The sequence below is a fragment of the Scleropages formosus genome, chromosome 16 (assembly GCF_900964775.1).
Source record: "Scleropages formosus chromosome 16, fSclFor1.1, whole genome shotgun sequence".
Classification (NCBI taxonomy): Eukaryota; Metazoa; Chordata; class Actinopteri; order Osteoglossiformes; family Osteoglossidae; genus Scleropages; species Scleropages formosus.
In genome coordinates, this window is record NC_041821.1 from 318,149 (window position 1) to 375,582 (window position 57,434).

Consider the following 57,434-nt stretch of genomic DNA (forward strand, 5'->3'; position numbering starts at 1 on the left):
TACTGATATAATCATAACAAAGTTTATTTAATGTTGCACCTTTAAAAGCAGCTTCTCTAAGCACTTCACAGTAAGTAAATAATAAATAAATATCAGGGTACAAAAAAGCTGTAAATTCATCCATTGCTTGGCCAGTGTAGGTTTGTGGAGGTCCAGAGCCCATTGTGGAAGTATAGGGTGGGAGGCAGTATACCATGGACAGGACGGTCCATCACGGTGAACTCACACACTTATTCACAGACACAAAAATAATGAGAAAGAGTAATAGAGAGAACCTTAAACTCTATGGCAGACCGATTGAGAAAAGAGTTCAGAGCTCTTCACTGACGCGCCGTGCTGTGACTTCTAATGCTTTTGATTTTCCTGGATACATAACACAATATTGTTCATATATACAAGCGCATGTTACACCACTGTGACCTACAGTGTAACCAACATTTATGTAGTTGATTTTGTACTTTCACCATCTGTGTGTGTGTGTGTGTGTGTGTGTGTGTGTGTGTGTGTGTGTCTTCCTGAGCAGCACTTCTCTTTCTGTCTATAAGATCGGGGTTAGGAATTAAATCCCTACAATGAAAAATGTCCCATGAGGGGAACAGACAGATGACAACTGATTACATGTACAGATTAATAGTGTGAGACAGAGGCAGAGTGGAAAAAAACACACACCATCTACATCCTACAGCAGAAATACGCTCACACAAATTGAGCGCAAATGTAGTGCCTATATGTTCAAAGAAACAGACACGTGTAATCATTCATGGATATAATGCTACTGGACATAACCTAGGAATGAGCATGATGGATAGATTAAAATGTTTATATGGGAAGAAAAATGTAATAAAAGTAGGAGAAAACACACCATGTGTGTTTGTATGTACACAGAGTTCCAAAGATTAATGACAAAAGGAGGAGGTAGACCAAGAGTCAGTGAGAAGAGAAAGAGACTCGGGGTTGGCGGACAAGAAAATGACTGTAGTACGTATGAGCTGCAGAAGCTTTGGCAAATTTAATGATGCAGGTTTATGCTAAGCTTCTCTGTCATGGACCATGTCCCTAAGCTCCTTCTGTTCCCCTATTATGGGTATCAGCACACAAAAGTGTGTCACAGAGACAGGGATAAAACTGAGAGATTTAAATTAATATTGTGTCACTCATCAACCCACCTCTTTCTTTGTTTCTCCAGACCACCTTCCCTGTCAGCAACGTGACTATGATGCTGACCCTACAGTGAGCATCACTTTCAGTGTGGTCAACATCACTGCCTCTACATTCAATATCAGTGCCACTACAACTAACATAAATCCCTACAGTCAACATTAGCGTCACTATATTAAAATCAGTGTCATTACAGTCATCGTTAACCCTGCAGTCAACATCAGTGTCATTACAGCCAGCAACTGCATCACTGCCATCAACATCAGCGTCACTACAGTCAACAGCTGTGTCACTAAAGTCAACATTAGTCCCTACAGTCAACATCAGACTCTCTGAAGTCAGTATCTCCATCAAGAGTTCTATGAAAAGCATTGTACGGTGTAAAAAAACAAGGGAGATTACCATGATTTTTCAGTGGGTCAAATGAGGACATACATGTGAACTGTCATCAGTGTTCAGTAACTGGCAGTAAACTCTGTCTACACTTGCTGCACAGTTATTGCTTCATAATTTACTGATACTTAGCTGATGCTTTTCTCAAAGGTAACGTGCAGTATTGATCAATCAGCTGAAAAATCTGTTTTATTTTTCCATAGTTCAGACCAAGTATTTCCACACTCTTGTGTCACCTACGCTAAATAGTTGTCTGCAATTATACTGAATGAACTGTGGCACCAAAGAAGATATAATCTTTGTGATAGGTACCCTTACTAACTTCTACAAAAGCCTTGAGTTTTTTTCAAAGCTCAGCTTTCAGTTTTATTGACATAATTTTCTGAACCCTGAGATTTGTGTAATAAAAAGTTATTTATTGTTATTTTCCCTTTTATACTGCTGATTAAGGTTTATATATTTCCTGGAGGAACTCAGGGGAAGTACCTTGATCATGGCACTACAGTGGGAGGGGACATTCAAACCCAGATTGTGTGGCATCAGTTACAAGCACTACGTTATCTACATCTGTATCTAGTACACAAAACTGAAAATCTGTACAGTGATGTGAAAGTAAGAAAGATGGAGATGAATGGAGGGAAACTGCTCTTAAAGCACCATTTTCATAATTAGCTTCATAATCAGCTAGACTAATTTAGGGGTGGAAAGTTCCGGAACTCAAGGAACTCAGCCATTCAAATGTTAGACTTGTAATTCAATTAATGACAGCTTAACATATGAAATTAACTGTCTTCAGTGGCAGATGGGATTGCTTTCAGTCCAAATAGTGTGATCAGTCACACCACTTGGGGCTGCTGGTGAAAATACAAACACCTTGCCCCCCTCCAGTCCCCTCCTCCAGGGGAACGATCTAACTGCAAAATAACATGATGCTGCTGAAAACCAGGGAGCAGAGACATGTTTTGGGGGAGGGGGCGGACAAAGGGATTATTTACCGTTTTAAATGAATAAATCCTTATTGTTACAAACCAGCGCAGGGATAAAGGACAGCAGAATGTGACGGCCAGAACTGGCAAACTGAGAGCCCCTGGGACTTTTTCCTACATTTAAAGTAAGACTCAGTATTATTCTTCTAATGACAGTATTACAGCAGATAAAATAGAGAATGACTCAGTGTAAATGATAAAGATATGAGGGTACTGCAGTAAATACTGGAATATTGCCTAGCACGAAACGAGTGGCAGATGTGAATATGGACAACAGATAAATGCACTGAAAATCAGGAGATTGAGAAGAAAAATTAATTTCATACCATCACTAAGAAACACGGGGGACTGTGGGGCTTCTGAGGAAAGACGCCTGAGGATGGGGTGAGTGTTTTTCTGCTGGACCGTCACTGGCCTGGACTCTCTCTCTCTCTCTCTCTCTCTCTCTCTCTCTCTCTCTCTCTCTCTCTCTCTCTCTCAATTTTCATCAAGAATTGCAGTTGTGAATTTTTGTTTTGCCTTTCCATTTTACAGCTATTTTACTAAAATGCTGCTCTTAAGAGCGGGGGCGCGGTGGTGCGGTGGGTTGGACTGGGTCCTGCTCTCCGGTGGGTCTGGGATTTGAGTCCCACTTGGGGTGCCTTGCGATGGACTGGTGTCCCATCCTGGGTGTGTCCTCTCCCCCCCCCAGCCTTATGCCCTGAGTTGCTGGGTTAGGCTCCGGTTCCCCACAACCCCGTATGGGACAAGCGGTTCAGAAAGTGTGTGTGTGTGTGTGTGTGTGTGTGTGTGTGTGTGTATACGCGCTCTTAAGAGCCTGTTTCTTGTGTTGCTGGAGCTCAGAGACAGAGTCTGGTTTCATCCACACCATCTAATTTTAATAAGCAAAATGTAGGTCTCCATGTTGTTCCACTAATGAACCTCGAAGTGGCAACAGGAGATGAAAGTGGAGACATCTCTAGATATAGTCAAAGTCAAAGACAACGTCAGTCAAAGACAAGTGGCTTCAGACAATGTGTGTGTGTGTGTGTGTGTGTGTGTACTAATGATGGACACCAATTTAACTGACGTTTCAACAGAGATTGTCAGGAACCTGAGAGGACAATCTCTGCAGACCGTATGAAAGTGGCTGATGTCCTTCTGCAGGGGAGGCTTGGTTCTAGTGGTCAGAGTTCAGGATTCTGGTATGGAATATGGTTCTGGCATGCAGCATACAGATCACGTGTCCGACACGCCAGACCAGTGCTGAAGCAGTTGAAAACCTGGCCAGCAGGTGCCATCTCTGCTCTTCAGGACTCTTCTGAACACACTGACCAGCACATGTTCAGGGAGGCTGCAACCAATGGTGGCCGACTCCACCAACTTGGAGGAATACACAGCATGAGTGACCAGCTACATCAGCAAGAGCATCAATCATATCACCATCTCTAATTTCATCACTACACACTACAACTAGAAACTGTGGATGACATTCAGACCTCACGGCCAGACTGTGTAACAGTTTCTTCCCCCAAGCTGTCAGACTCCTCAACGCTCAGGACTGGACTGACACACCCATACTCAACTGAACACCATTACATTCACATTCTTTTTTTTGCAATTATGTTTACACTTTCACAGCACTTATTGCTATATTGTATGTATTATCATTTATTCTAATATAGAGTAGCATCGGTGGCGCAGTGCGTTGGACCAGGTCCTCCTGTCTAATGGGTCTGGGGTTCAAGTCCTGCGTGGGGTGCCTTGTGATGGACTGGCATCTCGTTCTGGGTGTGTCCCCTCCCCCTCCGGCCTTACACCCTGTGTTGCTGGGTAGGCTCCAGTTCCCTGCGACCCCGTATGGGACAGGCGGTTCAGAAAGTGTGTGTGTGGCATCCCCCCATGGAACTATTAGAAACTAGCTCAGGAGTCAGGATGAAAGGAACATGCTCTTTAGTGAACATGAACATGTCTTTTGCTAGGGGTCTTAACAAAGACACTTCAAACAGTACAAAAAGTGCGGAATACTGGAGAATCCCCTCGGGTCACTCCTAGCCCCCCATTGCGCCCCAAGGTTGAGGGGCTACCCCTGGAACTCCCCAGAATTCCCCTCTCAGACACTGAACATAAATAGAATGACAACCAATCAGCATAAGACACACACACACAACTATGTACACACATGAACACTAATATCAACTATTTACACAACGCTGATATAACTCCTCTCAGTGCCGTTACAATATCATTGTAATATATTGTAATACATTGTTCTTTTATGTAGTACCATGGTCCTGGAGGAACACTGTTGCGTTTCACTGTATACTGTAGCAGCTGTATATGGTTGAAATGACAATAAAGCCACTTTGACTTTTTGACTTTGACTAATGGGTGGTTATGGGCCGTAATATAGAATAGCTTCTTAAGGATATTTCTTTAGAATATGGTTCATGTTTTTGATACCTGTTTGACACAACTTGTGCTGTGACAACACTTTTGCATGGAGGAGTCCGCTTGGTTTCAGACTCAATATTGTGTCCCTCACCAACAGTAACAGCAGGGCTTCTCACAGGACTTGAACTGGAAACCTTGTAGCCACAGATCCCTAATTTCCACACTACACATTCAGCACCGGCTCTGAGGTCAGTTGAGGCGTCGGGAGATGTCCGAGTCCAGCGTCCGTGGTGATGAGCACAAGGACCCCGGTGTGAAATGCACCTTTCCTTAGGGGCACTAGGGCTGAAGGCCGTGGGTTGAAGCTCCCTTTGTGTGTCTCATTTCACAGGGCCAAAACAATGGGTGTCATGAGCTGCGCCGCTGCACCTTGGGGAAGAACAGTGGTGAAGATGATGATTTTCTTTTGCTTCCTCTGGCCAGGTGAGAATGTTTAGCTGAGTTTTACTGTAAGTGTACATGTTCCTCCAGAGCATCATCCCAGCCTATGGATTCACCCATTTACACACAGGATACTTCAATGCGTCACCTCTGTACCTGCAACCCTGCACTTTTCTAAAATAACGCTCTTTATTTTCATGTGATCATATGCAGTTTCCAGACCTTATTTAATGGATAATGTCAGCATTTCTCTAGAATGTATTATTTGTAGCAATAAATTGTTGAAAATCTGAAAATGGTTTTAAAAATATTTTTTCAATTATTTAAATTTCTTTTTATTTTTAACCCTACCCCCTGTGTGTTGGCCTGTAGCCTGTGGCCATCCAAGCCCTGCCCTCTCGCTCCCGGCCCAGATCAGCGTGGCCCCACCCTGGCACTCCCTACCGCTGTCGCAGGCTGATCTGGGCCTGGTCTTCTCCAATTCGAGCCCCTTTGCCTTCTCACAGTCCCTCCTCATGATTGCACCAGCGAGAGCACCCTCAAAAGCAGGATTCAGAGCCTCCTTTGGTCATTACTCGGTGGCACAGGTGAGCCGCACCTGGCCAAGGCTGGAAAATGTCTCATACACACACACACACACACACACACACACTCCAGTGTCTTCACCCTGTAGTATGTACTGAATCAATATTAATATTAATCAATTCAGCATAAATCAGTTTACATTCACATTTATTTACCTCACAATGCTAAACTACTGTTTTTTTTTTTTTTTTTTGCAAAATAATAATACACGTTAATGTTTACATTTACATTTATTTATTTAGCGGACGCTTTTCTCCAAAACAACTTCCAATGGACTCTATGTAGTGTTATCAGCCCACACACCTTATTCACCGCAGTGACTTACACTGCTAGATACACTGCTTACACTGGGTCACTCATCCATACATCAGGTTAAGAACATTTTTCATCCCCCAGCTCATCTCCAGCCCCCTGCTCCCCGTTGCTCCACCCCTCTCCGCCTCTCTCCTTTCCAAGTCTGTGGAGCATGATGTCATGGACAGGTACATGGTTCGAGCCCTGTTTCACTGGCGGGGAGACGCCAGCGGGGGACAATGCATCACACTTCATGCCTTCAAAGCAACAGAGGAACAGAGAACAACTTGCATCACTCAGGTGTGCACTGATGAGCATCCGTGGGCTTACCATCCTTTATAATAATAATAATAATAATAACAACAACACACATTCCTGTGGTTTCACTTCTCCTGCTACAAAAACCCACTGCAGCATCTTCTTCTTCTTCTTCTTCTTCTTGTCCACATCTCTCTCTGACCAGCCTCCTCTAGGACTATGTGTTGCCACCTTGAACCTCCCAAAGCACTGGTTTGATTCGGACAACTCAGCCTCACCCAATCAGAGCCCGGTGCTCGGGTCCAAGCGCCACTGGGGTCGAAAGCGGCACCGTGGGAGGCGACATGGCGGGTCGCGAGCCCAGAGGGGCCGCACCACAGCTCGCGTTCAGCTCTACTACTCCTGCTCCGGCTTTGTGACAAACTTCAAAATGCTGCCCCTTCGATGCACGGAGGACAAACTGCAGCAGTCTCAGAAGAGGCTGTTTTACTTAGGAGCAGTCGCCCCCAGTGCTGGGGACCACGAGTCAGGCGGAGACACTGAATCCATGGAATGTCCAGATGCGCTGGGGGAGGAGCTGCGGCTCGATTCCAACATTGTGATTGGTTATCAGAAGGGGCCGGTGCGCGAAGGCCGGCGAATTGGAGTGTCTGTTAGCCTCATGTCCAATTTCACTGGAGATCTAGTAGTCATAAGGTAAGAAATGCCCTCCTTAGCTGTGACCGTGAGACTCTGCAGCATCTCCTTCACCGAAACGGTCCAGTCTCCTCACCCATCATGTGCTGTCACTTTGTTAGGCTCAAGGTGAAAAAGGGGCTCTTGTCTCTGAAGGCCCACACATCTCGCACCCCTGACGCTTGGGTTGTAGCCTTGGAGAGGAACACGGGTTCCAAACATGACACCATCTCCATAATCTGCCACAAAGGCAGCAGCAGTGGAGACAGCTACAGGTGTGAAAAAAAACAGACACAGCGTGGCTCAAACAACTGTGTGCTATTATTATTATTATTATTATTATTATTATTATTATGTGTTATGACGACACGTGTGTCCTGCAGCCCCGGCACCCCGCGGCAGATCGCATGCCTCTCCGTGGAGGGCCTACGCAGGAGTTTCGGCGTTGCCATGACGGTGGCGGCTCACTGGTGGGTCGAGTACTCAGGCCGCAATAACCACGTGTCACCACGCAGGGCCGCTGTCAGCACATTCTCCTTCGCAGACAGAGACATATTGGGCATCGCTCCTGTAACGGAGGTAACGTGCTTCCCAGGTGCGCCGCCAGTTACGCGTTTTCATGCTGGTTTGTAGCTCGCAGGCTGTGCGCTTCACTTGCGCTCGTCAGATTCGCTCCCGAAAAGCAAAGGAAGATGGAAAAGCGACGATGACGATGTGACTTTTTACTTTTGTCATGGAGGAAAATTCCGGTTTATCGCAAGTTCACCGCAAAAACAGCTGAAATGATGTCATGAAGAAAAAGTAGTGTACCGGTGAAATTTTACTCTCACTTTTCTCCAGATAATTCCTGCTGGATATATTAAAAAATCATTTCAGTTCCATGGACCATGGCCTCCAGAAAATGTTTTGAGTTGCGTGTTTCCGCGGTACATTTTTTTACGCTGTATTTAATACATTTAGTACAACTGTACATTTTCTATTAATCTTTTTTTCTTTATTAATGATGCAAAAACGAAAGATCTGTTAGTAGTTTAGAGTTGCCGATTTTTCACGAAGGGTCTAGACCAGCGGTTTCCGTCCTTCTCAGGCTGAACGCCAGAGTTATTATTAACTTGTCAGTGGCCGCACCTGTAAAAATCATGGTAATACGTTGAACCTTAAATGTCTAAACTGAAAAAATTTTGTTTTATATGCATGTCTAATCAACTGTATTACTCCATAATTCAGTACAGCATAGTATCTATAATAGCTACAGTACGCATTTATAATTTTACAAATCCTCCTGCAGGCTACAGCATATAGTTTTTGGGGGTTTTTTTATTTATTTAACTTTTATGTAAAGTTACAGTGATCCTTTGCATCAACCAACCTGAAGGCTGAGAGTGGGTACACAGCTCCCACAATGCATTGCTTCTCACACTCCCTTTACACAATCATGTTATGCAGTTTTCAAATGCAGTTTCAGTTTATCATACAGGATGGGATGTCTCAGACCAGAATAACAATCTAGACTGATAGACAGGAGGGTGTGGTGGCACAGTGGTGCAGTAGGTTGGACCGGATCCTGCTCTCTGGTGGGTCTGGGGTTCGAATCCTGCTCGGGGTGCCTTGCGACGGACTGGTGTCCTGTCCTGGGTGTGTCCCCTTACACCATGTGTTGCTGGGTTATGCTCCGGTTCCCAGCGACCCTGTATGGGACAAGCGGTTCAGATAGTGTGTGTGGACTGATGGACATACAGGAAATATACTGGATGTGGTACACTGAATAAGGGGATTAATGTCGTATGAATGCATGTGAAACAGCTGTGAGGAAAATGAGCTCTGCACTGTGGTTTTGCTGTTTTTTTTTTTTTTTTTTTTTTACAAGGTGTTTCTCCTCATTTTCCAGAGCAGCACCATCATCAACACAGCCATGCTGAGCAGTCAGCCTGTTTCCCTTTCTGTCATCGTCCTCGCGGTAGGGGGCGATGGAAAAGTGTCAGATGTCACCGCTGCCGTCACATGTCACTCAGACAATGAAGACGTTGTCAAGGTTAAGTGTCTCTGGTTATATGACTCGTCTTTGGGCGGTCTGCACTGATGCTATTAGGAAACCTTTTGACTGTCATTGATATTTCAGCCCTAATTGCACCTAATTAATATAAATAACTAATAAATGCCTCCTTCTTCATCCCAATGTTTCCATCCACCTGACAGGTGTCCAGTGATTGTTCCGCCGTCTTTGTTGACGGAAGTGAATCGGGAGTGGGCGGCGTGTGTGTGGGAGTCGAGTTTTCCCTGGGCACATTCAGCGGTGCCCTCTGTCTGTCTGTCTGGGCTCCTGTTGTTCCATTTCTCATCTTGCTGTCTGACCCAGTACTCAACGCAATCGAGGGCTGGAGTTACTACAATGAGGCTGGGTGAGTCTTCTCGACCCGACCAGTCGAACACCAATCCATAGGCCATCTATGTATAATGAGGCTTTTCTGCTGGACCCACAAGAACTCCAGCCCAAGTGCTGCAGTGAATGTGTGCTTTCAGGTCAAAGGTGGCGTGACAGATGAGCACTGCCACTGTAAACGTAACCCTAACAAATGTCAGAGTTGTTCACATGGCGTAAACTGTCCATTGCACAGGTGTTCTCCAGTCTACCAGCGGTCCACGGTCCAAGTTCTCGCACAGTTTGCTGCCCAGCCATTGGCTCAGACGAGTCAACTGACATATATGCTGGGTTCACCGGATTGGTTTGTAGACGTGACCGAACTTGTTGCCGATTGGTTGAAAGTGGCCGATCCAAGAGTGGCCCAACTCGATGAACAGCGCAATCTGATTGGCCTGGAGCCTGGAGTGACATCAGTTCACGTTCGTGCGATACCATTTTGCTGTTAATAACGACCTGATAAGATAACTGTTACACCACACTTTTATTGTCTTCTTACTAACCATTGTTTTCTGGGTCTAGGTGATTTCCAGCCAATGGGACGGTGTTTTGGGGAGCTGTGATGTCACCGTGACTGACAACGCTGTGCTTCCTGGTGACTTGTCTGTGCAGCTAATAGGAGGGCTAGGCTTATCAATCAAAGCAAACCCCACTCATCCCTCCATCGTGACTGCAACAGTGACAGCCCGTAATACCCTATACAACCTCGGCCAGGTAGGTCTGCTCCACAATACTGCTGCCAGACTTTAGTTGAACTTAAAACACAATGACATTGCAGTACCAGAGCATGTACAGTGTACTGACCTCCTCCTACTGCACTCTCACACAGGAAGCATCTCTTAGCATCGGGATCCAATTCAGCGACGATACTGCCACACTGCTCTCGGCGTTCCATGCTGTCCCCTTTTCACTGCGCCTCTCTTCACTGGCCGAGTCGGTGGTTGTCGTGACGCCTGCCCCACCCCAACGAGTTGTTGCCCAGGGTGACGGGGGTGGCCCTTTGCTGAAGGCAGAGCTCCTTGTGTCGATTTGTCAGCCAACCTCAAGCTCAGTCAGAGAAAATGGAGTTGTAATGCGGAGGCTGGCCAGAGGCTCAGGATGGGTCCGGGTCAACCTGGACTCAGATTTCCAGCGGATGGAGATGGAGGAGCCAGAGTGGAAAATGCAAGAAATTTCCAAGGTTCTATTGGAGTCCACCAGGGATGCTTACAACAGTTTTGGAGATGAATCCCCTTCGGGAAACTCCTCCCGTTATTACAACGGCCATAACATGAGCATGGAGACTGAGTTGGAGAAGGCTGTGCTAACGCCAAACCACGAGGAGAGCGGCGTGTATTTCTCGGAGAAGGCCAAGCCGGAGGACAGACCAGGCTTGAGCAGTGAGAGGGAAACTGAAATGGGTGTCGGTGCTGTGCTGTCGCTGTTCTTCCTCTCAGGCCTCCTCTTCCTGGCGAACTGTGTGCCATGCGCCCTGTGGGAGAACAGGAGCAAGAGGAGGAACGAGAAAGAGCAAGCGGGACAGGAGGACGGTGAGGACAGGGGACAGGGTGTGGAGGACTATGAGATGAGGAACGGAAAAAGGAATAAAAGGGGAGCAGTTGCTCTTTGGTGGGGTGGACTATAGACCGATGTTCACCAAGGTCCCACTTATGCTCTGTAGTCACACCCACCATGTTAAAGACAGCAGCAGTGCTCAGCCTTGATTTTGTTTAAAAAAAAAATAAAAAAATAATGTACAGTACTGTGCAAGGCTTAGGCACTTAGACATTTCACAAAAATATTTTAGAGGGTTAATGTCTTCTGCATTTGTGTCAATGGGAAAGAGCATATTTTAGATTTTCAAGCATTCCTTTTGCAAAAAGTTACAGTATTACAGCATGGGTTTTGTATGCCGTTAAAGAAAGTACACACACAGTCTGAGACCGCTTGTCCTAAGCGGGGTCACAGCGAACCAGAGCCTAACCCAACAACATAGGGCGCAGGGCTAGAGGAGGAGAGGACACGCCCAGGACGGGACATCAGTCCATCGCAAAACACCCCAAGCCAGACTCGCTCCCCAGACCCAGCAGAGACTGGGACCCGGCCAAACCTGCCGTGACCCTACTTGGGACAAGCGATTCTTGACGATGGATGGTTACTAAGCTTTGTAGGAAGTTTATTTAATTAAAAGCATTATTTTTGGAAGCATTCTCACTTTACAGCTTCCCCCCTGCCCCAAGTGCCTAAAACTTTTGCACAGTACTGTACATTGTAATATGTATATTAATACATATAAGAATTTCATTCAAGGTTGTAGCAACTTAATTGGTACAATCTGTAGTTTTAACCCAGAGTTGCATTTAAAACATGGCTGAACAGGTTCAGCAAGTGGCATAGTGGGTATGGTGGGTACCGCACACTTGAAGGTCCTGGGTTTGAAAAGGTCCCCCTGGTCAAAGTACTTATCCTGAATTAATGCAGAGACAATTAGCCTGCAGTATAAATGGGTAAATCAGTGTAAGTAGCTTAGGGAAATTCCAGTTCTCATTTTGAAGAAGTGCAACCTGGGACTTAACTGGAGGCAAAAGATCTCACTACAAACTACTGCCCCATTACCTTCAATCTACATTGAAACTATATAGCGTATTTTTCTGTTTTAGTTTCCTCCCATAAGTTCACACATGTGTACAGAAGACGACCATGGTGAACTACCTCAGTACCTAAGCCTACCCCAAAAAAACAACCTGGGGGTCACCATAAGTTGACCTGGACTTGAAGGCACTAACCCTCACCTTACCCTGTTTAAAATTATTGAAAATAAAAACACATTCTGCAAAAACTCATACTCGATGCTGACTGTTGCCCAGTTCATCCCATATACATGTATACTGTTCCTCATCTTCTTACTGACCACTGGCATACAAGAACACAAAGCAGGCATTTGGGTGCTCTTACAGATCACACTGCCTCTGCTACACATTTTCCAAAAGTGAAGACAAAAAGTGAGATGAAGTAATCACAACTAAAGGTAAACTGCACAACAATTTAAAATTCATAGGACCCAGAGTACTAAAAATTACCAGTAAGACCTGTAAGCGCGCACATGCGCACGCACACACACACACTGTCATAAACCGCTTTTCCCGAGCAGGGTTGCGGCGAATCGGAGCCTAACCCGGCAACGCAGGGCATAAGGCTGGAGAGGGAGGGGACACAACCAGGACGGGATGCCAGTCCGTCACAAGGCACCCCAAGCAGGACTCAGGACTCAAACCCGCCAGAAAGTGGGATCTGGCCAAGCCCGTTGCACCACCACACCCCCCCAGGACCTGTAAGCATTAAAAACAAACTAAAATAAATTAATGTACTGCTATTGTACAAAAGACGTTCTTTATTTTAACAGCTTAATACAAATGCTGACAACTCAAAAAATTTTTAAAAACTCAGAATTCAGTCTCTTTATGTAAGAGAACAACTTATGCATTGGTGTAACATAACCAATAAGTTAATATTCTTTTCACGAAGGCAGTGTAGTCCATATGAGGCCACCCGTTTTACGCTATCGCCAAACGTAAACAAGCTGGTCCTTTTCCCCAATCTACATTACATGTGATATGGTGTACAGAAATGACAGGACAATGCTCAGGGTCACACACCATTCCTCCAGCACAACACCGGTAAAGAGAAGGCTGAGGGTGGGTTGGGTCATGTTCTTTTCCTGCTACATGTGGCTCCTCAGCTGGTGTGTTTTTAGGTTGCGTATCCACGCGAACCGGCGGCCGCACTGCGCACAACTGAAGGGTTTCTCGCCCGTGTGCACTCGCTGATGCTTCTTCAGATTTCCCGACTCCGCAAACCACTTCCCGCACAGCATACATCGGAAGGGTTTCTCTCCCGTGTGGACGCGCAGGTGAATCTCCACCTTTTTCGGCCGATTGAAGGCCTTCCCACAAATGGTGCAAATGAAGACTTTCTCCCTCCGGCCGGCCTTGCTGTGAGCTGCCGTGTCATTCGAGGGAATGGCGCTCGTCTCACAGGGCTCGTACCCAGTCACATTTAAAGGAGCAGACTTAATCTTGGTCGAAGTCTCACTCTTAGTCATCTGGACGCCAAAAACATCATCCTGCTGTTCCCTCTCCCTCCTGCCGTCCCCTCTGCTCCGTCGACGAGGCAGTAACGTGGTCCTTGAGGAAACTGTGTTGTGGTTCCACACGCACTGCATCTCTGGATCTGCTTCCTCGAGTATGGGTTCCACGGACACGACCTCCCGTTTCACCTCTGGAGACCCTAACGGCACACAGTTTCCCTCATCCTCCTGCGCCACAGGGAGCTCCGAGTGGAAGGACAAGCTTTCGGACTCCATTTCGGTCACGTAAGAACAGGACGGGTCGTCCGCCTCCCTTTCGCCAACTCCTTGTGCAAAGAAAGTCCGTAGCCGGTTACAGCCACGGGACACCGCAGTATAGTTGATGTAGGAGCCGCGAGCTGAGGCAGCGTTCTGGAGCGGACTGTTCGAACTGTTCTTCTCCGGCTCAACCTTGAGGGCCGTTTCCAGTGCACTCATCTCGAGTGCACAGTGCCTGGACCGCAGCGCCTCAGTGAACTCCCCCGGACCTGGAGAACTTTTAGCTGAGACCGAACCGACGGCAACAGCTACTCCCTCTGCATTCGGCCTCAAATCGGTGTCTGAAAAAAGTCAAATCTGCATCAGTTAATCTGTGTCAAGTGAACAAATACACAAGTAATCCAGGTTTTCTTACATTTTCATATATTCATTTTTCAGAAGCCGTTCTCCAAAATGACATAGAATTCATTACAAAAGCACATCCCCAAGAGACGGCGAGATACAGATGCAGACACATCAGTAACTAAGTCCAATACCACCATTCTTGCCTGCACACATTACTCGACTAGTTGCACACAGAATTGAAGACGCTTATTTTTTTCTTTTTTGAAACAGGTAATGTGCACGTTTATAAAACGGACAGGAGATCTAAAAGATGTGTTCCGAGTCTTCTTCAATACTGAGAGCGATTCAGCTGTTCTGAGGGAGACGAGGAGCTCACTCCAACACACTGAGCCAAACTGGGCTTTTGATTTTGCGCATAGTATTGCGATTCATTTGAAGCATAACAGCGAACAATCACTTGTGCATAAGCAGCAGGCAAGCGTGTTACATCAGGTTTTCAACTCGCAGAGCTTCAGTGTTGTGCTTTTGAGTCACCTGGAAAAACAAAAGGTTCACAGATACACGTTGCTACCTCGTTCGCCGGGCTCCAGTCACACGTGGGTCATTGTTGAGGGTTCCGAATGCAACCCCGTACCCCACTTCCCCACTCACGTTGCTCCCCGCTGGGGTCCGAGTCCTCCTCTAGTCTCTCCTCCTTGATGAGCAGTGACTCACATGTTGCTTGTTCTATCGCTGCCAACTGCAAAAGCACAGACATTTTCTACCGCACTGAAGCGCTCACTAATATTCTCTAACACAGTCTGAGGTTAGTGTAAATGTCTGACACATTTTTACTATGAAATGTACTACAATCCAATATTCTCCTTTGAGCTACTGACTCCCTTCATGTATCGACGGATGGAAAAACAACGCGTAGGAACGCGCACCGTACAGCCGGCGTTATTTGTTCCCGAAGATCGGCCCATAAAGCAAGTCGTCGCAAAACAACAAGCTGTGCGTTGGCTTAATTTAAACAGGATTTTTATCACACATGCAAAATTCTTGCTTTATCATTTAACAAATGAGAAGATCAGACTGAATCCGAACGACACCGAATCATCAAAGCTGCTCCGCACACCTTAATTAAAGTTTCAGTGCAGCCTGGAACCACTTATACTGGAGAACACATCATATCAGTCTGTTCTTTCCCAGCCCCTCGCCCTCGCCCTCTTTTCGTTTTCAGTCAGAGACACGGTGGTGCAGCGGAGCAGGGTTCTGCCACATTTCTCTTTTGTTGGCCTCGATCATGGCAGTACTTGATGTTGCGGGGTAAAACCGAGTCATTGGTCGGCTGAAGGTTCAACCACCCCCTCCCCTCCCCTCCCCTCCCCGCCCCTCCGAAGCTGACCTCGTTTCCAGCGTCCTCAGCGGCCAGATCGCCTTTCCGGTGAGCCCGGGACACCATGAGGGCGGGAAACGGCTTCCCGTCGTCCGCACACGGGTTGTCTGGGGAGGGAGGAGAGAGAGGGATGGATGGATGGATGGATGGACGGACAGTGAGTGAGCGTCATTGGAGAGGAGCGGGGTGGGGTTTGGTCACACTTCAATAACACGGCAACACCGCGTCGCTGTTACTGAACGATGATGATGTGTTTTTTGTGAACCCGCCTCACCGGCGTCCCTGAACGGCTCCGGACCCCTCGGGTCCAGTGCGCGGATCCTCCTGCGCAGCGCCATGTTTTCCTTGTGCGCGCGCGACACCTCGAGCCGCAGCAGCGCGAAGCCCTCGTCCACCAGCTTGCAGATCTCGGCCACGGCCGCGTTCGCCAGCACCTCCATGACGGAGGCGAGCTGCGAATGAAAGGCCACGCGGTTCATGATAGCTCAGTGTCGACAGCGCTCGGGTAAAGCCGGAGGAAAAGCGGGTCCACGCCTCTTACACGGAAGCACGGAGGACCGACAAACGCCTGGGCTTCACGGTGCGGCCGCGTCGCGTCGCATCGCATCACCTTCAGCTTCCGCCCTGCGAAGGATATAGTGATGGCGGAGTACCGTAAACACCCGAGGAAAGGGGCACTCGTTTACTGCCATTACAGAGCACGGATACCGTAAAGACGAGAGAAAACAGGCACTCGTCAGAGCGAGTACAGAGACCGGGTTCCGTGAACACAGGAAGAATCTTTTGGGCCTGGACATGTACTGCCGTCCGGGAAGACAAACAGGAGCAAACGAGCCGGCTCCACCAGACTATACAACAGCTTTTCCCAGAGCAGTCAGGATCCTGAACCCTCTCTGCCACTTTTAACATACCTGACCTTTGCACTCCGACCCAAACCCCCCATGCAGAATGACAGCAGCCACTTCTATACACCCTGCAGAGAATGTCTTTCGTGCCACTGACAGTTTCTGCTGAAACCTCCCTTTCGTCGGTCTCCGTTCCAAGTATAGCCGCTCTTCTGAAAGACATTCTATATGGACCTACATCACCTCACACTGTTTGTTGAACTGAACAAGCCACTGCCCTTTTAGTCGGTAGCTTGTTATTTGTAAATTATTGTAGGAGTGATACTCTAGGGGGCGCTGTGGCGCAGCAGGGTGGGCCTCTGCCTGCTCTCTGGTGGGTCTGGGGTTCGAGTCCTGCTTGGGGTGCCTTGTGACGGACTGGTGTCCCATCCAGCGTGTTTCCCTTGCGCCCCTTGTTGGCGGGTTAGGCTCTGGTTCGCTGCGACCCCGCTCGGGACACCTATGTTTACGGGACAAGTGGTTTCAGCTGGTGTGTGTGAGATACTATATAGCTACATGTATGTGTGGTCCAGGAGAAACACAGTTTTACTTGTGGGTTCTCCTAAACAGTTGGTAGTGCAGTGGCTAGAGGTGCTGCTTTTGGATCTAAAGGTTGAGCCTTCAACTCTCCTCTCTAGCCATAGTACCCTTGAGCAAGGTATTTACCCTGAATTGTTCCAGTAGAATTACCCAGCTCTGTAAACGGGTAAACATTTGTAAAATAATTAACATTCTAAGTTGCTTTAGAGAAAAGTGTCAGCTAAATGAATAAATATAAACATACTGTGGGAATGACAATGACTTTGACTGATCAGTACAGCTACCCAATAGCACATGTGAATCCAGTTTAACGTTTTCTGATGAAATTGCCACTTTGTCGAGCTTTTTCTGTGAAAATCTGTACAATGAAAATATGTTGCACTTGAATTTCACTATGACGGAACACCAAGCAAACTCAAATTGTGATCAGAAAAAATTGCTGGAAAAACTTTCTCAATTCTTGTGTTTATTCTGTAAATTACTAACTCTGTTCTTTCTTCTTGAGCTCTGCCTCGCTACATAAGACCCGAGGAGGCCAGCCCGTGGTGACAGACGAATCCCATACTAACTGAGGATGATGACCAACTGCCATGACGAACGAGACGTTCCATGCTGAGCTGGGGATTCAACATAATCATTATTACTTGTTACACACTGGCTTACAATTGTTACTTTCTAGAATGCCCAGGAGGGGTGGGCAACCACTGGCCCGTGGACCCCCAGAGGTTTTTCTCTGCCTCAACCTTCAGTTGGGAGTTTTTGTTCCTTTCCCCGGTGGCCAGTAGGCATACTTATAGCTCTATAAAAGTACTATATTATGGTAGTCATTAGTCGACTGTCTTCTTTGTTTGTATCATTTTTTCTTGCCTTATGCCTGTGTTAAAGTGTTCTGTGTCACTGCGTGAGAAGAGTGCTCTATAAAAATAAATTGAATTGAATTATTTTAAACCTATAGAAAATACTTGGAAATACATAAGAGGTTTGCCACAAATAAGTTTTTAATAGAGATTTTTTTTTTTATGAAAGTTAGAAAATACCAAAAATGTTCTTACAAGGGACCACTTTTCCCACATCTTTTGTGAACATGTAATGAATGAATCCTATCTTCCAGTACAGGTACAGTCAGTGTGTCTCTCTTGGCACATTGACACTTCATACGCCACAATGCAGTAAAACACGGTTACATGCACGCCTCCATTACATCAGCTGTGATCACCAGGGACCCCCATATGGGATGTTGGACCATCGCAGGGCCTGGACAGACACTGTGAGGACATACAGACTCCATGTAGGTGATGGGCCTGGGTAAAAACCTGGCATTATGATGTGACAACAGTGAGCTACCATACTCCTAAATACCCATGTTAGAGATGTACAAGCAGTGTGACCATAGTTTATGACTGGCACAAAGTGAGAGAGCTCATCTGAGGCTGAGCACAGCAGTGTGGTTCCTCTGTTGGTGGATGCGCAGGTAACTCCTCTCTGCGTAGCTCTTGCCACAGTACGTGCAGCTGAAGGGCCTCTCACCGCTGTGTACACGCTGGTGCATCTTGAGCTGGTGGAGGTGGGAGAAGCGCTTGTCGCACTGTGTGCAGCTGAAGGGCTTCTCGCCCGTGTGCACACGTTGGTGTCGCTTCAGGTTCCCTGAGTGGGAGAACTGTTTGCGGCACTGTGCACAACTGAAGGGCTTCTCGCCTGTGTGCACACGCTGGTGGATCTCCACCTGCTTAGGGAAGTTGAACCCTTTGCCGCAGAACGTGCAGAAGAAGCGTTTCTCTTTGGTTCCGACCCTGCCGTGCACCTTGTCACTTTGACAAACAAACAGACTGTTGACATGGGACGTGACCTCATTGACCAGAGTCTCTGTGGCTTCCAAGCTGGACTCCTCCGTAATACCTCTGACCGCTGGCTGTGGGTGTGGAGGTCGTACGCCAGAGTCACTAGCTACAAGATCAGGTGTCCATGCAGAAGACATGCCCAATCCGCCACCTTCCCCTGTGACAGGAACCCCATGCAGTTCAGAGTTAACTGCCAGCACCAATACATCTGTCTCACCACCACCCTGAGGAAGGAACATCTTCTGCTGAGCAGCTGCATCAAATGTTAGGTACACAGAGCTCAGCCTGCTCTGCACATCTGTGCTGGGCTCAGGTTCAACGTACAGCAGCTCCACCCTGTGTTTCTCCGGCAATGCCTTCAGGACTTTCTGTGACTTGCACCTCTCCCAGACATGGAGCTCAGACCGCTGAGCCCTAGGAAGCTCCTCAGTGCTTTGGCCCAGCAGTCCCAGAGCTCCCCCAGTAGGGCCTCCTCTGCAGGCTGGGCCGGTGTCTATTTCTTCTGCAGGAACTTTGGGAAATATGACAAATGCAAACAGAAAGATCACTCAAGGAGAAAACAGAACATGGAGAACACCAGCTCCTCACCTTCTCACAAACACAACAGTGGCTAGAAGTCTGTCTGTAAATCCAAATCATTTTTTGCCCAGACGCAGGTAATAATCCCCCATATTTATTCTGTTATTTGTACTTAAGTTTTGGAGAAATTGTACTTTTCCAAGTAGCTTTTGTCAATGGTTTTTTTATTTGTGAAGAAAAAATGTACTTTTACTCCATTACACTTGGTTCTTAGGCCCCACGTGAACCTAAAAATCAAAGTAATCTTCTGGGACCCTGTATCACCTAAGTAGTTACCAAATATCTAGGCTGACTGAGTAAAGCGAGTTCACAGAAGGTGACTAAACCCCATACAGGTTTTACCTTTTGTTGGACTTTCAGTATCTGAACTATCAGGCCGTTTTAAATTAACACGTAAAAAGTTCACGTCTGTCCACAAACAAGCGGAGCCCAGACTACAAACTAAACAATCAGTGCAAGTGTCCATATACATCTCTGCGACTTTTCGAACCTACTTTCCTCAGCTGTCCTCAACTGCTCCTCAAAGCCCAGCTCAGATCTCTCCACCTTGACCAGATGTGGTGCTGCTCCACCCTCTGCTGCATGGGCCAGCTGTAAGAGATGGGCAAGAAGGTATATGTGAGAGGTTGCCTTCGGCCCAGTTTCAAACACTTGGTATACATAGCCTATGGTTTACCCTAAAATAAATACAGATATGATGAAATACTGACTCATTGATCCCAGAGCAGCATACCAGGGTGTCTGAGAAGAGCGTGGAAGGTCGCAGCTTTAGAACATCAATGCAACATTTTCGTTCGCTTGAACAAAATCTCTGCTGCACTTTTCCTATTTTCAGGTAAACAGCGCTGTCATTAAAATGAACTGTGTGTATAATTTACTCATACAACTCAGTGTTATTAAAACCTCTGTGATGTACCTTGCAAATGTAAATGGAGTCATATTAAACAAATGAATGCGAGCATTAATATTATACTGGATCGAGTTAAAAGGGCTGTTACATCAAGCATCAAACCCCAAGAGCGAAGGCAATGAAGAACAGTCTGGCAATCAGACTACTGGTAAGAATTATATAACTCCTGCATTTCCCTACTGTTTACACACTCGCAAGTAGCGTACACGAATGGTGCTACATTCTCCCTGCTTTTGGTTGCAAGTGTGGCACGTCTTTCCGTTTTGCACCTATTCTGGTTTTATTGGTCTTAGAAAGTGCAAAGACAGAGACATTCAAATCAAACAGCAGTCTGGCAGAGAAAAACCCATTTATTATTCAATTTCCACAATGTGAACACAGGAACAGGAACACCGTGAGAACATGGAGATCATCTTTCCAGAACAAGCACTAATTTGCTGTTGATTTACATGATTATACTGAGCTGCTAAACACATTGTCTCAGAGAAACATTTCTTTACATTGCAGTGTGTTTCCACATTTTAAATGTCTTTTGTAAAATGACCTGTTTACGTAAAAGCAGAGAAGGAAGAAAGAGAAAACATGAAAATCCTCTCACACACTCCTGAAAGGAATTCTGGGAAAGACGCAAAAATCACAAATACCATTCACACTGATATGTTTACCATCCAGACAGTGTGTTTATTGTCTTCTCTCTCTCTCCCCTCCTGTTTAGAGGCATTGAAACTCCTGTCTGAGATGAAACGATGACGAGTTAAGATGAACTAGGGACTTATTTCCAAACGCAGCGCTTTTCTGTTTGCTCCACATAACGCTGTAGGACGAACGGTAAATCAAAAGTGTAGATGCAAACACTATTTTTGTCTGTGTGTTTCATACTTTCCCCTTACTTAGCACCAAGTGCTGCAAAGTGGCTTTTCTGCTGGTGTATTCTCAGGTAACTCTTCTCCCCAAATCTCTTTCCACACACAGTGCAGCTGAAGGGCCTCTCGCCACTGTGCACACGCTGGTGCATCTTGAGCTGATGCAGGTGGGAGAAACGCTTGTCGCACTGAGCACAGCTAAAGGGCTTTTCACCCGTGTGCACGCGCTGGTGTCGCTTCAGGTTCCCTGACTGGGCGAAGCGCATACGGCACTGCGTGCAACTGAAGGGCTTCTCACCTGTGTGGACACGCTGGTGGATCTCCACCTTTTTTGGGCAGCTAAAACCCTTCCCGCAAAATGCGCACAGAAAGCGTTTCTCCTTTGCGCTAGCTCTGCCCTGGGTCTCATTGCTCTTGGAAGGAGTAAAAGTAGCAGACATGCACCTATTTAAATTGGGCCCAACGCATTTTTTTACATTTAGTCGACCCAAGTCGGTGGCGTTTTCCAGCTGCATCTCCACTCTTTCTCTGCCATCTATGCACAATTTGTGTTGCTTGGCAACGGCTCCCACAATGGTCTCTTTGTCCCAAAAATGCACCTGAACTTCTGTTTTAATTGGTACAGAGTCAAAACTGTCAACAGCATCTGGTTTCCACTCAGGAGACACTGCAGAGAATGCACCAACACCGGTGCCGTCCTCTCCAGCAGGAGCAGGCCGCACATCTGGTGGCACCAGCAGGCTCTCAGAGTCGGGGTCTGTGCCATACAACCAGGGATTGTCCATGTCTATTGCTGTAGCCCTCTGTGAGAAGAATGTTTGAGAGGCTCCCTCATACAGCACGTGCTCAGAGTCCAGACTGTGCGCTCGGTCAGCCCTGTGTTCGTATGCTACATGCGGGGATCTCCGGTTTACACCCTCCTTCTCAGGCTCTGCCTTCAGGACAGCCTCCGACGCACTGACCTCCCAAACGGCACATCTGCTCCGGGATTCATCGTCGGCCTCCTCGGCGCTGTTAGTCACCGATGTCTGCTCGGCCCCAGCATCAGCTGCCAACTCCACAGTCCCTTGGAACGAACAAAGGCAAATTCAGCCAAAACTCGGGGTGAAGAACTAACTTCCCTCGGTGGCTTAAAGGCTTGTTCTGGACACTGGTTCAAGATTTTGGCGTCGTTTGCTGGCAGCAAGTCCAACATGGAGGTGAACATGGTGATGCATATATGAGGATGACACCCTCCATTAAGCTCGGCACTAATTCTCTTTCTCATACTCACTTACTCTCTTTGGTGACCTCCAATTCCTCCTGCGGACAGCTGTGTATGGAGTCATCTCCACAGTTCTCCTGCTTGATGAATGGAGGCTCAGGGCCTTCCTCAACAACACCTGCACACTGCAAAAGGACCACAGGTTGCAGGATCTCACTTTCTACACTAAGCTGAAACTATTCATCAATGAACAGGCAATGAATGGGTCCAAGGAGTTTGAAAAGTACAACTTACAGAAAATAAAAATTAAATAAATTTGCACACGCAAAAAATTCAAAAGCTGACAAGTGGCCATAACAGAGATATCAGCAGTATTAACACCATGGTGTGAAGCCACTCAGATGCGGACCATCAGAGACAACCTGTAAAAATGAGATGAACCGTTCCTGTTCGAATGGACATGGACTGACCTCCTTGCTCCTGTCCTTCGGCCGCTGTGCAGCATCTCTGCTCCCCTCCGCATCATTGTCATCTGCAAAGGGATCTTTCCCTGAAGAACAAGGGGAGAGTAGCTGTAACACAAATGTCGGGATGGACAGATATTGGTGCAAACGGAGTTTCCCCGTAACTCAAAACAAGTTCAGCGGGTGCCGTAGCTGTCAGTGTGGTCACCTTGCAATCTGAAGAGCGCGGGTTCGAATCTCACCTCCTGCTGTAGTACCCTTGATCAAGGTACCCCCCTGAACTGAAACTGTAAAAATTACGGAGCTGTATAAATGGGTGCACAATTATAAATAACTTGCACAAACATTTAAATTGCCTTTGACAAGAGTCAGATTAAAAAGTTTATTTTTAGTACTCATGTATACTGCTTTATTAATTTACACAGGTTTCTGCTCTCACAAGGGCACAACGACAGAGCTGTTGCCGTGCTGCTATCATCTTCATTAAACGATGTATTCCTCTGGCTGCCGCTTAGGATTCGAACCTGTGACCTCCGAGTCCAGAGGCGGCTGCTCTAACCACCACGCCACCTGCTGCCCACTTACTGCCTTTGCAATTGAATTGGTACTATTTCTATTACTATCACTACCGGTGACCGAGCAGGGCCACCCGCGGGCCATCTTCATCTCCATCAGGCGGATCCTCCTCCTCAGCACCCTGTTCTCCTTCTGCCTCCGCGACACCTCGAGCCGCAGCAGCGCGTAACCCTCGTCCACCAGCTTGCAGATCTCGGCCACGGCCGCGTTCGCCAGCACCTCCATGACGGAGGCCACCTGCGAGTGGAGCGCGCCGTAGGGCGACATGATTCTGCACGGCTCACGCACCGCTTCCCTCTTCTTCACGAGCTGTAAACTGACACGGACTCGGCCACTTCTTTTACTCTTCGCCCATCAGACAAGGCAAGACTCGACCAAGCCGCAGCAGTACGTCCACGAAAGGTCCCGACGTCCGTCGGCGCCCGGTGTTTACTTCCTCTTTACTTACGTCCGGTGTACTCGATTCCGGTGTACTTACTTCCGGCTTTGCGCAGTATGCAGCGCGCCGACAGAGCGCGTCAATCGGGTCGGTCGCCCCGCGGTTCACAGTGAAACCGCAGCGAGGTCCGCACGTCTGTTTCATGTCATATTTAATGTAATACTTCCGATTCGAAACCTCAGTCTCCGCTCTCACCGCAAGCACAGGTCCCAGACTGCAGCGCAAAAAGGTGTTCATAGCTTTAGTGGCGTTAAGTGTTGGTTTGAGAAGAGCGCGTGAGAAACGGAAGTGTGTGTTACTTTCCCCGCGCTGACCGGACACGTGTCTGCAGTGTGGTACAGTATGAGTATTAATAGAGTACGGAGTAGAGTGAGCGCGCTCCACGGAGAGAGCCCGTTAAAACTGCTACAACAAATGAAGGGACTGCCAAAATGACTGGGTGGGGAAGAGAAGCTCACTAAAGGTCATAAATGCAATAATAAAACATGAACTTTAAATAAATTCACATCACGAGTCATCAGCGTAGAGCTTTACATGAACACATTTAACATTGTGCCAGAGTCCACAAATAAATATTAACACTGGAAGGAAGCAACATTAAAAACATTGACTTGAGCCACTCATGAAAAACAAAGAATAAATAATGGACAACATAAGGGCAGCTAATACTGGAACTGATAATACATGAATTGGTAATTTTACAATACTTGTACACTGATTAATTTACACCATATCACACAATAGACTAAAATCCACTTTAGCGATTCAAGGTATGCATTTATTTTCCACTGCGGACATACTATAGCGGGGGGGGGGGGGGGGGGGGGGGGGGGGCAGTGGGCTGCTCTCCGGGTGGCCTGGAATTCGAGTCCTACTTGGGGTGCCTTGCAATGGACTGGTGTCCCCTCCCCCTCCAACCTTTCACCCTGTGTTGCCTGGTTAGGCTCCGGCTCCCCGCGACCCCGTATGGGACAAGTGGTTTCAGATGGTGTGTGCGTGTGAGGTACCATGGCCAGCATGTGCTTTGAAAACAGTTCAAACCCTGTCTAGTGTGTCCTTAATAGAAAAGCTGTACAGTAAAGAAGATGTTTCGCATGGACATGTGTGATCAGTAAGGAGCAACACAGCCCCTGACCCACTGAGACTGCCCACACAGCACACTGTGCATTTACCACTCAGCTCCACAGATGGATCTTGTGACAGACTGAAGGGTTCAAGAGCATAGAAGATTTGCAAGTTAAATTGGAAAAAACCAAAACACAAGGGTGGTACAATGGGACAGCAAATAGCATTGCTGTCTCACAGTGCCTGGGTGGTGCGAGGGAATGTGGGTTTGATCCCCTCTCAGTCTGTTTGCAGTTTGCATGTTCTCCCTGTGTCTGTGTGGGTTTCCTCTGGGTGCTCTGGTTTCCTCCCACAGTCCAAAGACATGCTGTTCTGGTTGACCCATTGTGTGTGAGTGAGAGCGTGTGTTCCACTGATGTATGGATGAGCGACCCATTGTAAGCAGTGTACAGTACTAGTATTGTGAGTAAGGAATGGGCTGGTAACACTACATAGAATTTGCTGGAAGTTGCTTTGGAGGAAAGCGTCTGGTAAATATAAGTTGTTTCGGCCACACAGCTCTAACCACTACACTACCACTAAAGCAACCCCCTAAACAGATAGGTCAGTGTTGGCTCCTCTGGAGCAAAGCACCAGCTACATAAATAATAATAATGCACTGTATTGTAAGACTTAGCGCACTTCATGATGTGACTGTGAACAACTTCTCTCCAGCATGAACACTCTGGTGTCTCTTCAGATGATTGGAGCGAGTGAAACTCTTGCCGCACTGCGTGCAGCTGAACGGTTTCTCCCCAGTGTGGATCCTCTGGTGCACGTTGAGGTAGCCTGACTGGCCGAAGGACTTCCCACACTGTTCGCACCTGAAGGGTTTCTCGCCCGTGTGTACCCTCTGGTGCACCTTCAGGTAGCTCGCCTGACTGAAGCGCTTATCGCAAAGTTCACAGCTGAACAGCTTCTCTGCCATGTGGCGTCGCTGGTGCATCTGCACCTCATTGGGGAAGCTGAAGCCCATCCCGCAGTACTTACAAAAAAGGCGCTTTTCTCTTGAGTTCATCCTCTGTTGGGTCTTTACACTTTTTGATGAAATTAGATCAAAGCTAAGAACGTCACTCGCGCAAGGGACATAAAACCGTGCTGTGTTCTCTCTCCCCGTCATACGAGATAAACTCTGAGGTTCCCTGCAGCTTCCCAGGGAGACATGTGCGGTCTGGATTACAACTGTCTCGATGCCTTCACCAGAAGCCATGCTTTGGGTATGTGCTGACATGGTGTTGCTTTGTAACATACAGTGCAGGTCGTCCTCTTTCACACGCACAGAGTCTATGGACACGGTTTCCGTTTTCACGTTATGCTCGTCTCCTGCGGCTGGATCTGGAACAGGCAGCAGTTGCCAGTCTGAGTAAAGTGACGAGCTGTCAGCTATCGCATCTGTGCTGTAAGAGCATGAGGAGTTGGAGATGTGAGCACTTCCTGGAGATGGGAGATTCCTGACCAGACTCGGTAGTTCATGCTGCGTGTCAGAGTCCTGGCGGTTCACTCCACCTATGCTCCACTCAGGTCCCCTCTCTTTCAGCTCCTGGCTCTCGCTCTCTGTTCTCAAGGTAGATAGGGAGAAAGTCTCAGACTGACTGTGCTCCCATAGACCCTGGTCGGTCCTCTGTGGGCAACTGAGGTCCTTTGCAGCTTCTGCAGGGGTGTTGTGATGTTTCACTGCAAAGCTATCTCTGGAGCCAAGGCTCGAGTCAATGGCACCTGGAAACAAAACAAGGACAGAATCAGCATTAATATGAACTGCCATCAAAAGGTTTTCTTTTTCAGCTGTCAGACATCAGATGAACTTGCACAACACTGCACGTACTCTGGCGCCCTCCCTGTGGCTCAGCATTGCTCACATCTTCATCAGGGGCCTCTTCTTTGATGATGAGCAAGCTGGGCCTCTCTTTTTCCAGGTCTGCAGGCTGGAGTAACAGGAGAGTGGCAGTTACTGACTGAGGAGCTGCTTCTGTAAACAGCAACAGGTTAACGGGCATCACAAAGCCCCTTCACCACAACAGCAGGCTGCACCTCCTCCTCTGAGGTGGGCACTTCACTGGCTCCCTGGGACCTGAGCTTCATCTGCTGCCCTTGCCAGGCCTCTCCAGCTGGACAGGCTCCATCTGCAAGCACACACACAACACATTGACATTTGCATTCATTCAGCTGACATTTTGCTCCAACGCAACTAACTTATTATTAACCCATTTATAGAGCTGGGCAATTCATTTACATTTATTTATTATGCAGGTGCTTTTCTCCAAAGTGACTTCCAGTGGATACTATGTAGTGTTATCAGCCCACACACCTTATTCACTAAGGAGATTAACACTGCTAGATTTTTTTTTCCAAACTTTATTTGATAACATTATCAATAATACACAACTAAAACAATACATTAAAATCCACAATCAAACAAACCCAACACCAACATTTACACTGCTAGATACACTACTTACAACAGGTCACGCATCCATACATCAGTGGAACACACACACACACACACACACTACGGGTGAACCTGAATATCATGTCTTTGGACTGTGGGAGGAAACCAGAGCACCTGGAGGAAACCCCCACAGACACAGGGAGAACATGCAAACTCCACACAGACGAAGCAGGGATCGAACCCACGTTCTCTCGCACCACCCAGGCGATGAGATACTCGCTGTGCCACCGTGTCGCCCAATCCTTGTTCATGTGTTCTACAGCTGGAGGGATTTGAACCTACAACCTTAGCCTAGTCCAAAGGCAGCAGCTCCAACTGCTACAGACAACCAGCTGTAGATCACACAGTGACAGTGACGCACACAGAGACACGCACCGAGTGCCACTGGCTGACTGTCCGCCCTCAGTTCATCATCATGTCATGATCTCCTCCTCCTCCGACTACTCACCTCTGCCTCTCGCGTCCCTCCCCGCTCCGCACGAAATCTGCAGCTCCTTCAGCTTCTTCCGCAGCGCTTCGCTCTCCCTGCGGCTGCGCGTCATCTCCAGGCGAAGCACTGCGAAGCCCTCGTCCACCAGCCTGCAGATCTCGGCCACGGCCGCGTTCGCCAGCTCCTGCATGACGGAACCGAGCTGCGAGTACAAACTTTCAGAGCTCGGCGCGGTGGCCACGGACGCACGTGCAGCCATGCCGGTTCCACGGCTTGTCAACAACAGGTGGCCGTAAATATTTATTAGTGTAAGAAATTTCAAAGAAACAAATAAATAAGTACCTTTTCAAAAGAGCCCGTCGACAGACCGCCTGTGCCGCGCCGCATAATTTCACAGCGTCCACTTCCGGTCTGCCCGACATGCCGGAAGCTGCTCTTCTTCTGCGGTGTTTGGCCGGAAGTGCGTGTAGTTCCTCTGGATGAACGGTGGGAGCCAGAGCAGCGGCGGCTCCTCAGCTCAGGTTAGTGACTTTTACCGCAGCGCCGCAGCGCCGCAGCAGGGTCTCTAGACTACTGCTCGCAGTCTGGCTCACAGTCCTAGCGAAAGAGTCTCACGTCACGGTCCGTGAGAAGTAATAAGAGAGCCGTTCGCTCTCCGTTGTCTCCTTAAGTTCTGTAAATGACGGTGGCCCACCTTTTCTGACAGTCTCTCTCCAGTCCTACATACTATGTGTCTATGATACTTCTCCAGATCGACTTATAGTCATAATAGTGTCAGTTAATCTCCCTACATTTATTACCCATTTTTATACAGTTGAGTAATTATTTTACTGGAGCGATTTTGAGGTAAGTACCTTGCTCAGGGGTACGACAGCTGGAGGTGGGATTCGAATTTGCCACCTTTTCGGTCCAAAGGTCTAACCACTATGCTACCAGCTGCCCCTACACTTAAAATTATGGTAAAATGACTTCAAGTTTACTATTGACAACTAAAGTAGGGATGTTGCTATATTATATGTTCATTTGCTGTCTGGATTCTTACAATATGACAGAATTATAGAGTAACAGGCATATACTGTATTATCAGTTTACATTTATTCATTTACCTGATGCTTTTCTGCAAAGCTACTTACAACTGTTGACCCATTTATACAGCAGGGTAATTTTTTGCTGGTGCAATTTTAGGGAAAGTATTTTGCTCAGAGATACTACAGCTAGAGCTGAGATTCAAACCTATGACCTTTGGGTTTGGAGACAGCAGCACTAACCCCTACATTACCAACTGTCTGATTTAATATTTTAAATATATACATTGGTCCAAATTATCTAACAAAACTCCTTTTTTGTTTTTCTTATAGAACCTGGGCAGTACACACAACCATTAAATATAAGATACCCTTAAGACAGTAAACTTGTAACTTGTTCAGGATGTTTGTGTAACATCCGAAATCATTGGAATTTTTGCTAGCTTGTTTATTTTTAATATGCTTGTTTTTTTTAAGTTAGTGTTTTTATATATTTCCCATGGTTGAGCTGGATTGGTTGTTCTGTGTTATTAATGTACATTATTTTGTGTTCAAATTGTTCAGTCAGTTAAACATTTAAGAAGAAAATACAAAAATATCTTAATAAACTTCCAGTCTACTCTTCAGTGAATGCAGCTCCTCTCCTGCGTTTCCCACAGAGACAGTCATTGCGAACATAAACTTTAGGAGATATTTGAAATAATTTCTCTTCTATAACTAAAGTAGCTGTTTTGATCTATTTTTAATTGACATTTGACATTTATTTATTTGAGGGAAATTCCCTCCAGGGGGACATAAGGACATTATATTCAATAATAAAATGAGAATAACAGGCAATGGATGACAAGATTTTATTAAATTTAGTAATTGAAAACAATATCCTTAAAGGCCCTGGGCAACAAGTTGTCCATGATGTTATCGGTTCTAAGTCCCAGTACTAAGACGACAGTCCATTTTCACACCAGTTTCACATTATAGGAAGGAGAGCTTCACTGGTGTTGAAGACAACTGCACCACTACAGCAGCATACATATAACAGCCTGGTGGCAGAAAAAACAACAGGATATACAGAGAGAAACTGGACGAAGACTGGAAAGGCTAATATCATAGTAAAAGAAAATAAGCACATGGAGAAAATTATATTAAAGAGAAACAACAGAAAAAAGGAAACAGCCCAGTTTACCCAGGGTAGAAGAGAATTGGCTTTAAAATGACAGGTGTAAGCGAATCTGGAGTGGGTGTGCTGCAGCAGGTCAGCTTCCCGTACTTTCCGTTACATTTCCTTGGTCGTACTCTTCTCCCTGTGAGAACAGATTGCAGCCCATCTCCGCCGCAGCCACCTGCCCCACATGGATCTGCTGATGATGTCTTCTCAGGTGGTAAGAACGTATGAAACACTTTCCACAAAACACACAGCTGAACGGTTTCTCCCCGGTGTGGACAGTCTGATGCCTTTTATAACAGCTCATGTCGGAAAACCTCCTGTGACACTGGGCGCAGCTGAATGGTTTCTCGCCCGTGTGAATTCTCAGGTGTGTCTCAAACACACTCCTACGAGCAAAATCTTTTCCACAGTATTTACACAGGAATGGCTTCTGCTTCCGAATGTCCCTGCGATACGTCTTTATACATGTTGATCTGATGTTGCCGTCGTCAGTAAGGCCACGCACATTCGTCCGCGAGTCACTAACAGACTGAAGTGACCGGCTGCCCGAGTCCACACGTGTCCCTCCAGCCACCAGTTCACCGTCCTCCCGCACGACCGATGAACCAAATGGACAAATTCTCTCCGGTAAAAAGTACTCGGGGTCCACGGTACGCCGTGTTTCTGCCGGGCATTGCGGTTCTCTTTGCGCAAAGTCCTGGTTCACGTCCTCTTTCATAGGTTCTGCTTTGACGGCCACCTCCAGCACGCTGGCCTCACACAAACACGGTTGCTCAGTGTGGGCTGCAGGTGAAGTCTGTGTGTTCAAGGTGGAGCCTTTATCGTCATCATCCTCCTCTGCCTCCAGCTGTTCAAAGCCTAGGGGGTATTCAGGACCCAACATAAACACAAACTTGTCAGGGTAAATAATGTTCTGCGTAACAGTTCGAGAGTCGCCAGCAGCTTTTCCAGGCTCGGCACTTACCCTTCCCTCTCAGGCCTCCCTTTGGCTCCTTGTTCCAGATGTTCCAGGTGTTCTCCACCTGCTCCTCCTTCAGCTTCTCCTCCTCCTCCTTGAGCAGGAGCTCCAACTCAGCGCTTCCGAGCCCGTGCCCTGAAACACAGGGGTCTGCAGATTGACCAGCACAGGTGAGATAGAGAAAAGTCGCCCCGCGTGTGCGTGCGTAACAAACAAGCATCGCATCGCATCACCTCTCAGACGTGTGTTCTCCCCACGCACAGGAGGAGAGCTCGTCTCCGTCTTTTTCAGCCGGTCCCTCAGAGCTCCGATTTCTCCGTCTCTCTCCCTGATCTGTAAGCGCAGCGCTGCGAATCCCTCCTCTACGAGCTTGCAGATCTCTGCCACGGCGGCGCTCGCCAAAATGTCCATGATGGAGGCGAGCTGTGTGTGAAAAGCGACACAGTTCATGTTTGTGCCTCGACAAACGCAGCAGCAGTGTCGGGGGGGGGTTAATGGCCCAAGCACACTAAACTAGAGCGACACCCTGAATGTAGCGAGCAGTAAGGATAGAAACAACTTCCGGCTTAGTGACGCAATGGTGACGTATGACTGTACCTACCGTAAATATTGGAAAGACACCGCCGTTTTTTTTTTTTTTTTTTTTTTTAAGAAATCCACCGACCTGGATGTTACCATTTTCTGTTAACTGGCAGAGTTTAAATAACTTAAAATATCAGACCCGAATCGTTGGAGTGTCTGCTTCTGTCTTTGCGTTTGCTGTGATCAAATTCTCAATGTTCGCTGATTCTTTTTTTTTTAGATCAAGGTTATTATTTTTCTTTTGGAAAATCACATATTAATATAATTCTTGGAAAATTCTGTACGGTATCAATACTGACTGCTTTCAAACATTTTAGGTGATAATGCAGTAATACTTTTTATTGAGGCAATAAACCTTTTTATATCTGCTTGTTGTGATTACAAGTTATAGTATGATTTTGAACAGATGCATCTTCGGTGTTGATTCCAAAGTATCCATCTCAGGAGACACCCAGGCATTTTCCAGTAGGGAATCCCACAGTTTAGGGGTGTGCAGAATGCAGGACAGCCGAGGGACCGGAGGCCCAAGGAAGGGCAGACTTTACATCCCTAACTTTAGGAGTGAAATTTGGACAGAAGAAGAAGGGGCAATGAGTGCGATGCTGCAGCAGTTAGGGACAGTGACTTGTAATGGTTCTTGATTCAAATCCCACTCGACCACCACTCTTTTGTCTTTGACAAATTAATTCACTGCTCTTATATAAATACTGTTTCCCTTTTTCATTAGCCACTTGTCCCGCTAGAGCTGCTGTCTCACAGTGCCTGGGCAAATTGATTGGACAGAGGTTTGAATTTGGCACAATATACCTACATTTTCTCCTTCAGCTAATACTTATCTCTAAACGACTTACAATTATTTACCCATTTATACAGCTGGGTAGTTTTATGGAGTTAATTTAGGGTAAGTATGTTTCTCAAGGGTACTACACCCAGAGGTGGGAATCTCACCTGTGACCTGTGGATCCAAAGGCCGTAGCTCTAACCACTACAATACCAGCTATTCCAGCACTTACCATGTTCCTGAAGGTCTCTTCCCACAGTCCAAAGTTGTATTTCAGGTGAATTGGCTGCTCCAATTTGCCATGTGTGAGGTGGACTGGCATCTAATTGCAGCTGCTCCCTGCTTTGCACCCTATGCTCCTAAGATAGACTCCAAATCACAGCAAATGGACAGCAGCCATTTGTGGTGACTGAGTTGTAACACCTAGCTTGGACAGGTTCTGTACTGTGCTTTTATTTGATTAGTGTATTTAACAATATCCCTTTATATTGGTATAATAGATTTGACATCTAAAAGAAATATGAGTATTTCTCTAAATGTTAAAATAGTATATTTAAGCTGTTAACATGACTAGTGGTTCAGAAAATTTTAAAACTTCATCTCATTCAAAGTAACTACAGTACATGAGTAGATTTTGACCTGATAAATTACTCATGGAAAAGTTCTTTTTGAAAGCAGCAGCATTATTTATTTATTTCTTTCCTAGAGTTCTGTTCTTGACTGTGTACCTCTGATTTCCGTTTACACCTCTCCATCATGGAAACCATGGTGTGACCAGTTCAAGAGCAGTTCATTAATTATAGTTCATTCCCTCTGTGGAAATTTTAGTTCTCTGGCAAAGCCAACAGAGAAGTTGTTTGCGCTCAGGTAAGCAGCTTGAGGGTTTTACATGAGAAACTGAACAAGTAACATCACAAGTGCGCAATGTTCTGGAAGAGAACAGAATCACAGCTGTACAATCTGAAACGAATGGAAAGACCCCATTTGATCCAAAAATAAAAACTTGACAGTGAGCTCAAGCAGATGATATAGGTTCATACATGTGCAGATTTTATTGAAATTTCTTCTTACACGAATGCACATCATCCAGATAATTTGGTGACTGCTCCAGCTCCTTCTCGACCACACAGTGAACCTTCTTCTACTGCAGTGAATCCCCTCCACTCCAAGTTGCGATACCAAAAGCTACCTTACAGCGTGGAGACTCTGGTGTTTGATTAGATGACCCATCGTGGAGAAAGGTTCTCCGCAGATGGTGCAGCTGAAAGGCCTCTGTGCCATATGAACACTCATGTGCTTCTTGATATGACTGGACTGAGTGAAGCGCTTCCCGCAGTGCACGCAGTTGAAGGGCTTCTCCCCTGTGTGCACCCTCTGGTGCATCTTCAGCTGATGCTGGTGAGAAAAGCGCTTCTCACACTGTGTGCAGCTGAAGGGCTTCTCACCCGTGTGTACCCTCTGGTGTCTCTTCAGGTGTGCCGAATGCGTGAACTGTTTCCCACACTGCACACAAGTGAAAGGTTTATGTCCCGCCTGAGTTTTCCAAGCTCCTGGATCGTCCGAGCCGCAGAACCGCTTCTCGAAAAATGCACAGAGCAGCTCTTTGTCTCTCCTCTGATTTTCAATCACGCAGTCAGAAGTGCTAACCCGTTTCCCACCGGGATTTGATATCAGCGTGTTCCCCTTCTCAGGCATCTGAAAACCTGGTGTATGGATGTTCACACGGTTCTCTGCCTGGAGAGCCTCTTTCTCGCCGTCCTCCTCAAAAGGCCTTTGAGCCGCACTTTCTCCATTCCAGGAAGGCTGCATCTCTGCCTCCAGCTTCATTGGAGTCGAGTTCATCAGCGTGACATCTGGCTTCCAGTCGAGGGACCCTGAAGCGGACGCAGTGCTTCCTGCCCCCTGTGAGAGAGCAGGTGTCAAGCCGTCAGAGTCCACATCTACAGTGTAGCAGTATGATGAACTTCCTTTCTCTGTGTCACTGCTCCCATTTGTATAGAAAGTCCTGGCTCTGCTGGTGTCACCATACATTCTGTACTGAGAGAAAGAGCGAGTCACTGTCTCAGCCCCCCCGTGTCCAGACCCGATGTGCTGGAAGTTCTGGTTTTTGTTTCTGTCGTCTGGGTCAGCACCAAGGACAGCGTCCAGTCCACTCAGACCTCGAACTCTTATGATCCTGCGCTCCTCTTCTTCCTGGTTTCCTTCAGATGAAGCCTGAGCGTCCAGAATGGCATCACCTTCCACACCATTGGTTGCTGTCTCCTGAGTCCCTAAAGAGACGTCACTCTTTTTGTACCGTACCACAGTAATACACCTTGTCCACTCCAGCAACACAACAAGCAGGGTACGGCAGTCAGGGCCAGTTAGCATCAATTTCCCATGTCAACAAATGCAAGTCAAACTTTTCTTAATTTATGGGTCTAAATGCAAATACAGGCTTCCCTTACATGATGAACACATTTACAAATATGTCATTTGTACAATAAAGTCACATAATAAGCTATCAGCTCACATGGCTAACAAGAGCAGACATTTCATTTCAAAACACAAGCTCTGTTGACATGGTGCTCATGTCCCTTACATGCTGGTTGCCTCATACCCACTGGCAAGCAGTTTGCAAATCTACTGACTTTCTCTCATACAGTAAAACCATCATCTTTCATAATAATAAGCCCTAAAGCAAAAACATTTTAAACAGAACTGAAAATAGCTGAAAAAGCAAAGGAATGCGGGGGGCGCGGTGGCACGGTGGCGCAGCGGGTTTTGCTGGGTCCTGCTCTCTTGTGGGTCTGGGGTTCCAGTCCCGCTTGGGGTGCCTTGCGACAGACTGGTGTCCCATCCTGGGTGTGTCCCCTCCCCCTCCAGCCTTGCGCCCTGGGTTGCTGGGTGAGGCTCCGGACAGTGTGTGCGTGCGCACAAAGGAATGCCTCACCAATCAGTTTGAAATCTCAGTGATGCAACACATCCTCTTGAAAGGCAATACCACTACTTGATGTTTTTGTGTGTTTCAATGTATTATTCAATTATCATAAATGCTGCGTTACAAATAAATTTGTGAGAGAGAGTACTTAACTGTGTTATGAGAATTACCCCATTAGGTATTGTTCTGATGTTAACATTAATAATCCTTTATACACAGCCTTTAAAAGTAATAAAGAACATATGTTACAACCCTAAAGGAATCTACATTAACAGCAATTTTAAAAATTACACTAATAGAGAACAACAGAAAACACAACAAAATAGATCCTAATATCATATTACTAGAGTAAGGGATGAAAGGAAAAGGAGATAGAGTAAAAGAAGCACATTTGTTTTCTATATTCTACTTTAAACATGTCAGTTTTATCCCTTGATATAAAGGTGTCCAGAGCAGTTCTAATATTCCGGACTTGCTTTTAAACGGGATGTTCTTTGTTGAAAAGTTAAAACAGCAACTTTGTGTGTTTGGGTGAACCTTTGATGGTTCAGGAACACAGTTTTCCCATTTAAATGATGGAAATTAAGTTTGTTTTACAAGATTCCACTTTATAAGGAGATTTTACAGGACAGAATTACGCTCGCGATACACGGGAGGCCTGTATGTTGCGATAGCCCACTTCTAAATGGCCATCTTCTCCACTTACCCTCCCCGGCGATTTTGTCTCCTTCTGCTCGATTTATACTCCAAGTGTCCTTATCGAGTCCCTCTTCTTTAATAAGTGCGGGTACGGGCGCATTTCTCTCCATGTCTCCAGACTGTAACAGAGCAGTAAGTGAAGAGCTCACGTTTGCTACAGAGCAGCAGGAAGCAGAAGCAGACAAGATGTCAAGGAGAAGCAGCTCTGAAACCTGATCCTATAAATAATTACATTTACACAGCTGAATGTTTATTGGACCAGGTGGGCTTGAATAGGCCCAAAAAAAATTTTAAAGTGTATGAAGAAAGTGTTAAAGAACAGGAAATCCAGGATCTAATTTTAAATTATTGTGGAAATAATTCTAATTAATGACCGTATGAGATAATAAAACATCTAAGGAATAATAAAGGTTGGAACCATTGTCATATTTTATATAACACAATTAATGTTTATTGAGAAATGCTATATCTCATCCACTTATGCTGTCACGCAGTTATGTGGATTGCATTAATCCATGTAACTGATTTCATTATTCCCTCATAACATGAAGCTTACTGTGTTTACCATTTTGCCTGTAATTATTATTTTGAAATATATCTTTTATAAAGTTCTCATTAATTCATTCATTTTAATAAGTGTAATTTTGTCTGGAAATGTAAAATTATTTCAGCATTTAAGTAACAGAATGCCTTTCTCCTGTAAATTTAAAGACCAGCTCTGCACAAAATTTCAAAGGATATCGACTGGCATGTAATATAAACACACATACACAGCTCAGCCTCATGTAAAAAAGTTTTTCTTTTAATTTCAACAATACTTCAACGTTTAATTACTTTGCAAATGATGGCAATTATAATATATTGTAATCAGATCAAATAAGTTGTTTTGCGTATTAGGCTATGCGAACCAAAGGAACACAAATCTGAGAAAAAATATTGTGACAAAGGCTCAAAAGTTTCATGTATGAAATTTAATTATTCTGATGGATGTGATATTATTATGAAATTACCACCATAGTACCATTGTTGGGAATATATTAAAAAAATATTACAATACACACTTCCTCTGCAAAAGGGAGAAAGCTAAGGAGAAGCTGTTACATGTTGAGAACACCTGGCCTGTGGCCACTGCAGTCCTACCAGACGGGACTAGTGGTCGTCACTAGTCACGCTCCTCACGCTCAAACTACTTTGATGACAAGGTGCACTTTTTAGGGCTGCTGCGCTTCTGATGCCTTTTCAGGTTGCTTGGGTGTGAGAAGCTTCTGCCACACATTGTGCAGCAGAAGGGTCTCTCTCCTGTGTGGACGTTCTGGTGAACCTTGAGGTCCCTGGAAGACATGAAGCTCTTCCCGCATTGTGCGCATGGGAACGGTCTCCTACCCGCATGGACACTCAGGTGTACTCTGAGGTTACACAGCTGAGTGAACTGTTTGCCGCAATGGATGCAGCTGAGCACTTTACCCCCTCTGTGGAGTCTCTGATGGTCTTCAAACTGCTGAAGGTGCGAGAAACTCCTGCCGCAGAGTTTACAGATGAACCCACTGTGAACGGGGTCCACCCCCTGCGGGCTCCCTGCCAGCGGGAAGGACGCACTACGGGGCACGGGAACGTCCTCCCAGGGGGTCTGGTCTGCTGCGCTCCCCCTCACTACCAGCTGAGCGTGTGGTGGACACACACTGGTTATCCCTGCTGGGGGGGCCTCTTCTGCATCGCCATCCTCATTGTAAAACCCCGCTGGCGTGTGACCTTCTCCAGACCTGGTCTCATCAGCCTCAAGTTTAATGGCTGCGGGGTTAACAATCTCTACCTCGGCTTTGACATGAGCAGCTCCCACTGACGGCAAACTGTTCAGAGTTTCTGTGTGTGTGGAAGCAGCCGGCCACAGACCCCCCGCATCCACATCTGTGGGATCCGAGCTGCACTGATCGCCAGTTTCCGCGATCCCTGGGCTGCAGGAAGCTCCCTGGAGCCTGGATCTCCCACACTTTTGGTTCCCTTGCTCTGCCCTGCACTCAGACACTACAAGCAGAGGTCTCCAGTTTGCCCCCTCCGTCTCAGGCTCTGCCTTCAGGACAGCTTCTGACCCACTGACCTCCCAGAGGGTGCGTCTGCTCCGCAGCTCATCACCGGCCTCCTCCGTGCTTTTGGTGGGAGACGTCTGCCTGTCTGCGAAGGCGTTTCTTTCCTGTCCACCGGGGGGCGACTGCACAGCCCCTGACAAGAGGTGGGCAAAGCATTAGGGGCACTGAGAGAGTGGCCTGGGGCAGCAGGTCTACTGCACATGGAGGTTCGAATCCCACCTTCTGGCCACTATGCCACTTTGCCAACTGCACCCCCCTACTAAGTTGAAATAAATAGGTTATATATGAATTTTGAGTTCTATTGCTGCTCTGAACATTTCAAGAACATTTGAGAAATACATTGAATAGACAAAAGCGTCCAAACAGGCGCAAAACCACACAAATGGGTATCTTGCAGTACTTAAGACGTGAAGTGGAAGGAAATAACTAGTCTCATTAATCTTAATCTGTCTAATTACTGAGTGTCTTTGTGCCACAGGAGTGTACCAGCCCAAGTGGGGAACGGTCACTGTGGGGTTACATGCTAGATGTTCCCTCATCCACTCACTGTCCTTCTGGATTTGCACATTCTCCTTCCTCCGTTGCTCCTCTCTGGGCCTCTCCCGGTGAAAAAGAGGAGCGTCTGCAGCCTCCTCTTCCACGGCAACCATCTGCGAACGAGAAGGCTAAGTGTTCAGCTCTAGAGAGCAAACCACACGCTAGAGGTCTCTTTTTCAATACATCACTAACATCAGCTGGGACATGAGGGGCCACACACACGAGCACAGCGGTGCTGATCCCAAGACTCCTCAGTGGATGTCCAAAAGGCTGTGTGGGGGGGGTCAGGGGCACCAAAGAATGTCCATTTGTCACATTTATGATCATGAGCAGCAACGATGACAAGAGCTTAGTGAAGAACTTATGAACTGTGTATCAAGGCTCTAGAAAGGCACCTGAGCATCTCCTCACTGCGCTGGACAGCACAAGTCCATAGGACAACCGCTAGCATAGCGGTTAGGACCGCTGCCGTTGGGCCCAAAGCTCGCAGGTTCGTATCTCTTAACTGGCTATAGTACCTATGAGCAAAGTACTTACCCTAAATTGCTCCAGTAAAATTACCTGGGTGTATAAATGGGTAAATAATTGTAAGTACCTTAACTTTGGAGAAAAGTGTCAGCTAAATGAAATAAGTCCACCCTAGACAGTGTGTTTATGGCCCTAACCCATAAAAAATGCCCATTGCAGAGCAGCTGGGGATTACCTGGCCCTCCCCATGTATTTGTGGAAACACCAGGGTATCATTGCGTGTGAACATTCAGTTTACTTTAACCAAGCTCTTCTCACACAGTGACATAGAGCACTGAATAAAGGACCAGAGGCGTAATACATTTACAATTATCATTGGATATATACAATATACATTGGTACCTTACAATGTTAAGCTACTTACAATTATTTACCCAGTTAGACAGCTGGCTCATTTTACTGGAATAATTGAGTGTAAGTCACTTGCTCATGGGGAGTACGGCTGGAAGAGGGATTCGAACCTGCAACTTTTGGGTCCAAAAGTAGCAGCTGTAACTGCTACAGTACCAGTGAACAAATCCAAATATAAGGTTGTCTGTACATTAAATTACTACAATAACCATGGAATTATTAAAGCTGTAATTAAGCCAACTGGTCCTGGAGGAAAGGAACAAACAAACACACACACACACACACACACACACACCAAGCAGGGTCGCGGGGAGCCGGAGCCTAACCGGCAACACAGGGCGTCAGGCTGGAGGGGGAGGGGACACACCTCGGACAGGACGCAGTCTCTGTTGCAAGGCACCCCAAGCGGGACTTGAACCCCAGACCCACCAGAGAGCAGGAGCCGGTCAAACCCACTGCGCCACCGCACCCTCCTCCTTAGAAAGCAAACAAGCAAACAAACAACTAACTTCCAACTGAACAGAGAGAGGGAGCAAAAAAAAAAAAAAAAAAAAAAAAAAAAAAAACAAATCAGGGGGACAAAGCGCCAGCAGTGCCAGTGCCAGTGCCCCCCCGGGCAGCATCACTGGTTATTGGAGAAAAATGGGTGAAAATATGCAGCTAAAGGTCCGAACCCAGAAAGGTCTGTCAAGTTCTTGTGGAAGTGCTACAAAAGCAAGGAGTGAGAAAGAAAAAGGTGCGACGCGCGGAGAAGCCGCGGCAAAAAGGACACAATCAATGTAGCAAGTCTGCAAGGGGCCGAAGAGTCACGCAAGCGGTAACAAATGTATCTAACGACGTGTCACGTGTGGAGCGAGATAAAGGGTAAAGCCTTAGTAAAGGGGGCGTTTCGGTGGCTCTGCGGGGCTGCTGTTGGGCTCCTCCAACAAGGTAGACTACATCATCATCATCATCATCATCACCTCCTCCTCCTTCTTCTCCATGGCGCCGATCCTCCTCCGCAGCTCCTCGTTCTCCTTCTGCTTCTGGCTCACCTCCCAGCGCAGCAGCGCGAAGCCCTCGTCCACCAGCTTGCAGATCTCGGCCACGGCCGCGTTCGCCAGCACCTCCATGACGGAGGCCACCTGCGAGTGGAAGCCGGCCAGCGCGTCCGCCGCCGCCGCCGCCATGTCCGCAGAAACACGCCGGTGACCGCAGGGGAGCCGCGCTCGGCCACAGAGGGGCGAACAGCAGCGCGGCAGCTGGACGAAACGGGAAGAGAAGCAGGAAGGAGAGCAGCGCGACACGGAGCGAATTTCCCCGTAAAGCTGGAGGAAACAGAGCCCGTTCCGCGGTGTCGCGCAGCGCAGCCGAACACACCCCCGCCGCTTTCTCGGATGGTACAAGCCGTGGGTTCTGTTCGACGGCGTCGTGCAGCGCAGGCCATACACTCACGCAACACACACCCCTACTGACACCTTAACAGTACAGTCTCTATAGTGCAGTCAGGTGTCAGGGCAGGGGGCGCTTGCGGACACTCCGCGCTCCACGTACAGCCAGAGGTGGCCCCGCCAAAGGACTGTGTTCGATGGGATCATACTGAGCCAGACTCCCTTCTGGGCATCTCGAATGGTTCAGAGATGCCATGGTCGAGTGCATAGCCAGGAGGTTTGTGCACGTGAGCTGTTATTAACCAAGATAGTTGGTATTTCTCACACGATCATGTGAATGCATGACACACTACAATGGATGGCTGAATCATATTTTTAACAACTCCTGTAAGAATGTTCCCTGTACCATATTGGCATATGGACTTTTGAAGCAAATTCAATAAACAAAAGTTTGCAGCGAGTACAGCTGCTGCCTTACAGCACCCGAGCTGTTTGGGCAGGGGTTCAAATTCGGCTCAGCGTCTTGAGTTCACGTGGTCTCCCCGGTTTCTTCCCACAGTCTAAAGACATACCGTTCACACTCAATTGCCCCTAGCTTGTGTGGGTGTGGCTACCCTGCGATGGACTGGTGTCCCGGCCAGGCTGTACCTCTCTCAGCCTTGTGCTGAGTGCTTCCAGAATAGGCTCCAGACCACTGCAACCCTGACCATAACTAAAGGTTAAATTCATGCATAGGTGAAGGAAGCCTGGATTTTTCTATAAACACACACACACAAAATCTGGCATCGCTCAATTTATAAACTGTCTGCCTGAAATTTTGGTATAACGGCTCTTGGCTTGACACCCAACTCTCGATTAACGGGACTAAAAATCTGCATATTGAAACTTATCCCAGGCGCAACCGAGAAAGCGTCAGGAGTCCCTTATCACGTAAGTGAAGTACACGTGCAGTAATGTAGTATTAATGGCACGTCTGCATCTAAATATCTCTCCGACTGTTGGAGCGTTAAGAATGTTAGTGTTGCTTTAAGAGAGAGGAGCAGTGTGGGAAGTGTATGAAATTCCCCAGGAGTGTCTGTCAGCCATATTGGGTAAGCGGTTTCAAAGTCAAAGTGAACTTTGTCACTTCCACAATATGTTTACAACAAACACTGGAATGAAAGTGTTTCTCCAGGACCACACTGTGACATAGAGGACAACATATACAACTACAATCAACAGAAATGTAGACAGATTTGAAAGTGGTAGTGCAGAAAGCGAGTTTTCGTGTTTTGACTTGTTCATCGGAACGATTGGGTGACAGCAGAGCAGTTAGCAGTACAAGTTCAGCTGATCGTTTCTTGGCTACAAATGCACATTTTAGAAGCAGTGTTCAGTTTTAGAAAGTTTTCACAACAAATGCAACGTGCTCAGTGGACCCCTGCTTAATTTGCTGCTCATCCGGGAGGACCGCGCACAGCTGCACACTTGCAGGGACATGTATGTTGTGAACCACCTGCTTCTGCTAATTTCAGTCTGCAGCCTTGAAACAACACATACACATTTTTAGTATTTAAGAAAATAAGCTTTAATTTCTTTGTTTATAATGTCCGCAACATTTTTTACACTCCAAAAAGCTTATTTGTCTTGTAGATTTCTGTGCTTCCTCAGACTGAAGACTAATAAATGAAAATTACCATCTTGTAAACACAATTATAATAAAATACTGTACAATTAAGACTTTCAGTACGACTGCCTGCTGTAACAGTTCTACATCAACGGACACACTGAGCAGACAAACATGCAATCAAATTTAAGTGACTTTACCTTTTAATTATAACATCTAACAAAAAACACAAACGATTTACTTCTGTTTGTGTTTGCAACAATCTGTGACTAAAACAGTACCGTGTGTGCGCAATTATATGGTATCAGTTTTAGCACATTAATATATTTCAACATACGCTGCTGTTATACTTTGCAAAGATAGCTGTGGTACTGCTTATGTAACAACAAAGTACATGTTCTTCTGCAGAAGAGAGCAGTAGAGGTGACCAAAACATCTAAAAGAGGACCAGCTGCTAATTATTTCACACTAGTGCCTTGTAAAAGTTACAGCTACAACAAACTGCACAAATACATAGTCATCTACTTAAAGAAAAAAATTCACTATATTGAAATGTAGCCCATCTGGGCAGGAAGCAACATAGTAGTTTGAGTTGCAACCTTCAGACTCAGGACCCAGGTTCCAGTCCCACTCCCTGCTGTAGTACTCTTCATCAAGGTACTTACCTTACTTAGTGACAATTCCAAGTTGCTGTGGAGAACAGCATGAGCTAAATTAACGTTAAAAAAAATAAATAAAAAAAACAAAACAGCACTTTGAAACATTTCCCTTACCGAAGATGTAAAAAAAAAAATAAATAAAATTGTTCTGTGCACAGATGGATCGTGTAAATGTAGCGTTTCACAAAATGCAACTACACCGTCTTCCTCCAGTGTGAACACTGGTGCTTCTGAAGGTCACCGGTGTACGAGAACTGCTTTCTGCAACGGGGACAGTGGAAGGGTCGTGCTCCCGTGTGAACGCTCTGGTGTCTCTTCAGGCTGCATGACTGCGTGAACTTCTTGCCGCAGAGCGTGCAGCTGAACGGTTTCTCGCCAGTGTGGACCCTCTGATGTCTCTTAAGGTTGCTGGAGCGCGTGCAACACTTCCCACAAAATTTACAGACAAATACTTTGCCTCTCGTCTCAAACTTCCGGTAGGTCTTGGTGCTTTCAGGTGCAGCAAAACGTTTGTAATGCGTTAAAAATCCGTTCGCGTCCAAGCCGTAGGACTGCGATGCGCTAACGGCTGGGGCGTGAGGTGAACACATGCTGGCCCCACTTTTGGAGGGAATGTCTGTCCTTTGCCCATCTTCAGCGTAACACCCGTGTTGCGTCTGAGCCACCCCTGGACCCAAGTCTTCGCTCCATGTTGAGCGCATCACATACTCCATGGTTACATCTGACTCCGCCCCTGACGCAGCTGAGGAGGGGAGAACCACACCAGCTCCTTCAAGCTCTGGCTGGAAGCACGTGTGCAAGTCTGCAACTTCCGTGCAGGGCTGGTCATCCACCAGCACGTCCGCAACCCGCACCAGCTGTGCTGACCGCTCATGGGCTGCACTCCCAATATTCAGGCTCAGTTTCTCCACCTTGCCTCCAGACCGCGTGTGTCCAAGTGTCTCCTTCACACTCTGTCCGCCTGGTTCCAGCTTGAAGAGGGTCTCTGATCTAGCTCCTCCCCACATGCTGTGTCCCATCTGCTGCTCTGAGAGCCCCGCACATACAACGTATGGGTCCCCAACAGGAAGCCTCTTCACGTGAGCCACCGGCCCCTCGACGGTCCCTGGGGAAGAGGAGAGAGCGGGACACACACAAAGTACTGAGCAGTGCCACACAGTAGTTATACCCTGCATGTTTCTGGTTCACGTTCCCCCTAGCAGCTGTGCACTCGTACATTGAACATGGGATTTAACCAGAACCTCCCCATGAAATATCCAGCTACATCGATGTGGAAAGATGAAGCTGTTTTGATGTAATTAAGTAAAGGCCACTATTCACTGAAAGAAAATGTTTGCCATCATAGATTTAGTCAAACTAAAAACATATGTATGCCAAACACCTAATGACAACGTAAATCAGAAACTTGATGGCGTATTCAAGTTGTCTGCTGAGTGATGTAACATTAAAATGGTTCTGACTGTTAAATGCTGTCAGTTACATTTTTACATACATTCAATTCGATATATTTGAGTTCTCTTCTCGCAGTGACACAGGCCACTGAACAAGGGCACAAGACAAACAAGATAGTTGACTATACACCACAGCTTTCAATGTGTTGCCTATAGCAATAACAGCAGACTTTACAAAAGCGTATTTGATAATATGATATCCAAGAGATGGAGGAGCGACTGCAGCACCAAACGTGTCTCACTGACTGGTCCACCTTCAACCAGCGGTCAGGGTCCAGAAGCGCGCGCATGCGCGTGCAGCCACCGGGTCTCCAACGGGAATCGGGGTCCAGCTCGAAGTCGACACCTGACGATATTCGGAGCAAAGTTTCACCGTTACTCCGTGCACTCACTTCGCTTTCCGACATCGTCTTCCTCGCTGTTGCCACACGGCTCTTCCGGCGATTCCTCCTTGATGAGCTGGGACTCGGCCCTGTGCTCCTTCTCGCCGGGACGCTGCGGGAGCAGAAGGACATCAGTTGCACGAGCGGATCCGAACACGCAAAGAGAGACACGGAACAGGCACCGAGGAGACCAAGCGACCGCAGGCAGCGACTGCGTACGTTTCGTAAGCTGTTGTTGCGAAGACAACGAGAGACGCAGCCGTAGGATCTCGAGCACTGACTGCGGTGCCCGCACGCTACAGCTTTACGCCATACGATACATCGTCACAATCATCATCATCATCATCATCATCATGTATTACATGATGTCACGTGCCGCTCGCGTCCCAGTGACGCCGACGCGACGGACCGTGTCCAGCACAGTAGCCTCCGCTGGGGATTCCTCCAGGACTCCGGCAGCTGGACGTTCCGCCTCCCGGTGCGGCGCAGGTCTGTCCTCCTCCTCCACCAGCAGCTCGACGTCCTCGCGCGTCTGCGCCAGCAGCCGTGGTCTGCCCCCCGGCACGTGGTGCCCCCTTCCGCCAACACATGATGATGATGACGTCGCCGGACGCTCTGAGAAAGGCAAGAAGAATGACCCTACCCGCCTCCGTGGCTCAGCAGAGTGCCATATTTACAGTCATCGTCTCGTCTCGTCGCGTCTCGTCTTCTCCGAGGACCCGGCCGGCCGCGTCCCCGCCTCGCCTCACCTCACCTCCACCTGCGCGATCCCCGCGGCGCCGCGCTCGCCTCACCAGCAGGAGCTCCATGGTCTGCAGCTTCGTCCTCAGCTCCTCGTTCTCCTCCTGCCTCCGCGACACCTCGAGCCGCAGCAGCGCGTAGCCGTCCTCCACCAGCTGGCAGATCTCGGCCACGGCCGCGTTCGCCAGCGCCTCCATGACGGACACGAGCTTCTCGTGGAAAGCGACGCGACTCGACATGGCGTGGCGCTACGGGAAGCAGCTCGTGAGCAGTGAGCCGTCACTTCCGGAAGTCGACCAATTATATCTCGCCGCCACGAATAGGAGGATGAGACGAGGAGGCGTGGTCTTTTCCAGAAACCCGTCCCATTGCTGGTCCTGTGGGCACGTGCTCCTTTTGCCCTCTCCGCGTTGCTCTCGCCGGCCGTCGGCGCGTAGAGCAGGGAAGCGCAGGCAACGAGAGCGGTGTTATAAGCACAACCCGGATAACATTTGTCTGAGTGAAAGGGCCGTACAGCGTTCACATAACATCCGCACAGTTTCAATTACAATCGCTTGTGCTGGTCAGGTGGCAGAAGTAACCCTGCGCGTTTCACCGTGAACAGCTAGGATAGCGGTCCGTTCGGGCGCGCGCACACGCGCACACACACGTTTTCTGAACCGCTTGTCCCATACATGCATACGGGGTCACGGGGAACCAGAGCCTACCCGGCAACACGGGGCGGGGACACACCCAGGACGGGATACCAGTCCGTCACAAGGCACCCCAAGCGGGACTCGAACCCCAGACCCACCGGAGAGCAGAACTGTGCTCCAACCCCCTACACCCCCCGACATGTAATGCATTCATAGTATTTTTCTCTTGAGACGTAGTATGTCTGGTGAATAAATATTGAGGTGCGCAACGCCGTGGGTTTGGATGGGGTGAGGAAGGACGCGGAGGCAGCGTTCATAATGAACGATTTATTCGAACACCAACACAAAGGAAATAATGCTCTCGGTCCGAGGACCCCTTTTCCTCCAGGACCTGCACTTACAGCCAGACAGCCTGCTCTAGCATCTCTAAGCTCTCCAAACACAGTGGCAGACACAGGCAAGCCACCATTTCCCCCCGAAGTGGCCCCAGCGGTTACACACCATTTAACATTATCTCCCATAATGCAACTACTTACATTTAAACACACACTCCCCTCCTAAAACAGTAACGCGGGGTCGTTACAATATAAACCACAGCAGCTGGAGGAAACCCACAGACCCAGGGGGACATGCAACCTCCACCCGCACCGAGCAGGGATTGAATGCACACTCTCGCCCCCCGGGGTTTGAGGCACCAACCATTCATTGTGCTACTGTCAAACATTTAATTTTGGATGTGGTGACACTAGGAGCCTGTCCCCTAGTGGTGCATATGTGTGTATGACGAGTCTTTTTTTCTCCCCTCGGGGTTTGCTATAGGCTGGACTCTGTACATGCGCACTAGAGTGCATCAGCCAGTCTACTTGTAAGTTATACACGTGACGTGCGGCATCCAATAAAGACTTCGAAGGTGTTGGAAACCAACCCGGACGGATGGGCAGCGTTTGTTATTTTCTGGAGCCCTAAGGGTCTAGGCGGACCCGGCAAGAGCGCTCGGTTACATTCACATTGGTGGCAGCGGTTTTGTTTTGGCTTGTCTGGATTGACATTTAACACTGCGGTGCTATAGTTAGCCTAGCGGTAAAGGTTACTTGGCTGAGCTAGTTGGCACGTGTGAGTGCAAGTTCACGCTTCGCCGTCATCATCATGTGGTGTAGGACAACGATGACTTCTGTTTAGGACGTGCTCAAGTCAGGGGCAACAGGCACGTTCGAATTGCGCTGCCGCCGCCCTTCTCCCGTGGTGAGACACAGAGCTTTCTGTGCTGGGCGCGTCAGTTCGAGTTCGAGTTCAAGGTCGCGGTCAGGGCGCTCATGGAGGGAGACGGCGCTGCTTCCTATAATTACGAATTGGCGAGGATTTTACCAACGCGTTTGAGCAGCGCAGCCTTTCTTCTGTGGGACGGCCTCCCTGCTACGGTTCAGACTGATTACAAGGCTGTGAAAGAAAAGACTCATCATACACACATATGCACCACTAGTGAACAGTCTGCTAGTGTCACCACATCCAAAATGAAATGTTTCACACTACCATACATAGTTCCTCCGTTATAAAAAACAAAAACCAGGCCCTGTGACAATTCAGGAAGACATCGCGTGTCTATGTAGAAAGGAGACATGTCACATGTTATGTTAGTAGATGCCTAGATAGCTCAGTGAGTAGAGCATCAGCCATTTAATCTGAGGGTCCAGAATTCAAGTCCTTGTCCAGGTCCTGTTACTTTAAAATGTTGACCTAAGGCTGATTGTACTACTTTCAGGTTTGAACACACATGACTGTTCCAACATGTAAAAGTGAGCTTGACTCACCTCAGTTGAGGAGATGTTAATTCATCCTTCAAAGTCATTAATAACACAATATTTGCTCTAATTTATAGTAAATGAGTTGCTCCACGTTTCTTGCATCCCTTGAGCTGAGACTTCCATTTACTATAAATTGGAGCAAAAATGTTTAAAAAAAAAAAAAAGAGACTGGTGTCTTTCATTTTCCTACTTTTTGAATGTCTTCTGTTGATGTGCATTGAAGGGTAATTTGAACTCAGAGCCTTCGAACCTCCAGCTGAGTCCTGCAGGCTCAAAGGTGCTACCAGGTGCTTCCAGGAACAAGTCACGTCGCACATCATGTGAAATATTTGGTGTGCCGGCACACTGCCAGATGCGGTGCCAATGAAATTATAGGCACTTTGAGAGTACAAAGTTTACATATTGTTGAAATTTTTAGGTGGTTACATGGATAGAATGAATGAAACTGCTGTAGTTGGTTTAATCCTCCTCTTTATTTTTCCATTTGATAACACTTATAATGGTCTTTCTGCCTTTGAGGTTATGCTCATCACTCAAAAACTTCATTACAGGTTCTGGAGCATGAGGATATAATTAAATGTGATTTATGTCACACGTAAATAACGTGAAGACAATTCACAGAACTACATAATTACATGCAAAGAAAGAGCTAATTTATACTGAACACAAAAAAATCTTTACATTTACATGTATTTATTCATTTTGAGACAGTCAGTGATTTCCGTTCATGGGGAATTTTCTGTCTCCTCACTGGACGCCACATTTCTTTGAAACAAGGAATCCTAACGCTGCTCCTACTGCAGCTCCTATTACTGCTGTTATTGACACCACTTTGGCTGCTCCTCCTTCTGCTTCTCCTGCTGCCACCATTATTGCTCCTATTATTGTTCCAACAACAGCTCCTATTGCTGAACCTGCGACGATATTCACCAAGAGATTTCTAAACCTGTCTGATGGGAAAAGCCTCAACAAGTAGGATAGAGTCCTTTTTTCTCTGTCCTGTTCATTTTGTAAATCAAAGTATTCCTGCTGGTTTCTCTCCGCCATGGAGTGTACCGTATTAAAGAGCTCCCAGACCTGCTGGGTATCTCTCATGTCCTTGTTGTTGAAGACATGGTAGCGACCCCCGCATTTTCTGAGCAGCTCCTGGAGGTTTGTATCCTCGCTGATAAACTCTTCGATAGTCTGGTCCTCCAGCCGGTCTCCATGTGTGAAGAGGAGCACAGTGAACTGATCCACACTCTTGGAGAGCAGCTCCTGCAGGGTCTCCATCACCCTCTTCTCCTGCTGCGTGAAGCGACCGAGCTGTAAGACCAGGAGGAAGGCGTGAGGTCCAGGCTCACACAGAGACACGGCTCTCTGCAGCTCTGCTCTCAGCTGCTCTTCACTGAGCTCGGTGTTGAACAGGCCTGGGGTGTCGATCACAGTCACCAATCTCCCATATCTCTCTCCTCGTCGCTCCTCGCTCCGTGTGGTCCAGGAAGTGGAGCTGATTCCCGAGGGGAACTCCTCTCTGCCCAGGATGGTGTTTCCCGCCGCGCTCTTCCCAACGCCGCTGAGCCCCACCAACACCAGCCTCAGGTGACCTGAGACCGAGAACAAGTTGGGATCATGTCAGTCTTTATGGTGTTCGCTCATTGTTCAAAAGTCACTACTAAAGTTGTTATTGAACTGCCTGTAAGGCACTTATGGTTTTATTACATGTTTAATAACACAATCAAGGTGCTTTCAGAAGCGACCAATGTGTGGTCCTCTTCAGTACCTTCCTAAACCCTCCAATATGTGCTCTTGTGACGTGTCAGAAAGCAGAGAACGGCTGAGAAAGGACGAGAAAGAGTGCCCTCGTACACATAGAATCTGCTGGTGCTGAGTATGTGCGCCATGTAAAACATAAAGCAGTTTGTGAAATAAAAAAATTTATCTCTTGTAGTTCATTCTTCCCTGTGCTGCTCAGACAAACCAAGGGCCGTATAACAGGTCGTTTATGAAGAAAGATGCGCAGGAATAAATGTACAAGAGATTCATTTATTTCAATTTGTCTGGTTATGGTGAAAAATTACCTCAAGGAAGGACTTTTGGTCTTTGTCAGCATAAGGCTCAACGATTCCATGCAAACCAACTGGCTCCTAACTTAATGAATCAGGACATTTACATGAGGTTCCAACTTCTTGCTCCTGCTTGGAGCAGACAGGTGGAAACGCACAGAAAGAGAATCCATGTTCACCTGCCTGTTTCACGGAAAAGAGAGAAAGTTGAGAATCTAGCGGAGGACCTGACTGATCAAAACGCCCCAGAGCGGCTTCTTCAGGTGTCTGTTCATGTCCCACTTATCTACAATGCATGATGGGAAACCGTGAGCAGGGGTTCAGAGGTCTAAGAGAATGGTCCCTCGGCCGTGTCCCCAGTGAGTGACTTTTATCTTCAGTCCCACATCCTTCACTGCTAGTGAGGAAAAGTACTGAGCTGTGTGACCCTGCAACAAAAGCTCTTAGTAACCAAACAGAGACACATGTAAGATTTAGACATGATTTATTTCGACTTGGAGAATCATATCATTTTTTAGCACTGTAATTGAAGTAAGCAAGCACTTGCAGTTGTTCTTACACAAAAAATATGTTCATCTCTTGATTTCCATTAAGCTGCATAGGACAGACAAACCACTGTCACAAGTTTTTCCTGGAGAAGTCAAGATATGTGCAAATTCAGTTTGGATCCAACAAGTCGCACTGCTGTGGTCCCACACACAAGGGTTCCAGCGTAGCGCACCTCTGTCTCTGTGTCTGTCCTATCACCTAATGACGTCAATGTTCAAAGGCAGCGGAGAAATTTTGCATGCTTGGTAACAAATGGAGGAGCATTCTGTAGCTCAGTGGGGCATTATTTATGTGTTCCTTGTGTTTGTAACAATTCGCATTATCAGCACATCTCCAGGAACTAGTTGTGGTCCTTATGCAGAGGAAGCCTGTCATTCCTTTTCCTTTAAGACCGAAGCAGCACCGCATTTGGTGTCACTCTGAGAGAAGCCCATCCACCACTTTTCTTCATAATGTCTAAGTCTAACAACAAAATATGGAGCACTTTGGGTAAAGTCTGGTGATAATGTGTTCAGGTGAACGCAAGAGAATTACTAAAATGTGCACTGAAGGGTTAAAAGGGAGCCGATTCGACGCCTCTCTCTCCGTTCACTGAATGGTACATTTCTTGGACGCTACAAACCCTATGGTTCCCCCAGCGGCGGCCCCCACAGCTCCTCCGACTGCCATCCCAACTGGACCTGCTACTGTTCCCGCCAGGGCTCCTAATTTGGCTCCTGCATACATAGCTCCAGCTCCAGCTCCAGCTCCTGCCACAGCTCCTGCCACTGTGCACCCAACTGTAGCATTCCTCACAAATTCATTATTTCTCTCTGCTTCTCTTCTAGCCTCTTCTTCTTTCAGCTTCTTCTCTTCCATAATCCTCTTTTTCTCCTCCTCAATAGCCTTCTCCACTTTCTTATACATCTCACTGGTGTAACAGCTTCCTAAGTTCTTGTTCACCATGTTCTCTATCTTTTCCAGCAGCTCTGTGACCTGAGAGCGATTTCCCATATCTTTGTTGTTGAACACGTGGCATCCACCACGACATTTTTTAACACATTCTGCAAGCTTTCCATTGCGTTTCACAAAGTCATAAATGTTTTCCTCTAGATCATCTCCACGTGTGAACAGCACCATGGTGTATCCAGCTGCTTCAGATCCGAATGTGGTCTGAATGATCTCCACTGCGTCCTGCTCCTCCCGTGTGAATCTGCCCAGCTGCAGGACCACCAGGAAAGCATGTGGTCCAGGAGAAGACAGGGATATACACAGTGCGATCTTCTTTATGATTTCCTCGTTGGTGAAATTAGTGTCAAACAGGCCTGGAGTGTCCACCACGGCCACCTTTCTCCCGTCCACTTCTCCTGTAGCTTTGTCACACTCTGAAGTTACAGAGGAAGAGCTGAGGGCAGATTTGAACTCCTTTCTCCCCAGGATGGTGTTTCCCGCTGCACTCTTCCCTACTCCAGTCTTTCCCACCAGAACGATTCTCAGCTCTTTGTCACGTAGTTTCTTTTCTCCTGTTAAACAACAAATGTATTTACATTATTTGTGTTACTAGGGCCATTTCCTCGCTGTTCCCAATCGTTTACTGTAAAACTGAGGATGGGCAACAGGTGCGACGTATGAGCCGCTGGAAAAGATTTTGGAGTCATAAACATACGAATATCTTGTAACTAGACAGTAAATAGTCAGGAAATGCAAATAGTTATTCATCATGAAGGGGGCTGTGTGCTACTGGGCTCAGGTCCTGGTCCAGTGGGTTGTCAGGTGGGCTTTAGGGGGTATTTGTCTTACTGGAGGAATGTGCTTCCTGGGCTGAGAGCATTCAGGGTTCACACATGTTTTCCAGGATTGGACTGTGTAATGTTGAGGATCTAGGAACATTTAAACGACGTATTCAGTACTGACAGGTAGAAGTACTATTGTTTCTGTGTTTTGACTTCAAGCAGAGTGTTTTTGTCTACTGTTGCAACTTAGCTGAAGATCAGACCACATTTTATAAGTAATTAATACAGAAATCCACATATTTCCAAAGAATTACATAATTTTTCTTTAAAATATATGTTTTAGATCATTTTCTTGTTGCATTATCCAGCCTTTTCAGCTACAACTTCTTCCCTGATTGTGGGACATTAGTGTGCAGGAGTTGCACCACACAGCTCCAACGAACTTATTAAACAGTTGGCAGGGTGATCTTTTCTTCAGATGCCTCTCCTCATTTCTCCACATGTAGCTTTGGTGACTGCAGCCGAAGAGTTTGAAATTTTTTCTTCATCAGACCGCAGAAAGTGGTTGCAAAATGCCTCTTGCTTATCTAAGTGTTGTGTTGCATGTTTCAGACCTTGACTTCCATGAAGAGATTACAGGTAAGCTTTCCTTCTGATGACTCTTCCATGCATGTCATGTTGGTGTAACTAACACCGCAACACCGCAACACCACAAACTCGACCCTGCACTGACCAGACACATTTTGAGTCTTCCATCATCTGTCATGTAGAAGCAGCATCTCCAACAACCACCACACTAAGCACTGGGGCCCCCAGGGCTATGTGCTCAATCCACTGCTGTTCACTCTGCTGACTCATGACTGTGTACCAATGCACAGCTCAGACCACATCATCAAGTTCGCCAACGATACGACCGTGGTGGGTCTCATCAGCAAGAAGGACGAGTCAGTTTACAGAGAGGAGGTACAGCAGCTAACAGACCGGTGCAGAGCCAACAACCTGTCCCTGAACGTGGACAAAATAAAAGAGATGGTTGCTGACTTCAGGAGAGCACGGAGCGACTGCTCTCCGTTGTTTATCGACAGCTCCTCCCTGGAGATCGTCAAGAGCACCAAATTCCTTGGTGTTCACCTGGCGGAGAACCTCACCTGGTCCCTCAACACCAGCTCTATAGCCAAGAAAGCCCAGCAGTGTCTGTACTTTCTGCGAAAGTTGAGAAAGGCCCATCTCCCACCACCCCCCATCCTCACTACATTCTACAAAGGGATTATGGAGAACATCCTGAGCCGCTGCATCACTGCCTGGTTTGGAAATCGCACCGTTTTGGACCTTGCGGCGGATAGTGAGGACAGCTGAGAAGATCATCGGGGTCTCGCTCCCCTGCATCACAGATATTTACACCACACGCTGCATCCACAAAGCCACCAGCAATGACCCCACGCACCCCTCACACAAACTCTTCACCCTCCTGCCATTTGGAAAAAGGTACCAGAGCATTGGGCCTCGCAGCCAGACTGTGTAACAGTTTCTTTCCCCAAACCATCAGACTCCTCAGTACCCAGGGTCTGGAGTGACACCAACATACACACGCACACATACATACACCCGTACTCAACGAAACACTTTTCCACTCCCTTTGCAGTTTTTCTTACAATTATGTTTACATTTTTACAGCACTTATTATTATATTGTAATTTTTAATTGTATATATTACAATATACAGTAATACATCATTCTAATACATACTTTTTTATTGTATATATTATAATATATTGTTGTTTTATGTAGCACCAGGGTCCTGAAGGAGCACTGTTTCATTTCACTGTGTCACTGTACCAGCTCTATATGGTTGAAATGACAATAAAGCCACTTTGACTTTGACGTGAGGTTTATGTTTGTATTTCCTATCAGTGCTTTCTTGTACTTGATGTACTTTTTCTATCAGAATCAGACTTACCTGCCATGGTTTAGCTGCTCCTGTTGTCTGGGCTGGATGCTCTGCGTGCCGAGTCTCTGACAGTCCCCGGTACCGCTGGGTTATTTATGCACGGCGGCTCTGGTAGGATGTCTGACCCTCCCAGATCTTTCCCCATTTCTTCACAGTCACGTGGTTTACAGTAACTATTTTCACCACGTTAGTTCCAGTTCAGTTTTACTTTCACTTTCAGACATGTTCTCCCTGTGTCTGCGTGGAGAACCTGGTGAAAATAGTTACTATAAACCACGTGACTGTGAAGAAATGGGATAACATCTGGGAGGGTCGGACATTCTACGAGAGCCGTGCATAAACAGAGCAGCGTTACCAGGGAGTGTCAGTGAGAAGAGACCCTCCCAGATCTTTCCCCGTTTCCACGCAGACACAGGGAGAACATGTCTGAAAGTGAAAGTAAAACTGAACTGGAACTAACGTGGTGAAAATAGTTACTGTAAACCACGTGACTGTGAAGAAATGGGGAAAGATCTGGGAGGGTCAGACATCCTACCAGAGCCGCCGTGCATAAATAACCCAGCGGTACCGGGGACTGTCAGAGACTCGGCACGCAGAGCATCCAGCCCAGACAACAGGAGCAGCTAAACCATGGCAGGTAAGTCTGATTCTGATAGAAAAAGTACATCAAGTACAAGAAAGCACTGATAGGAAATACAAACATAAACCTCACGTCAAAGTCAAAGTGGCTTTATTGTCATTTCAACCATATAGAGCTGGTACAGTGACACAGTGAAATGAAACAGTGCTCCTTCAGGACCCTGGTGCTACATAAAACAACAATATATTATAATATATACAATAAAAAAGTATGTATTAGAATGATGTATTACTGTATATTGTAATATATACAATTAAAAATTACAATATAATAATAAGTGCTGTAAAAATGTAAACATAATTGTAAGAAAAACTGCAAAGGGAGTGGAAAAGTGTTTCGTTGAGTACGGGTGTATGTATGTGTGCGTGTGTATGTTGGTGTCACTCCAGACCCTGGGTACTGAGGAGTCTGATGGTTTGGGGAAAGAAACTGTTACACAGTCTGGCTGCGAGGCCCAATGCTCTGGTACCTTTTTCCAAATGGCAGGAGGGTGAAGAGTTTGTGTGAGGGGTGCGTGGGGTCATTGCTGGTGGCTTTGTGGATGCAGCGTGTGGTGTAAATATCTGTGATGCAGGGGAGCGAGACCCCGATGATCTTCTCAGCTGTCCTCACTATCCGCCGCAAGGTCCAAAACGGTGCGATTTCCAAACCAGGCAGTGATGCAGCGGCTCAGGATGTTCTCCATAATCCCTTTGTAGAATGTAGTGAGGATGGGGGGTGGTGGGAGATGGGCCTTTCTCAACTTTCGCAGAAAGTACAGACACTGCTGGGCTTTCTTGGCTATAGAGCTGGTGTTGAGGGACCAGGTGAGGTTCTCCGCCAGGTGAACACCAAGGAATTTGGTGCTCTTGACGATCTCCAGGGAGGAGCTGTCGATGAACAACGGAGAGCAGTCGCTCCGTGCTCTCCTGAAGTCAGCAACCATCTCTTTTATTTTGTCCACGTTCAGGGACAGGTTGTTGGCTCTGCACCGGTCTGTTAGCTGCTGTACCTCCTCTCTGTAAACTGACTCGTCCTTCTTGCTGATGAGACCCACCACGGTCGTATCGTTGGCGAACTTGATGATGTGGTCTGAGCTGTGCATTGGTACACAGTCATGAGTCAGCAGAGTGAACAGCAGTGGATTGAGCACATAGCCCTGGGGGCCCCAGTGCTTAGTGTGGTGGTTGTTGGAGATGCTGCTTCTACATGACAGATGATGGAAGACTCAAAATGTGTCTGGTCAGTGCAGGGTCGAGTTTGTGGTGTTGCGGTGTTGCGGTGTTAGTTACACCAACATGACATGCATGGAAGAGTCATCAGAAGGAAAGCTTACCTGTAATCTCTTCATGGAAGTCAAGGTCTGAAACATGCAACACAACACTTAGATAAGCAAGAGGCATTTTGCAACCACTTTCTGCGGTCTGATGAAGAAAAAATTTCAAACTCTTCGGCTGCAGTCACCAAAGCTACATGTGGAGAAATGAGGAGAGGCATCTGAAGAAAAGATCACCCTGCCAACTGTTTAATAAGTTCGTTGGAGCTGTGTGGTGCAACTCCTGCACACTAATGTCCCACAATCAGGGAAGAAGTTGTAGCTGAAAAGGCTGGATAATGCAACAAGAAAATGATCTAAAACATATATTTTAAAGAAAAATTATGTAATTCTTTGGAAATATGTGGATTTCTGTATTAATTACTTATAAAATGTGGTCTGATCTTCAGCTAAGTTGCAACAGTAGACAAAAACACTCTGCTTGAAGTCAAAACACAGAAACAATAGTACTTCTACCTGTCAGTACTGAATACGTCGTTTAAATGTTCCTAGATCCTCAACATTACACAGTCCAATCCTGGAAAACATGTGTGAACCCTGAATGCTCTCAGCCCAGGAAGCACATTCCTCCAGTAAGACAAATACCCCCTAAAGCCCACCTGACAACCCACTGGACCAGGACCTGAGCCCAGTAGCACACAGCCCCCTTCATGATGAATAACTATTTGCATTTCCTGACTATTTACTGTCTAGTTACAAGATATTCGTATGTTTATGACTCCAAAATCTTTTCCAGCGGCTCATACGTCGCACCTGTTGCCCATCCTCAGTTTTACAGTAAACGATTGGGAACAGCGAGGAAATGGCCCTAGTAACACAAATAATGTAAATACATTTGTTGTTTAACAGGAGAAAAGAAACTACGTGACAAAGAGCTGAGAATCGTTCTGGTGGGAAAGACTGGAGTAGGGAAGAGTGCAGCGGGAAACACCATCCTGGGGAGAAAGGAGTTCAAATCTGCCCTCAGCTCTTCCTCTGTAACTTCAGAGTGTGACAAAGCTACAGGAGAAGTGGACGGGAGAAAGGTGGCCGTGGTGGACAC

At 47.0% G+C, this 57,434-nt stretch overlaps 7 protein-coding genes across 10 annotated transcripts; 1 reads left to right on the plus strand and 6 right to left on the minus strand.

The window, feature by feature from the left end:
• Positions 1-5,178: 5,178 nt before the first annotated feature.
• On the plus strand, positions 5,179-11,338 carry tmem132a (transmembrane protein 132A). The gene is made up of 11 exons (XM_029259262.1): positions 5,179-5,221; positions 5,724-5,938; positions 6,333-6,530; positions 6,694-7,184; positions 7,286-7,438; positions 7,547-7,742; positions 9,052-9,195; positions 9,360-9,562; positions 9,779-10,004; positions 10,105-10,296; positions 10,412-11,338. Exons 1-11 carry the CDS (start codon positions 5,179-5,181, stop codon positions 11,204-11,206), a joined length of 2,856 nt encoding a protein of 951 aa, XP_029115095.1. The 3' UTR covers positions 11,207-11,338.
• A 1,596-nt stretch (positions 11,339-12,934) lies between these two features.
• Positions 12,935-16,833, minus strand: LOC114912404 (zinc finger protein 177-like). The gene is made up of 5 exons (XM_029259021.1): positions 16,171-16,833; positions 15,904-16,081; positions 15,639-15,736; positions 14,903-14,990; positions 12,935-14,247 (listed from the first exon to the last, which is right to left on the minus strand). The coding sequence occupies exons 1-5, from the start codon at positions 16,234-16,236 to the stop codon at positions 13,283-13,285; spliced, it is 1,395 nt and encodes a 464-aa protein (XP_029114854.1). The 5' UTR covers positions 16,237-16,833; the 3' UTR covers positions 12,935-13,282.
• Positions 16,834-18,042: 1,209 nt separating this feature from the next.
• Positions 18,043-41,124, minus strand: LOC108933256 (zinc finger protein 7-like). 2 transcript variants are annotated; one of them, XM_029259015.1, is made up of 7 exons: positions 40,661-41,124; positions 23,541-23,724; positions 22,918-22,997; positions 22,521-22,632; positions 22,206-22,309; positions 19,965-20,061; positions 18,043-19,402 (listed from the first exon to the last, which is right to left on the minus strand). In XM_029259015.1, the coding sequence occupies exons 1-7, from the start codon at positions 40,703-40,705 to the stop codon at positions 18,474-18,476; spliced, it is 1,551 nt and encodes a 516-aa protein (XP_029114848.1). In that variant the 5' UTR covers positions 40,706-41,124; the 3' UTR covers positions 18,043-18,473. The 2 variants fall into 2 exon arrangements, with proteins under 2 accessions (XP_029114848.1, XP_029114847.1); XM_029259014.1 differs by lacking the exons at positions 18,043-19,402; positions 19,965-20,061; positions 22,206-22,309; ... (1 more) ...; positions 22,918-22,997; positions 23,541-23,724 and adding exons at positions 33,467-34,687; positions 36,044-36,155; positions 38,132-38,253; positions 38,668-38,770 and having other exon boundaries at positions 40,499-41,109.
• On the minus strand, positions 25,586-28,320 carry LOC114912402 (zinc finger protein 239-like). 2 transcript variants are annotated; one of them, XM_029259018.1, is made up of 5 exons: positions 28,249-28,320; positions 27,925-28,090; positions 27,059-27,150; positions 26,853-26,952; positions 25,586-26,746 (listed from the first exon to the last, which is right to left on the minus strand). In XM_029259018.1, the coding sequence occupies exons 1-5, from the start codon at positions 28,291-28,293 to the stop codon at positions 25,674-25,676; spliced, it is 1,476 nt and encodes a 491-aa protein (XP_029114851.1). In that variant the 5' UTR covers positions 28,294-28,320; the 3' UTR covers positions 25,586-25,673. The 2 variants fall into 2 exon arrangements, with proteins under 2 accessions (XP_029114851.1, XP_029114850.1); XM_029259017.1 differs by having other exon boundaries at positions 27,041-27,150.
• On the minus strand, positions 29,728-31,684 carry LOC108933260 (zinc finger protein 853-like). Its single transcript, XM_018750196.2, has 3 exons — positions 31,288-31,684; positions 31,061-31,204; positions 29,728-30,954 (listed from the first exon to the last, which is right to left on the minus strand). The coding sequence occupies exons 1-3, from the start codon at positions 31,502-31,504 to the stop codon at positions 30,185-30,187; spliced, it is 1,131 nt and encodes a 376-aa protein (XP_018605712.2). The 5' UTR covers positions 31,505-31,684; the 3' UTR covers positions 29,728-30,184.
• A 2,092-nt stretch (positions 41,125-43,216) lies between the features above and the next one.
• Positions 43,217-46,399, minus strand: LOC114912403 (zinc finger protein 628-like). Its single transcript, XM_029259019.1, has 4 exons — positions 45,760-46,399; positions 45,415-45,620; positions 45,015-45,117; positions 43,217-44,276 (listed from the first exon to the last, which is right to left on the minus strand). The coding sequence occupies exons 1-4, from the start codon at positions 45,983-45,985 to the stop codon at positions 43,366-43,368; spliced, it is 1,446 nt and encodes a 481-aa protein (XP_029114852.1). The 5' UTR covers positions 45,986-46,399; the 3' UTR covers positions 43,217-43,365.
• Positions 46,400-48,596: 2,197 nt separating this feature from the next.
• Positions 48,597-54,521, minus strand: LOC108933262 (GTPase IMAP family member 4-like). 2 transcript variants are annotated; one of them, XM_029259030.1, is made up of 2 exons: positions 54,447-54,521; positions 48,597-49,769 (listed from the first exon to the last, which is right to left on the minus strand). In XM_029259030.1, exons 1-2 carry the CDS (start codon positions 54,451-54,453, stop codon positions 48,931-48,933), a joined length of 846 nt encoding a protein of 281 aa, XP_029114863.1. In that variant the 5' UTR covers positions 54,454-54,521; the 3' UTR covers positions 48,597-48,930. The 2 variants fall into 2 exon arrangements, with proteins under 2 accessions (XP_029114863.1, XP_029114862.1); XM_029259029.1 differs by lacking the exon at positions 48,597-49,769 and adding an exon at positions 50,453-52,279 and having other exon boundaries at positions 54,447-54,516.
• Positions 54,522-57,434: the final 2,913 nt, after the last annotated feature.

Excerpts from the sequence above, each read along its gene's own strand:
- LOC114912402 (XM_029259017.1), bottom strand. The coding sequence starts at position 28,293 with ATGCGGCGCGGCACAGGCGGTCTGTCGACGGGCTCTTTTGAAAAG. Across the intron at positions 28,091-28,248 it reads CGACGGGCTCTTTTGAAAAG|GAGCTGGCGAACGCGGCCGT; the intron begins GTACTTATTTAT and ends TCCGTCATGCAG. Across the intron at positions 26,953-27,040 it reads AGGTGCAGCCTGCTGTTGTG|CCTGCAGACCTGGAAAAAGA; the intron begins GTGAAGGGGCTT and ends CTGTTACTCCAG.
- tmem132a (XM_029259262.1), top strand. The coding sequence starts at position 5,179 with ATGTCCGAGTCCAGCGTCCGTGGTGATGAGCACAAGGACCCCG. Across the intron at positions 5,939-6,332 it reads GTCATTACTCGGTGGCACAG|CTCATCTCCAGCCCCCTGCT; the intron begins GTGAGCCGCACC and ends TTCATCCCCCAG. Across the intron at positions 7,439-7,546 it reads AGCAGTGGAGACAGCTACAG|CCCCGGCACCCCGCGGCAGA; the intron begins GTGTGAAAAAAA and ends TGTGTCCTGCAG.
- LOC114912403 (XM_029259019.1), bottom strand. The coding sequence starts at position 45,985 with ATGTCGAGTCGCGTCGCTTTCCACGAGAAGCTCGTGTCCGTCATGGAG. Across the intron at positions 45,621-45,759 it reads CGGGGATCGCGCAGGTGGAG|AGCGTCCGGCGACGTCATCA; the intron begins GTGAGGTGAGGC and ends TGCCTTTCTCAG. Across the intron at positions 45,118-45,414 it reads AGGCTACTGTGCTGGACACG|CGTCCCGGCGAGAAGGAGCA; the intron begins GTCCGTCGCGTC and ends CTGCTCCCGCAG.
- LOC108933256 (XM_029259014.1), bottom strand. The coding sequence starts at position 40,705 with ATGGCGGCGGCGGCGGCGGACGCGCTGGCCGGCTTCCACTCGCAGGTG. Across the intron at positions 38,771-40,498 it reads TGGAGAAGAAGGAGGAGGAG|ATGGTTGCCGTGGAAGAGGA; the intron begins GTGATGATGATG and ends TCTCGTTCGCAG. Across the intron at positions 36,156-38,131 it reads GCAGACGCACCCTCTGGGAG|TCTGGAGACATGGAGAGAAA; the intron begins GTCAGTGGGTCA and ends GCTCTGTTACAG.
- LOC114912404 (XM_029259021.1), bottom strand. The coding sequence starts at position 16,236 with ATGCGATGCGACGCGACGCGGCCGCACCGTGAAGCCCAGGCGTTTGTC. Across the intron at positions 14,991-15,638 it reads CTGAGGACGCTGGAAACGAG|TTGGCAGCGATAGAACAAGC; the intron begins GTCAGCTTCGGA and ends GTGCTTTTGCAG. Across the intron at positions 14,248-14,902 it reads GGACCCCAGCGGGGAGCAAC|ACACCGATTTGAGGCCGAAT; the intron begins GTGAGTGGGGAA and ends GACTTTTTTCAG.
- LOC108933260 (XM_018750196.2), bottom strand. The coding sequence starts at position 31,504 with ATGAACTGTGTCGCTTTTCACACACAGCTCGCCTCCATCATGGACATT. Across the intron at positions 31,205-31,287 it reads GGAGAACACACGTCTGAGAG|ACCCCTGTGTTTCAGGGCAC; the intron begins GTGATGCGATGC and ends GTCAATCTGCAG. Across the intron at positions 30,955-31,060 it reads GGGAGGCCTGAGAGGGAAGG|GCTTTGAACAGCTGGAGGCA; the intron begins GTAAGTGCCGAG and ends AATACCCCCTAG.